General features: G+C 35.0%; 2 protein-coding genes across 2 annotated transcripts; both read left to right on the top strand.

The window, feature by feature from the left end:
* The first annotated feature begins 5,391 nt into the window (after positions 1–5,391).
* LOC113362056 (umecyanin-like) lies at positions 5,392–6,922 on the top strand. The gene is made up of 2 exons (XM_026605064.1): positions 5,392–5,700; positions 6,420–6,922. The coding sequence occupies exons 1-2, from the start codon at positions 5,520–5,522 to the stop codon at positions 6,767–6,769; spliced, it is 531 nt and encodes a 176-aa protein (XP_026460849.1). The 5' UTR covers positions 5,392–5,519; the 3' UTR covers positions 6,770–6,922.
* Positions 6,923–28,365: 21,443 nt separating this feature from the next.
* On the top strand, positions 28,366–33,257 carry LOC113358478 (CMP-sialic acid transporter 1-like). The gene is made up of 8 exons (XM_026602072.1): positions 28,366–28,604; positions 29,553–29,636; positions 29,766–29,980; positions 30,149–30,227; positions 31,158–31,327; positions 31,604–31,790; positions 32,411–32,488; positions 32,674–33,257. Exons 1-8 carry the CDS (start codon positions 28,551–28,553, stop codon positions 32,803–32,805), a joined length of 999 nt encoding a protein of 332 aa, XP_026457857.1. The 5' UTR covers positions 28,366–28,550; the 3' UTR covers positions 32,806–33,257.
* Positions 33,258–72,089: the final 38,832 nt, after the last annotated feature.

Raw genomic sequence — 72,089 nt, 5'->3', positions numbered from 1 at the left:
CAACATCAAGCAAATGAGCAAGGAAAGAAAAACAACAAGGATATGTTACAGGACTTATGATGCAGGTGACTTAAACTAAATGTGAGATAAAACAATGATGCAATTGACTGAAAAGCTAAAACTACAACTAACAGTACAGCTAACACATATATACAAGTAGTATGCAAATGATGTAGAACTACACAGTTGCAGTAGCAATGACTGAAAAGAAAAAACTAAATAAAATATGTACAGGGTAAAGTAAAGAAAAAGAAAACAACAATGGCACCGCTACCGAGTCCCCGGCAGCGGCGCCAAAAACTTGGTGGGTTTTATAAACAACCTACAAATTGACCTGCAAGTGCACAGGGTCAGTTGTAGCTAGTGATGGGAAGAAAGGGTTTGTCCACAGGGACTTGGAGGGAGCTATTGTTGTTTTCTAAGTAAAATCTAACCTAAACAGGGAATTGGGGAAAACTAGGATATTGAATCCACCTAAATCCTCAGCTATATCATGTCCAGTGCAAGTCTTGTTTTTGGCCTTAGTAAACAAGGTGAAGGTTCAGGCCTGCCTTGTGTTCTGGGCTTTCATCTAGGATAAGCTATTCACCTAGTTCACTAATGCATCCCTAGCATTGATGGTCTTCTTACAGCACCATCAATCACAGATGGACTTGATCACTAATTGACTAACTATCCCATATCTAAAGAAAATTTCTCACCTAGTTAATCATGTTCACCCCTAGCATTGGTGGTATTCTTACAGCACCACCAATCACAGGTTATTATCATCACTGAGTAATCAATTCTCCATGGTTCTAATTCAAGCTCATCAAGAACAAAACTAAATCATTTACTTCACTGTGGCATAGAGGCTTCATCTGCTTCCTAGTGATGAACTAAAACATGGTAAACAGAAAGAGTAATTGAAATTGAAATAGAAATTGAAACTGAAATTAAAATTAAACCTACTCAGACCCAAATTGGGGGTTAACTTGGCTAGCCCAAGAACAGTTTTTGCATTCTCTACAGCTTCCCTTTTATAGTTTTTCAAAAATACAAAACCCTAATTCGAAACCCTAACTTTTTGGGTAAAATCAAATTCTCTCACCAATTTCCTGAATTGAGCTCGACCCATGCTTTGGGTATGTCCCCTCTGCTCTTCTGAAGCTTTTCCTGCCCTCAATTTTGTCTTCTCCTCGCTGTTGGTGAAACCCTAGCTCGAGCTTTCTTGTCAAACCCACACCTAGGGTTCAGAGATGTGAATTTGGAAAGAAGTCTAGGCTAGGGAGAGATGTCGTGGTGTTGTCGGGTGGTTATGGTGGTGGTGTGGTTCGAGAAGAAGGTGTAGATGGTGGAGGTGATGGAGTTGCAGAACTGTGGAGTTTTTGGGGAAGATGAGAAGAATAACCCGATGGAGAAGAAGGGTCCGTTTGGTTAGGGGTATAGGGTTCTGATGCTAGGGTGTGAGGCGGGTGTATCAAAGGTTGATGCTCAGCAAAGCGAAAGTGTAGGATGAAAAGGTGATGGAATGATCCAACGACGCGATAGAAGCGACCGTTGGATGATGAGATACAACAAAACTGACGGCTTCAGATGGAGTTAGGTACTATAGTGTTTGACAGGAGCTTCGGATTTTGATGCACAATGATGAGGCGACCGTTGGATGACAAGATGGATCCAATCTGACGGCTCTCATGGAAATGGGTATGGATAATGGAAATGGATTTGGGTAAGGGTTTTGGGTCTTGGGTATGCCAAGCTCATATCTTCTTTAAGAACAATTCTTCCTCTTCAAGCCCACTTCTAGTTGATCCGGCTCTTGCAAACATCATTCTTCGCTTCCTCCTAGCGAGAGTCTTTGCCGTTCCTTTTCTCTTTTCGCTCCGTGAGATAACCAGGCTTTATTTAGCACCTAAAAATACAAAATTAATTAAGAAAAGTATTTATTCTTGAAAACAACGAAAACACATAATATGGGATAAAATGTAGAATTAATGCACAAAAGATGAGTTAAATGCCAAGAAAAATATATAGAAATATGCACTTTTTAGCACTCATCAGAAAATCAAAAGATAGTCGTTTAAGTTTAGAACAGAAGTTTAAGTTATTCAGTAGTTTTGAGAAGAAGAATTGAGAAGAGTTGAGAAGATGGGTACGGTATTTATAGGCGTCAGAAACTCGAACGATGGCGATATTGACTATAACGCCAGCGATGGAGTCAATTTCGAGCGATATTGTTAATATCGCTCGCTAGAAATTCGATCGCTTCGTGGTTTTCCGATAGTGGCGCATATGGTTTTCCATGCCACCTGGTATGCCAAACACCATTTTTTTGGCATGTGCATAGGAATAGGCCTGAGCGGCACTTTTCCATTCTCCACGGATATGAGAGACAATCCACTTATTAAAACATTTTAAAGCTTCTAACCAATTTTTTATTACATTATTTTATTTTTTTAATAGACAAGGATCCTTTGTAGATTTGAGGTTACAATGAATTTAAGATACAAAATAAGAGAATACAAAACAACAAGAACATACCGTAAAAATATAATACCGAAAAGTCCGACCAGAAAAAGAAAAGGATTACCAGAATAAGACAAATATAAGTATAAATGAGATCCGATTAAGTCGGATAAAAATGGTTTTTCTCGGAATTAAATTTCAACCATTTAGTTTGTTTTTCTTCTTTAGAAAGATGTGCTCCCAAAATAGGAATGATTTTCTCAAATCTCTTGTAAATAGTGATGAAGCTTCCGTCGTCAAAGAAATTACCGATTAGGATTCTGTCGACGGATAAGTTAATGATGAAGATTTCGTCGTTGGAGAGCATCACTATCGATATTACAACCAAAACCCAATAATCTTCATTAAAGCGAAAATAAACCTCAAAATAGTAGATAAAACCACCATAATGGTGTGAATAAGTAGAAAACATAAAAACAACTAAGCTACAACTACTAACTAACCTAGAAAACAAGAAATATTGAAGAAATCTGCTCAGATCCGGTCCAAAATGGACCCGATCTAAGCGGAAAAAGGTTGATGGTGATAGTTTTTTTTTTCTTTTTTTCAAGAAGAAGAATGACTGATCTCGAGAAGAAGAAGAAGCAATCTCTTATTGGCCAACATATAAGTTGCATTGTTCGTTTCCCCGCGAGAAACAATCCACTTATTAAATCTTCTAAACAATCTCTTACGATAGGGTTATTTTTCAATTTCATAGTCCCTATATTGTGATTCAGGGCCCTAACCACATTGAGACAATCTCCTGTAAGTGTGAAGTTCTAATTCGATTACTCTGAGCTCACTAGATTGTTTCAAGAGCAGCTAGTACTTCAACTTGCTCTCCTTTGCCACGTCTGGATACACCTTTCTTTATGGATTACCCCTGCATCATCAAGCATAATTAGATCAGATCTCATGTATTTATTATCCCGGCTAGTGTGGGGCCATGTCTCAATTATTTGAGGTCCAAAAAAAAAAATTGTTCTCAGCTAGAAGGAGGATAAGGGTGTCTAAATTGGATGATGCTACCTGAAAACACTGGGGGTACCAAAATACACCACCAAATTTTTCGTAGGCAATCTGTATGGAAAAAAATCAACAGAACTCCGGAAGTTAAAACTCAATCAAGGAAAATGTCTAGAGTTATATCTCTATCTCTCTTGCGATTATAACGTTTACAGAATTGAATCCGTGAAGCTAATCACAAAGAGAGTTCTTGGATAGTACCAAAGACTAATGTCCAAGGATCAATCAAGTCGTATCCAACAAACTAAGTCAGATGTATCTACTCTGATTGATCAACGCACAACCTGTGATATTTAAATTATAAAAATAAACAATATAATGCGAAAAAAGAAATAACACAGACACCAGAAATTTTGTTAACGGGGAAACCACAAATGCAGAAAAACCTCGGGACCTAGTCCAGATTGAACACCAAATTGTATTAAGCCTATATTAAACCTATGATATCATGTAAGATGTTACAAGGCGATTTTCACATGGTCATCTTTTGACTTTCGTCAAGAATATAAGATGAACTTGGTTAAAGCGAAAGCTTACCAACACATATTTCGAGATATGTAAGCGAGTTAAACTCAGCTCAATATATCAAATGTGTATAATCGAAGTCTATATAGCTATACGACTTTTTTTTCTCAAATATGAGATAGAGTATATAGACTTTTGAGTGATAGATGAGTTCAAGTCTCCACATACCTTTTGTTGATGAAGTTCTAAAAGTTCAATCGATGAACGCCGTGAAGTTTAATGCTCAACTACACTTTTTATCCTAATCCGAGACTTAGCTATAGGTAGATTAGAAATCAAGACTTATAATTTTGACAACTAAAAACTTGGCAAAGCTTGAGATAGCAACGCTTGCGAGTTCGACCGAGCAGTGCTCTAACAGTAGGAGATAAAAATCTATTGGTGTAATGCCTGTAAAAAATTGAAATTGTTCATTTCATTTGTAATCCTCATATTGTTTGCATAAAATATATAATACCTATTTCAAAGTCATGAAAATGAAACATGTGTGTGGTATACCACCAACGCTCTATCAATATAACCACCAGTTTGGGCGAATTTTTATGCGCTCATAGCCCAAGAAAATCGATTAACAATAGTTTTAACACCATGAGGAAGTTTTTCATAAACTTTGTGAATTTCGTACCAACCACCTCTTGATGTTATAGTTTACTATCCCGCTCTGTTTTTGTAGACAAATGACCTGGACTAGATGCTAATTCTGGACCAGATTATACAGTTATATTGTTTTCTGCATTCGAATCCTTTTGGCTCCTCGGTATAACTTGACTGTGTTTACTTTAAGGTGGTTTTTTTATTTCTTTGTCGACTAATATCTTGAGATCGAGGCATGGTAATTAAATGGATGTTGAATTTGTGTTGAAAATATGTAGAGAAGATTAAATTTGTGTTGAAAAGATGTAGAAAAGAATGAATTTTCTATGAAAATATGTAGAGAAGAATGAAGTCGTTGTAAGTAGATAAAATTGAACTTGAAAACTTACGGTGCTGGGGAAATGGAGACGTTTTTTTTTCCCGTTGAAATATGACCGTTGTCAAATCAAAGGTAGCTTCAGTTTGTCTCGATATTCAGTTTCCCCACTGCAAGAAATTAAATTTGTCTATCCACCTGACATGGCAAACAATCAAATTTGGTATGGATCATTGGAGCTCGAAGCGACACAAAGCCTAGATAGATAAAAACACGGCCCCTTTAAACCTGGTATTCTAATGGTCAACACTACATGACCAGGGTATTTTTAGGTTAAAACATTTATACTATTTATATACATAATAATCTATGGTATATATGTCCTCTAAGTGATGCTAATTATAGTAAACATGATAATAAAAAAACAGCACAAATCAAAACCATCCTGTTGTTGTTTTTCTATTTTGTGTTGGAGAAAAGTTAAAAAACAAAACTCCATTTCCTTGAACAGAACACGGAAGATTCACCAGGCTGAGAAAAGGTTAAGAAAAATAACAGGAGAAAAAACATGGAGAAATTGTTTATTTCTTTTATCCTTTTCGCAGCTTTGGGTTTCGCCCAAATGGCACCGGCTTTCGCTGGTATAGATCACATAGTCGGACGAAGTTTAGGCTGGCGCTTTCCCCCAAATGTGACTTACTATCAAGACTGGGCCAAACCAAGAACCTTTGGTCTTGGTGATAAATTAGGTTTGTTCTAATTTTATGAGCTTTTATTTGTACATTTTTTCTTTTTCTTTAAAGCATTCAACAATTCTTTTGATAAGACCAGAATTACATTTTTCATGATATAGTTACTAACGTTAATCTTTGTTTAAAATGAAATGTGTGTCCTTTTTTGTTTGGCTGAAATTTGAATCTAATTAAGTTTAGACATATTAAAGATTGTTGTAAAAGCATTTTCACAAGATGCCCTCCTTCATTCATTTTAAACTTCTCATAGGTGTACGGTAACGTTCTTCGATTCTTTTCCATAATTATGACCATGAATTTGCATAAAAGATTCTCGCTATAATTTGTTTTATTGAATTGTTATATCAAAATTTTGCTAATTGCTATCATAATTTCAACGTTGTGCTTGTGTTTCTATCTGAAAAGAAATACAATTCTTTTGAAATAAAAAATATCAAAATCATCTACCGCATTATGGCACGGCACGACACGTTTTACATCTTTACGCCTACTTACATTTTTTTTTTTTTTGTGGTTGTGATGCCTACTTATGCCTTAACTGTTCATTCTTGACAATCCACGTTTAGATGTAACTGCAGAAATAGTCTACTGTTAAACAATAAAAAGCAAAATACAAAAATGAATTCAACGAGTATATTTTTATGCATTTGACGAAGGGTCGAAGTTTAAAACCTTCACTAACTTAGTTGTGTTTAAACCAATGCCGGAAATTACAGTGTTTCCGTTCAGGACTGGAGTACACAATTTAATTGAAGTTAGCAAAGAAGATTTCGATGCATGCACTCAGAAGAAGGTGGTTCACATGCTTTACAAAGGCCCAATAGTTTTGGAGCTTAATGAACTTGGCGAGCATTACTACTACTGTGGTGTTGGAACACATTGTGAATTAGGCCAGAAGCTAAGCATCAACGTTGTCAATGCCACAGGCTCTGCTGGTCCAGAATTCGAAACAGTTGCCGCTGCCAGCGCACCTACAGAATCCAAGTCTTCAGCTCATACAGTTGGAAAATGTATTACGATAGGTGGTTTGTTATCTTTGTTGGTATCTGCATTTTTTATCATGTAATGAGGATGAGACAGAATGGAAAACAAAGAGCAAGTTCTCTTTGTTGGAGTTGTCCATGTAATCTCTACGAAGGAAAAAATCTCTCGAGATGAAGTCTACTGTAATTTATATCTCATATAATAGTCGGTATTGAGCTATTGATTTTGTTTTGTACCTAGGAACATGCAACTAACAAATTACCTATCACTGCACGTTCCTTAGTATTTTACTCTTTTACATCCTAGTAGGAACTAGGAAGTCAAAATGTTTGACGATTATAAAGGGGTACCAGTCTTATTAGGGGTTGATACCATTTCATCGATCCAACGGTTAGGATTGGTGGGATTTTTTGTCCTATATGAAACGGTATTAGCCCCTAGTAGGACTGGTATCCATATAAATCGTGAAATTGTTAATTAGGTGATAATATTCACGGTATAAATCAAAAAAAAACTCCATACTTCACCCTATGTTATGAAGTCAAAGGTAATTCATATAAATATTACCCAACACTTCTTGAGATATGCATAAATGGATTGAATCTTCCTTGTAGATCTAATTCCTCCGAAAATTGTTGATGAAAGTTTCGATTGGTGCTAAAAATGTGGGGTATTTGTAAAGGCACTCCGATGACGAAGTTATAAAGAGCTCCAAGCATGTAAGTTGTAGAGAAAACTCACAAAAATTGTATCCCTTTTGAGTTGGATTTTAGCCTCTATTTATAGGGAGAAACCAAATATACTTGTAGTTATCCCAAATAACCATCTAGTTATACTTGTATTATTTTTAAATCAAAGATAAAGATATAAAAGAATCTCTTATTTTTAGATAACTTAATTGGTTACACAGCTCATGGCAAATATAGACCTCAATATTCTCAATATAGGAAACACTTATAAACTAGGAAATAATATATTATAAATAAGGTGAGTATCTATCCTACATAATGCCACACTCTCCCTCAAGTTGGTGCATAGATATCACACATGCCCAACTTGTCCAGAAAATTTAAGTACTGCTTACTTGATACTGAGTGAGTAAGGATGTCAGCGAGCTGGTCTTTGGAACCAATTGGTGGCAAGTCAATAATCTTCTTGTCCAGCTTCCCTTTGATGAAAAATTTATCAACCTCCACATGTTTAGTACGATCATGAGCAATATCACGTGCAACTTTATTATTGCAATACAAAAGAATTGGATCCTTAAGAAGAAACCCCAAATCCTTGAGAAGAAACTTTAACCATACAGTTTCACAGATACCATTCGCTATACCTCTAAATTCAACCTCTGCACTTGAACGTGAAACAACATTCTGTTTTTTGCTTCTCCATGTAACTAGGTTACCTCCAACAAAGGTAAAGTAGCTCGCAGTAGAGCGCCTGCCATCTATTTCTCTTGCATAGTCTGAATCTATATATGCCACAATTCTTCAACAATCTTCATTTTTAGAGAATAAAAGCATACTTCAAATACCGCAAGATACGTATAACTGCATCCATGTGTTGCTCTCCTGGATTGTGCATAAATTGGCTAACAACACTAAGTGCATAAGCAAGATCTGATATCGTGTGAGATAGATACATCAATCTTCCAACAAGTCTTTAATATCTTCCTTTATCAACAGGTACTTGATCAAGCTCAATACGTAGTTTCACCCTTTCTTTTATAGGTGTATGAACTGGTTTACATGCCTACTTCTTGAAATAAATCAAGGATATATTTTCTCCGTGACAAGAAAATTACCTTACTAGATCGAGATACTTCAATCCCAAGGAAGTATTTCACAGAACCAAGGTCTTTCATTTGAAATTCCTTAGACAAGTAGTTATGTAGAGATCTCTTCTCTTCTGGATCATTTCCTGTCACCACCATGTATCCACATATATGATGAGAGTTGCAATTTTATCTTTCCTTTTCTTTTTGAACAACGTGTGATCAGAGTTACTCTGATGATATACAAAGTTTCTCAAAGACTTGGTAAACCTTCCAAACCATGCTCTTGGAGATTGTTTCAGTCCATACAATGATTTCCTTAACTTACATACCTTTTTATAATGGGATGAAAAAATCGGAATACCTAGCGGAAGCTCCATGTACACTTCTTCAGATAATTCACCATGCAAAAAAGCATTTTTTACATCGAATTGTTGTAAAGGCCAGTCCAAGTTTGCAGCGAGAGATAACAAGACTCGCATTGTGTTGATTTTAGCTACAAGAACAAAATTTTCAGTATAATCTATCCCATAAGTTTGGTTGTATCCTTTAGAAACTAATCTTGCTTAATAGTGTTCAATCTCACCATATGCCTTGTATTTAATTTTGAAGACCCAACGACATCCCACAATCTTTCTTCCTTATGGACAATCAACATAATCCCAAGTACCATTTTCTCTTAAGGATCTCTCTTCTTCTTCCATAGTTGTCTTTCATTTTGGATGAGCTAATGCTTCCTGCACATTGTTAGGAATAAAAACAGTAGATAGTTGATTCACGAATGTCTTATTTATTTCAGATAAATGGTGGGTAGAGACATAATGGCTCATATGGTACTTGACCTTACTAGAGACTTCTGGTTCAGATGTGGGTTTAGGAATACCTCTGTTTATGCAATGTGGAAACTGTTTTCTTGATGATTCAGGAATATCCTTGGTAGACCATTGGTTAGGTGTGTCATCTTCTTGAAGTACCGTAGAATCTGTAATTTCCTCTCTTAAAACTTCTTCTTGAATTTCAGTATTCTGATCCGATAATGTATTTCATGTTTCTGTTTCTTCTCTTGAGAATTCTTCATCTCTTATAATTTCTTCATCAGCAGATTGACTGATTATATCATCAGGTCCAGTAATAACAGATACATCAGCATCAGATATATCATCATCATAGTTAGGAGTCTGAATTTCCTTGTGGTACTCCCCCTGAAGTTCAGACTCACATGAAAAATACATGAAATACAACATCCAAAGTAACGAATATTCGTTTGGTTGGAGGATGATAACAATGGTATACCTTTTTTGTTGTCGCGTATCCTACAAATACACATTTCAAAGCTCGAGGAGCCAACTTATCACGCTGACTCTTGTATAGATGTACAAAAGCTACATAACCAAACACCCGAGGTGGTAAATTTGGAACAGTTGGAGCGACAACTGCTTCAGTATGAGCTTGATATGGTGTCTGAAACACAATGGTACTAGAAGGTACTCGACTTATAATATATGATGCAGAAGTAAGTGCCTCACCCAGTATGACAATGGAATGTGCTTCTATCAATGAAGCACAAGTGACGATTTTTTCTCGCAGCTACTCCATTTTGCTGAGGTGTATTAGAACATGTATTTTGATGAATAATTCCATGTCCCTCCAAAAAATGTTGAAGGTCAGAATCCATATATTCACCACCATTAACACTACGCAGTACTTGAACTTGTTTGTTGTACTGAGTACTAATCATTTTATATAACCGTTGAAATAACGAAGTAACTTCACTTTTAGTCTTCATTAGACACACCCAAGTCATCCTGGTGCAATCATCAATAAACGTAACAAACCACTTTGAACCACCCAAAGTAGTGACTTTAGACTGCCCCCAAACATCAGAATGTATAACCATAAAGGGAACTTGACTCGTATTGAAAGATAGTGGTGATCGCTGTCGTAAAAATAAATTACTTTCTCACTACTCAAAATATATAATATAGCAAGGGCAAGAAATGATCGTTCCCACAGAGAGGACTAGGTTGTCAAGTTGTTTCGGTTTCCTATATAAAATAATGGGGGGATTTTCTGATTTTTTAATAAACTAAGTTATACTAAAAACAATTAAAGCGAAGCAAACACTCAAATCAAGATGTAAAGATATTGGTTAAAGATTTCATCTTCAGTTGTAGACAAGTATTGAATGAATGATTAGAATTCTTATTTAATCTCACTATCATCAAAAGCCCTAGAGTATCAAGAGAGCAAGATACTCCGTCAATTTCCTAAGTTCATCAACAAACACATTAGAGCTGCGAATGTGAATTCTACCTAAAGAATAACCTAACGCCTTGCGCAAATTAAGTTCAATTCCTATGAGCATTAGGTTTCAGAAATAGGCTAATCAATGCAATTGTCATACATTGCGCATAACAATTCAGACAAAGGTCAATTTCTACATATGACTACAAGAAAATATCACTACAATCCGTAATCACATCATGCTACTCGTATTCAAGGTTATCGCTCGATGATGAACCCTAAATTAGCTATAAATATGGATGTGAGTTCAAATAATTCTAGACTTAACTAAACAAACATTCAATCATACAATTATTATGAGCAGTAGAAATCAAACGATAATATGGAGAGAAAACTATTTCATAACATCAATAACTTGGTTTCCAAAATCCGACTATATCTTTAACCAATAGTAGAAATCAACTACTTGTATTTATGGAGTTCATAACAAAAAACATAGAAAAAAGTATCATGTTCTAAACCCTAGAAAACAAAAGTAGAAGAAGAGATGAGATAATCTCCTCTGGAGAAGTAGTCTCGGCTCTTATATATACTTTCTCTTGTTTTCCAATTTCTAAATCTCGGCCAAATGTCCAGCCCATGATCACAACTGATATTCAGGCCTCAAACAAATTATAAGCCCAGTAAATATTTGGCCTTTGGCCTGTCAGTTCCAGAGAACTGACAGCCCATTATCTTGTTCAGTCACTTCCTCCAAGCCGGCTATTCTCCCCAGTTGTTCAGACCTGCCTTTAGTTGCACCAGTTGCACACTTTTCCACCTAAATCAGTAACCACAGACTCAACTCCTCCAGTTTCATTGTGCTTCTCTGCACCAGCGCTTTCTGTAACTTAACACAGCAACTACTTCTATCTCAAGCTCCATTCTGTTCTTCATCTCGACTCAACTCCTGCGATGCATAGCTTGACCGCAGACAATACTCTTGCATCCAACCAACACCAGCTGCAACTGCATAAACCAAATCCATCTCTGCCCATCAGCTACAACTGCAAACTACAACTCCAGCCTTGCCATTCCTAAGCATACATCTACAGTTCAGCTCCTCTCCACTTCATTGCAGACCACCAGTTCTTAGCTGCAACATTATCACCATCCATTCCACCTGCACAGCAACAGCTCATTCACGCCATCCAGTTCAGTTCCAAATGCTCACCACTTCAGCACCAGAACCCATTTCATTCATCGAATACCACCATTGAAACCAATCAACCCCATTAGCTTCACCACAGACCAATTGGTAGCAGCACTATCATTCCATCGTAAACTCGACCATCTGCAGCTTCATAATTCAGTCCATGAATATCAATGGCTAGAACACTACTTCTCTCAACTGATCTCGAGCTCCAACTCATACCCTTTCCTGCAGCATCTCAATTCCATCTGTAGCTTCTGGCAAGCCATTAACTCCTTCAGTACCTAGCTCTCAGCATCACTATCTCACTGTCACTGCATATTCAGCTCACAACAACAGCTTGAACTTCCCTGACCAGCACAACATCTCAGCTCAGTAAACCCTTGAAAATCAACATTCCCTTCTATCTTCATTTCCTGAATCTCCACCATGACCTGCTCTTGCTTGCGCACAACCAACACCTTGCTGCTCATGCAATTCCATTCCCTCGCAACCTAGACATACATTTATCGTTTCTGCAACACAACCAATGCACCTTGAGCCACATTGTCATCTCAGGAAAACCAACACCACCTGAATCAACATCACCATTCCTTGCAAATCAGTAAATCTCAGTTTACATTCCCATGCTCAGACTCATACCAAACCCCATTCCAACACAACAACTTCATGAATTATGAAACTCCAAGCTTCAATAACTCAGTCCACCATTGCAACTGAAGTTCTCTTCTCTATCAGCGAATACCCATTGTTCAACCAAAGTCGAACCTGTAATCAATTACATTATCAATACCACTAAACCCTCTTTCTTCTCTGAATTTTACTCATCTCTGCTCAGTTCAAACAGCACCATCATTTTCTTCTTCTAATTCCATCTTGATCAAGACCACCCATTCCAAATCAATCAACCTCAGGCTAAAGTTAGCATCACCATCAGCACAAGCTTCTCATAAAACCAACACAAGCATAATGCATACTCAACCCATGTTGTTGCTGCCAGATTTAAGCTTAAACCCCCAATTTCATTTCTCAATTCTCCATTGTTTCTTCTTCCTCAAAAACACCACAGATCCCAAGAGAAGCAACCTCTGTCTGTTGATTTCTCGGCCAACAATTCACCACAGCGACCATCTATTCGATTCAGTTGCAGCAGCACACACAACCCCTTTGAATCTCCTTCATTTCTTCAATCAAAAATCACCCTCATCTCTTCTTACACAGCTGCGGCAGAAATGGAGAACGAACTGATTTCTCTCGACCCATCTAGGTCAAAATGACTGGTACGGCTATCAACACCCAAGGGTGCTTTTAGCAATTCTCACTAAACTCCAACAGTTGTCCCTTATCCTTGACTGGGCTCCAGGTATCTCTCGCCTGTGATCGTATCAACTTGGCTAGTATCTCCTTCTTTTGCTTCCAGATGACTCCAAAGCACCTAATAACTCAAAACTAAACATAAGAGATGCAATTCACAAGGATAATAGCAAAGAAAGCATAAATACTAGATATAAAATTAGGTGTTTTAGACACCTATCAAGTGGAAAAGAAGCACGATGGCTTTTTGAAAGTTCACATACTGTACAATGAAAACTAGAGATATCAAGTTTTACAAACAAACTAGGAAATAATTTTTTTTTAAATATCCAAACACATGTCCCAATCGTCGATGCCATAACAAGATTTGAGATTTCTGTCTCTCTCCCTCGGAACCATCAGCAAGTAGAGCTTCACGCAGCTTATCAGAACTACTCGACACCATATCCAAGTAATATAGCTTCCCACGCTTAACACCATAACCAATCGTTTGCATCGAGAGTCAGGCCAAAAAATACCACACAATGTAAAGTATTAGTTATTTGGGAAACTGATAACAGATTACAATCTAAGGTGGGAACTACCAAGACATAATCTAAGTTCAAAGTTTCAGTGAGGGATAGTGATCCTTCACCAGTAATTGGAGATTGTGAGCCATTTTCAATGGAGATTGTTTTTTGTAGGGATGGTTTAATGGATGAAATTTGTCAGGAATCAAATGTCATATGGCATGTAGAACCAGAATCAACTATCCATGAATTATTCGAAACAAGTGAATAGATATTTAAACCTTACCATCATTACATGCTCTTGCAACTGATGTAGATATTACCATAGAATACTTTTCTTTCTCTGTTGAAACCGAAGCAGCATTAGAATTCCTCTTTGACTCCTTATTCCTCTCGAGATGTTAATCCCACCATTCTGGATATCCAACCAGCTCAAAACAAAAGTTTTTTGTGTGTCCAGTTTAATTACAGTGGCTACACTTGAGTGTAGACTTGTCCACCTCCTTTGAATGTCTCTGAAAGAATCCCTTTTGATAGTTCCGAGTTACCATAGCAGAAGGTTCAATTTTTTTTGATTCTTTAACCATCATTGTACGTCGAACATATTCACGACGTACAAGTGCATAACATGATTCCAATTCAAGAATATGATCCTTTCCCAAGATTTCACCACGGATCTAATCAAAACTTTCATTTAACCCAGCAAGGAAGATATGCACCCTTAGTCGCTGGATTGATTTTCGATAGGTTTCAATATCATTTGCATTCTCCATAACCACTACGATGATCCAACTCTCCAAATATTTCAGTTAGCTCTCTGTAATAAATAGAGAGTGCTCTGCCATTTTGTTTTGCAGAAAACGCTCGTTGATTCAGAGTAAATACTTGTAGTTCATCATCTTCATCATAAAAGGATTTAGATAGTGCTTCCCAAATATCTCGAGCAGTAGGTAATCGAATGTATCTCTTCATGATTTCTGGTGACATGGACATCAACAACCATCTCTTGAATTTTTTATTATCTATGTACCACTTTTCATATCCCTCGTCTTCTTCAGTAGGTTTTTTTTTGTCTTGCCTAGAATAAAAGAACTTTTTTATTTCTCAGCGATATGCATCTTCATAATTTGTGACCACAAATCATAGTTGGTTTCATCAAGAACAATTCCTGCCTTGAATGCTGCACCTTCAGAGTGAACAATAATGGGGACAGATTTGTTAGATGTTTCCATCTTCTCTTTCCGTTTCAGTTTGCCAGATTTCTCATATAGTTCTGAATCACTGCCCATGATTCAAGAACCATAACTCTGAGATACCAAGATCAAAGATAAAGATATAAATATTTTTGGATAACTTAATTGGTTACACATCTCATGGCGTATACGGAGCTCAATATTCTTAATATATGAAAGACCTATAATGTAAATAAGGTGAATATCTATCCTATAGAATGCAACAGTATTTATCCTAAAAGGTTCATGTCTATGTTTTTCATATTTGTATGTATCTTGAAAAATCTCTATCTATCTTTTCCGGATTTGTATTTATCTTGGAAGATCCTTGTCTATATTCACCAAATTTATATATATCTTGAAAGATCCTCGTCTATCTTCTCAAGATTTATGTTTATCTTGAAAAATCCATGTTAATCTTCTCAAAACTTTTGTTTATCTTGGAAGATCTATGTATATCTTCTCAAGATAACTTCCAAAATAATACAAATTGGGATTCTATAATAAACCAGACGGGCATCTATAAAAAACCAGACTTGGATTCCAAAATAAGCCAAGTGAGTTTGTATAATAAACCGAATGGGCTTCCATATTAAGTTAAGTGATGGGTTTGTTTGATAAACTGAATAGTGTTCCATATTAAGCTAAGTGAGTTCTATAATAAGCCAAATGAGCTTCTATATCAAGTCAAGTGGGTTTTTTAATAAATAGGATGAGCTTCCGAATTAAGCCAAGTTGGTTTCTATAATAAACTGAATGTACTTCCATAACAAGCCAGACTGGGATTCCAAACTAAGACAAGTGGGTTTCTATAATAAACTGAATGGGCTTCTATATTAAGTCAAGTGATTTTTTTTAAGGCCAAACACCATGGTTGGGGTTTTGGCTTGGCTATAGCTTGATTATAGCAAAAGCCAACCACTACGGAGCATTGCTTGGCTCAAATACTGTGAAATTCCTTGCTTGGCTAATGAGTGGCATAATAGTTTAACAAGGTCTCCAAGGCCGATTTCCAAGCGATTAATCGTTACTCGTTATATAAGGAAATTCTTATTCTCAAACACACCTTGTCCCAATCAATTGAGTTTCATTGATTTTCTTATGTTTCTACTACTCAAAATTCTTCGGTTTTGTTATTCTTCGTTACTCTAAATTCTTTTCTCTTAATTCAATTCAATGTGGTTAATAGGAAATTTAGTCAACAAGAAGAAATTGGTCTTATTGTTGCATTCATTTACGTGCATAATAATGAAATTGTTGGTGCGAATCAAGCATCAGCTTTTTCTTGGAGACATATTCATGAACCCTTTGTCGCTCGAAAAGGAAATCCTTAAGAAAGGGATGCTAGTTCCCAAAAAAGAAATGAAAGCAATCAAAAAAGACGTGAAGGAAATCGTGTTAATTCTTAACGTTATATATCGTCAAAGTAAAAGCTATACTTCACACGAAGATATGGTAAGTTCTACAATTGAATTAAGTTTTTCATATTGGTGAAAATAATAATTAACTTATTGTTTTTACTACAATGTTTCAGACTCGAGATGGTCGGGAGCAATTTCAAGCATAAACAAACCAACCAACCAAGTATGATTTTTGTTACGAAATGTTGAGAGACGTTCCTGGGTTTTATTATCAACTCACCATCGCCCAAAATAGTAAGATGTTTTCCATCCATAAAAACTTTATACTAGTCCGAGATGGGATAAAATTACTATCTAATAAGGAGGCTCGTTAGGACTACAAGTATTATGGGAAGCCCATATGGACCGAAAAAGCTAAAAAGAAAGCTAGGCTAAAGAAATATCTCGAGCAAGGTTTTTTCAGGAAAGGTGATAGGGGAAGTGCTTCAACCCAGATAGAAGAACCAGATATCCATCAACAAAGTGCAACATTTTTAGAGTATTTCAGAAAATCACAATTAAGGAATGCACTAATGAAATCAAAGACTTATGGTTGAGGAACAAACCCTTATAATTTTGGGAAAATTGGGAATATGTCCTATTTTCACTAATCTGTTTGGAGAGCTCCCATAACTGTAAAAATTAAGGAATATGTCCGAGAACGAGAAAGAAACCGTTAAATGGTGATTATCCGACATGTGAGAGGTTACACATGTGCCAAGTTTACACTTTTACTCTTATCTATTTTAAATAGGAATACGTTCCTTATCTTCCCCGTAGAGAAACGGATCCAGGGAAGTTTAAAGGGGGGAAAACGGAGGCAATGAGAAATCTTCGGTATCGTCATTAGACCTCTTAATCAATGAGTTTCAACCGGACAAAGTTTGTACATATTGCAACTTAATCGATATCTTCTAATTGGTTGGAGGACTCCCTGTTTTGCACCACCAAACTCCGGTCTAGATCAATTCCCGTATCTGGATTACCAAGTCATTATACGTATCCTTATCATATATCCTATCGGATAATTCTCTTAATCCTATCCCATCTCCCGTAAGTGCTTCTTCATTCCTTCCAGTGTTTTCGTATGGCAGATACGGCTGTTCAAAACAAAAAGAATGTTGTTAACTGGTACTTTCGAGTTCACGAAACATCCAATATCATACACTTAGTAAGAACTAAATCATGAAAGTCCACTAAAGTTCAAATTTATTAAACACTAATAATAGTTACTGATTTTCTATGTAAGAGAATAAGTGGAATTTTAGTAAGCCACGTTCATACCTCTCAACCGTGAAACATTTGATCTTTGTTTCACCTTTCGGTTCATCAAAAGAATTATCTGAAAATTCTTACCATGTTTCTAAATGAAAATTATTTTGTCAGGTTAGAGGAAAATTACAAAGAGAATGAAGAGCACCCGAGGCAAAACCTTCAATTGTTACGTCCCTACTGCACCGAAGAAGAAAAGGGTAAAAGTGTAAAGTTGACACATGTGTAACCCCACGCACGTGGGATAATCACCATTTAACAGTTTGTTTATTTCACTAGGATATATTCCTTAATTTTTTCCATTATGGGACGGATCCTCAAACAAATTAGTGAAAATGAGAAATATTCCCAATTCTCTCTATAATTTTACGCAACAATTTAACCTAAAAAAACCTTTAGAATCAAAAAGGGAAAGAAAGATGAAGTGAATGAGGAGAAGTGGAAACCAGAGTACGTTCTGTATGTTTATACCCTCAATACGATGAAAACTTAGTTTACGTGTTTTACTATGCTGGCGGAAACCTAGTTTCCGTAAAGTTAAGCGAAGCCAAATGGCCCTCCTATAGGAGTGTAATGTTCCTCTTTTTTGGCTTTGATGTGATATTTTGATGTGTACCTCAAGTGCATGGCTATTGATGAGATAGTATGCTAAACATGGATCATTCCACCGGGACTAAATCAATTGCTACTTTTATTTTCTAATAAATATCAAAAAAAATCAAAAAAAAAATACTAAACTAAGGAAATAAATAAATTAAAAATAAACGAAACACAAGACTTTAGATTTCACCACTATTATGCTTGAAAGAATATTCAACAATTCTCTATACTAATTTTCCAATTAACATGGGACGATTTAGGACACAGCTACACCTCAAATTATTAAATTTTTTAACCGAGAAAATTCTCAAAGTATAGTTGTACTCATTTAGATGCTAGTCTTTACCTAGAGTACTTATAACAAAAGAAAGAACGAGAAGAATGAAACTATTATCGTTAACGAAAGAGAATATATGACCACGAAAATTATATTATTGAAAATGAATTAAAATATATAATACACATATAGGGATTCATCTTTATCCCTAGTGGACTCCAAGAATGAACTCCAACTTCTAAACTAAACTACTGCTCTTGTGCACTCCACGAATGAACTCCCCCTTTTACATATGCTTCCACCGGTATTTATATAGTTTTCAAACAAAACCACTTTCCTTTTCCATTTTCACTACCACATCATCATCCAATAAAAATATGACACATGTCAAATATATAAAACCCTCCAATCAAAATGTGTCATGCATCAAATAATATAAATCACATGCAGTCAGAATTTTCTTTGTTTGGAAAATATATTATTCTCTATCAATTTCAACCATAATATATTTTTTCATAATCTTTATTGTCTTCATTAAACCAAATATCTTTAAATATCCTTCTATCATAATTATTTTCTTCATCGAACTTTAATTCCTAAAAGCTGCAAATCTTAACAAAACCATCAAATCGTACAAAATAGAGAACTAAACAAATATAAATTATGATGTATAAATGACGTGTTTACACATTTATTAAAACCCCAAACCTAAATTTTGCCAGTCCTCCAGCAAAACTAAAAATGAAATAAAAATCCTAACCCACTTTCGCATGAATCGCGACTGCTTAACACGTGTAACAAGCCTTTAAATCCCTAGGTGGCCCTAGTGGCCGAAATGTTGTCTCAGGAGGGTTTACAAGAAATATACTCACAAAACCTTCACTCCAACTCCCAGTTGCCTGTCATTGATTAAGGATATACACTAAACAATCTATTTAGTTGGCCTATTGAACTCTTTAGCGACAAGAATCATTCAATTAATGTATGTGAATGCAAACTCTACTCAGATAGTCATAGAATGTCCCACGATACTCGGAATCTATCAAAGTTAAATCACATGAATAGATTAGAATATGGATGTAGAAATGTTGAAGTGAGCATATGTTGACTTAGTGAACGATGTTTTCCAAAATATATTTGTATAATAGTCCAACTAGGATGCTCCTATTTGATTGATAATTTTTTTTTCTTACAATTGGAGAAGGATTATGCCCATTGATTATTCACAACTATTGGTAAAATAAATCTTCAAATATTGATACATTTTTCTTCGTATCACTTGTTGTCTTGAAACTTCATTTTGTATTATTTCTTCTTCTTCGCGGCATTTTTTATTGAATTGGTTATAAAAATTTAATGTAATAATTACTTTTTTTTTCTGATTTTTTTGATACATATACAAATTTATGCAAGTTATTCTTCCGATAAATATCTTTTGTTGATTATATTTTACCGTTTATATGAACATGAGATGTATGCTTGCTATCTAAGTGTCAATTAGTTTAGTCGTAGTCAACTCTAATGCTAGTATAGATAACTTTAATCCGTAATTGTTAGAGTAATCTTTACACATGTAGAGGTGCACTATTTATTGCAAAGCTATTATGTGTGCAATAATATGTAAAAGGTATCCCAGGGTTAACATGTGCACTTACGAGGATGTAGCTAAGAGAAACTTGATGGACAATTATATGCATTTGATTGAATTACACCTAGATAGCTTATTTTAGGTGATTCATTTGATTAGAATCCGCTAGAGAAATTGCTATATGCTGTGAATATAGAAATTCGAAGATTAGTTGGACTTATAACTTGTCGAAAGTTGTTATCAATCGAAATTCATTTGAAGGGTACACTTGTATGACTAGTAATATCCTTGTTCAATAGTGGAGAATGATTCTATGGTCAATTACATCTCATAATTTGAATTACAATCCTAGTTTTTAGAAATTTTACTTTTGAACACTATCAACTTGTTACATTTAATAACTTAAACTCACACCTCCATGTGGGCTTGAACTCGACTTTCCTCACTACTTAGAACTGTGTAGAGTAAGAAAGTTATTATTGATAGTCTGAAAACCTCATCAAAGAGCAATATGTCAAAGACCTTGTCAAAAGGTTTGGTCTTAATAATTCCACTACGGCACGGGCTTTGATTCAGAATGTTTGCTTCACTTGTTCGATTAGTTATATTATTGTGAGTCATACTCCTTAGGAGTTCAATATGGAATAAGACATCATTATTGTGACGATTTCACAATACTATGAATTTGTATCATGTATATTACTTTATATCATTAGTTGTTAGTGTGATGGACCTGATGATCGATCTATCAATAATGAAATTGGCAATGAAACATTTTTCCACCATTGTTTTTATGTTTATGAAGTTGTAAAATGTGATGGTCCTATTTCTATACCGCCAAATTATCGTTTACCGTTTTTCTACCCATTGCAATCATTCGATGATGCCTGTGAATGCAGTTCAACTACTTCGACTTATTGAGATTTTTTAGTATTCCTACTTATAATTAAAGTGAATCTCCAACAATATTATTATTAATTCGATTAGAGTGCCAGTTCGTGTGCGTTAACCCAGAAAACTCAACTACATTTGCGTCTCCCAGTAAAGAAATCTTGTGGTTGCTCATCTTTTCCCGTCATTCGATTTTAGGCTCTCTTTGTCATTGCTTGAATAGGTCTATCAATTTTTCCATTTGGTTTTATTAGTGTAACCTTCGAAGAAAATTAGGGAAGTATGTTAGATTCTATTGGTACTGAACGGTTGTTAAACCTAAAACGTGTTCCAATTATGGTAGCCTTCTTAAATTCCTATCCATCGGCGGTCAACCTATGAGGGAGGTAATGTATTTCCATGGTATTTTTTGGTCCTCTTTTATGTTCTTGGTGTATGAAAATTTTTCAATAAACTTTCATTAACCATAATTTTTGCAAGCGATACGAGAAAATCTGATTGATACCATCAGATTTCAACCAAAGATTGTGAAGTAACACATGAGAGAGTGTTCTGGGATCAATCTATTTTAAAATCCTACATGAAGGATGTGCCCATCAAATCCTCCTACGGGTATCAGTAGGCATAAGATGGTCAATCAATGGTTCTTGATATTCTAATGCATTTTTTTTCATCGAATATAATTCAAAACCAATCACATCCTCTTGGAGTCTTAGGATCTAGGGGTGGGAAAGTATGGATCTTAAAAACGGCTTCCCTTCAGATTTCGTGTTAGAAAAACTTTTGCTTATTGTCATATTCCTAGACAATAATGATATATAAATCTAATGCGAAGGCTTCTAATGATCCACACCATAAACAATATACCAAAAACCAAAATAGTTATTTCTAGGAAATGTATTTTTGTCTGACATTTCCCTAAAAAAAAAATCAAAAAAATAAAATCTCTAAGATATGCATGCACCATATGAATAGATGTAATTTCAAGGTTCATATAATATAAAGAAAAAGAATATTAATCAGGAATCCTCAATCCATTTGATACCAACATGTACATGATATAGTCCAAATAAGAGGCTGAAACTCTCCAACAGAAGTAGCAATACAGTTAAAAAAATATTTAAAAATTCTAAGGGCAATAACAATGGAACCGGGGCTTTCTTCGTTAATTATTTTCGCTCCATGAAAATCTTCTTGATTTTGGCCGAAGAAGTCAAAGTTAAATTTGATACCAACATGTACATGACATAATCCAAATAAGAGGCTGAAACTCTCCAGCAGAAGTAGCAATACAGTTAAAAAAATATTTAAAAATTCTAGGGGCAATAACAATGGAACCGGGACTTTCTTCGTTAATTATTTTCACTCCATTAAAATCTTCTTGATTTTGGGCGAAGAAGTCAAAGTTAAATTGGACAACATAAAAAAATAAAAGATTAAATGATATGGGTATTAGAAAACCTAATATAAGAGTAAAAATGAATAGAGAACAATCATATTTGAATATCTTTTAACTTCAAACGAAGAAACAAAATCCTTATCAAAAAATACGACATTAATGAATAAAAACAAAAATAAATCAAATTGCATATATGACCAAAAAATTTAGGCATGAGGCACCACCATTTTTTTATATGCTAAAAATATAGATTTTGATTATGAAAGGGATTAAGTTAAAAGGGAATTTAATTTTGAATAAAAGAAATGGTTTCACATTAAATGGGAAAAGTAACTCCCAAATAAATTACATTAAGAGGGTGGAGAGGAAATTAAAAAACTTATTAAATATATGGCACAATCTAGATCTTTATTTGGACGCTAAAAATGTAAATTGAAAATCTTAAATCTGGGGCTCAATCTCAACCCTTCTTTATATGATAAAAATGTATATTGAAAAACTTAAATCTAGACCGTCCTTTATGTGTCCCAAATTTAGATAACCGTCCATATGGAAAAACACTATTGTCCCTTATAATATAGATTTCGAAGCAAACGCCCATGTCTATAACTGGAAACCACAAAAAGGTGAGAAGTGTGTCAATGTGGATCCAAAACTCTACAGGTCCATGATTGGTAGCCTCTGATATCTAATAGCCACGAGACCTGATATTTCCTTCAGTATAGGTTGCTATGCAATATTTCAAGCTGATCCAAAAGAATCTCACCTTGCAGCTGTAAAAAGGATCATCCGATATGTAATTATGCTGTGGTTTTTCCTTTGATACCAACACTGAACTCAATGCTTATCATGATGTGGATTGGGTAGTATGTGTGGAAGGTAAGAAGAGCACATCATGAGGGTTTTTTCACATAGGAATAAATCTTGTTTCCTGGAGTAGCAAGAAACAAAAAGCACAATCCTTATCAACTTCTAAAGCATAATACATCACATCAAGTTCGTGTTGTACTAAACTCTTACGGATGAAACAAATAATCACTGATTACGGAATACATACCGGAACTATGAAGATCTATTGTGATATCCCAAGTGCGATTCGAATTACTGAGAATCCCGTTGAGCACTCAAGAACAAAGCATATTGACATAATATATTACTTCGTCATATATCTCTCTGAGAATAATATTTTCAAAATTGGATTTCTGCCTTCTAAACGATAATTTGCTGATATTCTCACCAAACCTCTCGATGCTCGAACGTTTCAACACCTTCGGCAACATATTGGTGTTGCTCGAGTTCATTAATCTAAGCTTGATTCTATTTCCCCTGAACTCATTTTTATATTTTGGCCAATAAAGCTTAAGCTCCAGCAAAGGAACTGTCTTCGTTTTTATCTTTCTTAAATTTGTGTTCAAAATTGTGTGGTGGTTCCTTAGTATTTGTATTATTTTCTGTTCCAGACTCTTTCATACTTAGAGGGCTATAACTATCATTATTAAAATGTTGAGCCTTGCTCCAAGAAGATGTGTTATGTTCAACAGGTTATATAACCAATTAAACCCATAGGTATGACTTTGTCATAATCGTCCTCTTCGCACCATCTTAAGTCATAATTGACTGGGCTCTACCATATCGCTAAGATAGTTAGTCCAAAATTTAATGAGTCAATGTGGGTATCAACAGTTCTTACTCTCATAGTAATAAATTTTCCCTGCCTATTTGACTCCTAAGCAATGTAGTTAATATCGGATATCGGTTTATCTCGGCGCGACCGATATACTGATACGACTTTATATCGGGGATATTATCGTTGAAATATCGGTAATATATCGGTTCCAAATTTAAATACTATAATTTTATAGCAAACATTTTCTTCACACATTCTATGTTAAGATATAATAGATACCATCAATTTTATCAAAAACACAAAAGAGTAACTTCAATAACTTTAAAGTTCACTACCTAAAATGATAATTAAACAAGTTCAAACTAGAGACGCGAGAATAAATTCAACAACTTTAAAATTTACTACCTAAAATGGTAATTAAACAAGGATTTATCCCTTCCCGTCTTTGAAAAACCTAAAATATCCTTAATCTTTACCTAAAACGACTAATTTAACTCATACCGGATTTTTGTAAAAATATCGTATCGGTTCATATCGGCCGATATTATCGGAAAAATATCGTATCGTCGATATACTGCTTATCTTATCGCTCCAGAGCGATATCCGATATATCGACCGATACGGCCGATATTGACTACATAGCTCATAAGCAAGAGACGAGAACATGATCCATGAGAATTCATGCTTAATAAGCTAAGAAAAGTATGAGCTAAGATTAACCCATCTCATCATAATGCTGGTATTTAAATTTAAAAGGAAACTGAACTAAAGTTACAACACAATATATCTTTTCATGTATGGTGCCGGCAAGTTAACCAAGAAATCGTTCTTCTTCTTTTGTTTCTGCCAATAAAAAAAAAACCGTTTCAGTCTTAGTCCGGTGTAATAATTGTTGTTGACGAACCCACAACCGCCATATTTTTTATTATCTCCGGGGAAGCTTGCTTGGTTGTAGAAACGAATATTATGATTTGTTCTTGACTTAAATGTACAACTCTCGTACCGAAAGGCTCCACAATAATAAATCCAGAATCTAGCATTTTCATATCCTATAATTTTCGCAACTTCCATACACTCGAAACGAACAATTACACCACATATTTTTTTTTTTTGCGATGGTCTTTGGCACATAATTTTTTTGCTCGGTGACTATTGTATTCACCATATCACCTCACAACACAATTGTATCTGAGATTCTTGACCATTGACTGATGTGTTATTCATCCGTGATGATTTACATATGATCTGAAAATTATGTGATGTGCCAATTTCCAAATACTCGCTTCTATTTCGTCCCTGGTACCAAAACACTATGCTTTCAAAAAATATTATGTAAAATCGGAATGTTCGGGCATATGAATAGGTTCTTCATTCGAAGGGAGAGATGCTAATGGAAAAACCTGAACATTAAAAGAAGATTAGGATAAAGTGCGTAGTACGTAAAACTAGCAAAACATGATCAAGCTTTTCAACAAAAAATAAGAAAGAAAATAAAAAAATATATGCATATAACAATGGCATTAAAATATTATGGGTACATGTGGTTATTGGTTTCTTGTAAAATCATGTATGTTTGAAGACAAAGATTCTTGGTTTACAAAATTTGAAGACTAATGACTTGCCATTGTTGACAAATTTTGAGGGAGAAAAGTGAAGTCTTGATGGTATTACATTAGACGCTTCATGAAATAAATTTATCTTTAGGGTTTGATGGTGTTTTTAGTCGATTGGATGATCATAAAGGATTATGAATAACTGTGATTTTTGTCTTGATTATAACTAGAGTAAGACTGTCAATGGGTATCCTATTATCCGGAACTGAACCAGAACCAATTGATTTGGTCTGGTTCCGGGTCCTAAAAATGGACCCATTAGCTATTTAGATACCTGAAGCATATCCCCGACTTAGAGCCGAAATCTTATCGGGTCCAATCGGATATACCAACGGGTACCCATCTATTTTCATTCTTTATTGGTTCTTTTGGAAATATAAAAAGGATTTGTTTAGTTTTGGCTTTGGTTTTTTTCTCTTTTTCCTTTTTTTTTTTTTATGTTTAATCTTTATGTAGAATATTAATAAGAAAATAATTATAAATCTGTATAAAATAATTTGGATTCAGCGAAAAAAGAAAAAGATATCAAGATTTTAAGAAGAAAATTGATAGCTTTTCAGTACTCAACGAGTGCCCAGAACTGACGAGTACCGTATCCAGGGGCGGAGCCAAGAATAATGAGAAGGAGGTGCAAAAATTTACTACGGGTGCAACCAAAAATTTTAGGGGGTGCAAAAATGTAAAAATGGGCTTGTTTGTTAAAAAAATAAGGGAAAATTAGGGGGAGACCCAAAAAAAAATATTCTCATTGTCAGACCCACAATTAATTTTGGATACCATGACATCCATAAATATTTCTGTGACACCCATAATTATCCGAAATTATTAAAACTTGTTTGCATGACGGTTTATGAATCCACATGACGTGTTGTGCATTACTGTTTTTCAGGGATAACTCGTTATGCATCCTAATTTTTTAGGGGTATAATTGGCAACGCAACTTGGATATAACATATCTAAAAATCCGCGCCTTGGAATTTTACAAATTTTATATCGTTGGAAATCTTTAAAGAGAGCTACGCAACGAGTACAAACAACAATATCAAATTTTTGTTTTTCACGAAAAAAATCAGAGGTGATCATCGTTTTAGGGAAAATTTTCGAAAACTGACTGCATATTCATTATGCAACCTCCAAAAAAGATGCATAACACATTATACAGATGCATAACGAATTATGCAACCAATTTTTCGACTGCATAACAAGTTATGTATCTGCATAACAAAGTTATGCATCTATAACAAGTTATGTAGCCATTGTTTTGGTTGATTTTAGTTCGTACAAAAAAATTGGTGCATAATGCGTTATGCAGCCATATTTAAATGATGCGTATCAGGTTATGCATCCATTTTCTCGATGCATAAAAGATTATGCAACAATTTTTCTCGATGCATAATACATTATGCAATCCTATTTTCGGATGCATAACAAGTTATGCATCCACTTTCATGACTGCATAACTTGTTATGTAGATATTATTGTAGGTTGCATAACTTGTTGGTTTCAATACTAAGGAAAAAGTATCTGCATAACGTAGATATTATTTCCTTCATCAAACCATTCATCTCTACTCTTTTAATAGTTTGTAAGCATTCATTCTTAAAAGTGCGTGGCAACCATAACGTAGATATTATACTGTGTCCGTCTCCAAACCCCGAATTCTCTTCTGAATCATAACTCCAATTCACAGCAGCACAGCAGCTAAAGAAGAAGATAAGGAAATGAATTGGTTAACAATGGCATACGAGAACACTTTCTTCACATACGAGATTCAACTATCTTTTTCTACAGCCCTAATCGTCTATTTTTTTCGTGTGCAGCCTAATATACTTTGATTGTTTAAACATCGGTGATGCTTAGTTTGTTACCATGACTTAGAGAAACGATGGAGCAACCAGTGGGTGTGATTTCATATCTGAAAATGGGCGAAGATTGGTGCGAGTTTGTGTGGGTTTGAGCATAATTGAAAAGGGAATTTTTGTGTCGCTGCTCAACAGATGGGATTAAGGAATTGAAGTTAGGGTTTCGGTGTTCTTGAGAGATAGAGATGACACTGTTGATAAGGGGTCGGTGGTTTGAATATGAAGATGATTATGGGTTTCCTGTTGAACTCAAAAGAAGAAGATATATCTGCTCTGAAGATCAAATGGTTGAATCTGTGAATAGGTGGAGGTTAACAAGATGAATGGGTTGCTGAGTGTTGAATCGAATTGATCCAAAATTATAAGATGGATGATGGGTTGGTGGCGTTGTTGAAGAAAAGGAATTGAAGATGAAGAAGAAGAAGAAAAAAGAACGAAACAGAATTTTATAAAATATGGGTTTGAGAATAATTTTTTCCTAGAAAATGGATGCGCGCCTTCAGATTTCTGGACGTGGGTTTCACAATGGGAAAGATCCAAAGAATGGGTCTCCCTATAATTTTCACAAAAAATATTCTTATAGGCTTAAAATGGTCTTTGGAGCCAGCTGGGCAGGGGTACAAGTGCAACCCCTTGCAATGGACTGGCTCCGCCCCTGACCGTATCCAGGTCCGTTCCGGTTATAAATCCATATATTTAGAAATTGGATCCGGAACTGTTCGATACGGGTGAGATTGTTATAAGTAGGGTCCGATTTCGGGTCCGGACCTTGTGGTACCCGAGGACCATGACTCATTGACAGCCCTAAGCTAGACCTTGAGTTAAATTAGAGAGGTCAGGTTAATGGTCAGTACAAAACAGCCGCGTGTGTCGGTTACAATTTTTGCACTACACAAATCACTTTGTTTTGCTCTCCATCTGACAAAAATCTTTAAAGAAAAAAAAGAATCACCAGCTGATGCAGTAGATATACGAGGATGATTTCAGTCCTAACGATTTAAATTGGTAAATCTGAAGGGTCTTTTGTTGTTCCTCCTCTTGTTGTCTTGGTTGTGTGGAGTGAAGAAGCATGACGCAGTGGTACTTCGTTGCTGCCCTTCTCACCATTCTCACAAGCTCTCAGGTTTGGAAACTCTAAATCTCACCTCAATCTTACTGATTTGTTCGATAAGTTGTCGATCGATCGTAATCTTGTTTGTTTACGCACCTCAAATAATTGATTCTTCTCCGTGTTTTTGTTTAATCTGAAATGGATTTTCTATAATGCTGTCCTCATTAAGATTGAACAACTGATGAAGACCTTAGTTTGAGCACCTTTTTCAAATCTTTGTTTCATAATCGATTATTTATTGTATATTTTTTTTTTGCCCCTCAACTGATTAGAGACCTAAAACTAAGTGGAACCCAATGCAAGATCTAAGTAACTGGTGAGAGAAATTAGATACTTATAGATGTAACTGGGCATCAAGGACTGGTTGTTTCTTATGTGGCAGTGTAGTATGAAGGTGCAATGGAAGTTTTTGTAGTAATTTGAGTGTTGTAACTTACAGTATTCAAGTTCCAGCAACTTGAGTGAAAGATGCAGAGTGGGGTTCAAGTTTCAATTATCCTAATGCCTTCTTAAGGCATTTGCTGAACAGAACGAGAGGGATAATTGAAGTTTATGAAGAAGGCTTAGTGATGTTTGCTGATGGAAGTTGGAGTCTAACCTATGATCCTATTCCTACTCCCTAACATCTGATAGATAACCACTGAACTATGTTACTTATCAAAATATTGAAAAATAAAAGTTATGGAGATAGCTTGGTGGAAATTAAACACCCAACAGATTTGGGGCAGACCATAGTTTTGGAATAAGTTCTGTTCCTAAGACCAAGTTCAACTTTTACATTATCTGGGTATCTTTTTTTCTTGTCATGCATTAGGTAGTTGTTGAAAGATGCAGGAGTTGTAAACAAATTAAACTATTTTTGTAATTTTTGATATATCGTTATATTGAACTGGAGGTGTAGTAGGGATGCAGATAATTAGAACAGTACTTCTGAACTAATGTATGTGCTTAATACGGCAGGGAATCTTGACAACTCTTTCACAAAGTCATGGTAAATATAATTACGACTATGCTACCGTTCCTTTCCTTGCTGAAGTTTTTAAGGTACACTGACTCTGTAAAACACCCACTTCGTAAACAATGAATTGGAAGTCAGATCATTCTTTGCTGCTTCTTTTAATGGAAGTATTCTTTTGTTTCACATCGTTTTATTCTGTTATTATTGAGTGTCAGCTACTGGTTTCAAGCTTTTTTCTTTGGAGAGAGTGTAAGAGCTCAACTCGGCCAAGAATGACTACAGAATGGAGAAGTGTGTGTTTGTTCCCCATCCCATCAATCATCTACCTTGTTCACAACAATGTTCAATTCGCTACCCTTACGTATGTGGATACGTCCACATATCAAATAATGGGTAATCTGAAGATTGTCACTACTGGGATACTATTCAGGTGCTTTTATGACTTTGAGATTGCATCTCATATGCTGCGTCTTCTTTTAACTGTTTTTGTGATGACCTAGTTGTATTTTGGGTTTTATTATACATCTTTCATGCTTTCTGATGTATATGGATTTTACAAATTAGTATCTTATGGTTATATTTGCATTGAAATTATTAGGCTGTTCTTAAGGAAAAAGCTGTCTAACCTGCAATGGATGGCAATTGTTCTTTTAGCTGTGGGAACAACTACTAGCCAGGTGAGAAGGAGACCTTCTTCCCCGCATTTTCATTTCAGACTAGATTTAGAACTTGGTATGATTCTTCTCGTGGCATTGAGGAGAGTGCTTACTTCACTAGGTACTTAGTCAGACCAATTGCACAGCACATTCCACGTGTCTTTGCAAAAGACTGAAGTCGATGCAAATCGGCATCACTAATTATAATTGCAGAAATGGCAGTAAGACGGTCGAGTCTGATCAACCAAGCAATTCACGAGTCACCACAACCTAGTGATCCAGTCATCTGCTGTTTAAAGAAACGAAGAGAAACTGTGTTTTCTCACTTTTGGCTATACTAAGAGTAGAAACGGAAAGAAATGGGGACAGATGGATACAGAGATAAAGATGATTACAGAGTGCTTCAATTAGAAATGATCAAATCTCAAAATAAACCCTGAATGTACATGGAGAGGGATGAAACCCTAAGTTCTTGTGTCAATTTGTTGAGCGTTAGCTAAGTATGTCAAACTTGAATGCTAAGGGTAATAAGTTGTGCATATTTGTGCGTCACTGCATCTTGACAACATAAAAGATAATGTTGTCTACTGTTTGCTTAAGTAAAATTACTAACCGATGTTTTATTGGTGCCGCAAATATATGATACACCATTTATGAATTCTGAAGATCTGCTTACATGCTTATCAAGTGTTATAACATAGTGAATTAATGATTATTTATGGGTACTGTTACGAAAAGGATGTACTAGTTTCTTTGTACCGTGGCGAAAATCGCCCATGATTAGTTGTGATCTATGATATCAAGTGGCAGACGGTATAAGTGCCAATCCATGGTTTGAAAATCTTGGTCTTAGACTCATATCGTTCCAAATACATAACTCTTGGAAAATGAGTTTATGATCGGCACCTACATCTTACATGTGAGTTCCTCTTCTTCTTTGGGTTGATGCAGGTCAAAGGTTGTGGAGAGGTTTCATGTGATTCCCTTTTATCAGCACCAATGCAGGGTTACATGTTGGGGATTCTGTCAGCTTGTTTATCGGCATTAGCAGGTGTTTATACAGAATTTTTAATGAAGAAGAACAGTGATAGCCTGTACTGGCAAAATGTACAATTATATACGTAGGTATCCTTCTTTGAACACATCAGCAAACAGTTGTACAATATTTTTGTGATTTCCTTGTAATAGGATTCAAGATATCTTAATTTTAACCCATACGAAGTTCCTTTTTTTTAAGCTAAAAAGTATCACAAAATCGTGTGATCTTTTTAAAGATAATGTGCATTTTCTGTCAGGAGAACCCCTCAAGCGGCTCAAGGAAACAACTTTCGTTTTTGTTATAAAAAAACTCGTATGTGGTATTTACTGATTCACTGAGACAACAACTACTCTTTCAGGTTTGGTGTTATTTTCAACATAGGACGTCTACTTCTTGATGATTTCAGAAGTGGGTTTGAGAATGGACCTTGGTGGCAGCGCCTTTTTATTGGGTACAATGCTACAACTTGGATGGTGGTACTAAATTTAGGATCTACTGGTTTGCTAGTGTCATGGTTAATGAAGTACGCAGATAATATTGTGAAGGTGATTTCTTTCACTCTGTAAGCATTTCAGTATATTATGTTCACTCTTCTACTCCTTTTCTCTTATAATCAATTTATTCCGTACTACATAACTGACCCCTGGATAAGGAGAAAATCTCCATAATATGGAGGGGCATATTAGGTCATTATCTGGTAAAGTTTAAACACACGGCAGCGTGGTGTTCCTTATTCCTTCCATGATACTAATACCAGGATGAGGGATGGCTCGTTGAAGGCCTTTGAATTGAAGAGCTCATTAACTCTCATATTGACACCACCAATACAGTACTTAAAGAGTTAAGAACCTTTCGTAAAAGGGTTCTTATTCATAGATGGAAAATTAAGTTCAATAAAATAAATAAATAGTTCTGTTATTCGCACAGGCCTTTGTCAAGTCATTATAGTGCCACGGTATGGTATAGGATCCGCTATATCTGAATTCAATACAGTTTCGCTTCTACTCTTGCATGACTAAGGTGTTATTTGCTTATCTGTGAAGACAGTAAACCTTTCACTTAAGAAAGCAAGTTTAACAATGGTATATTCTTGTTTGTTTCTTTTACCTACTATTAAATGGGAGTAACAGGATGATCTGTCACTGCATGTTTTTGCTTCTTTCAGGTGTATTCTACATCAATGGCAATGCTACTGACGATGATTTTGTCAGTATACCTTTTCAATTTCAAGCCGACACTGCAGGTACTGGTTTATGACCTTGGGATATGCCTTCAGTTCTTAGGGTTGATTGCTAATGTTCATATTCGAAGCATGTGTTAACTCAATCGGATAGTAGGGTGGCTTCTGTAGAATTGTTTTCTCTTACTTGTCACTGATTTATGTATTTCTGTTTTATATTTCTTCTCCTTTTTCTCTTATTGTTTCAGCTTTTCTTGGGTATCATTATTTGCGTGATGTCACTACAAATTTATTTTTCCCCTCCAAGCACACTTTTAGATATTCCTGCAACAACGGTAAAAACACCCCTGGAAAACCTCAAGGAAGTTACCGTTGACTGAACAACAGATTCGTAGTTTAAAGTAAAGTACTATCGGAAGACTAGATTTTTAGCTGTTTCGAGAGGTCAATGACGCACATAGAAATTTTTCTTGTTGGATCAATACACGAGATAAATGGAGAAGAATATGAATGAGGAAAGGCAAGATGGTAAAGCAAATAGGAGCATTTGAAGAATAGGTCATTGGCATACTTGGGTATTGAGGCAATGTTTAAAGCAACAATTTAACTCGATTTTCTATCCAAGTTGATTGGAGTCTGGGATTTATGTTGTACTGATTAGATGGTTGATTTTCTCAAATATGCAGTTAGTTTTGCAGTCTAAAAGAAAGATTGAATCAGAACGCAAAAATGTTTACGGTGTGTTCAGTGTTGTACTTGCTTGGTGATGAATCCGATACACCGGAACATAATTCACTTTCTCTGAGTAATTTGCTAGTCCGTTTTTATCACATTTACTTTCTATCTTTACTGATTATGTCTCCTGACAAATATCCCAACTGAGCGAGGTTATTCATTTATCACATTGCACATGTCCAAATGCAGATGTAGTGGTCTTCCCGACTGAGGGATTAGAATCTTCACCAACATAAATGGAAGCTTGAAACAAGATTGATTAAGATGGGTACTACTTACGATGGAAATTTTACCGTCAAGTCCATGTACCAAAAACTTAAAAATCCTTACTGATAATACAGTCGAACCTTGATAAATGAATAACCTCGCCAAATGAATAATTTTTTCCGGTCCCGACTTGAGCCAAGGTGATAAATGAATAACCTCGCTTAATGCATTAATGAATAAAAAAATATATTGAATCCTTAAAGGCCTTATAGAAATATAAACGAATAATCACTGAATTATATATAAAAATAAACCAAAATATATAATCAGAAAATTTTACATAAAAATATATGTAGGAATGTACTCAAAAAAATTCTGGTTGATTGTATTTTTCTTCCACCCAAACAAAAATGCACTGTATCCTTAATTATATGCAATGCTTGCACAATTTCTGGAATATTTTGCTCGTGTTGTAGCAAGTAATTTTTTAAAATGACCACTGCTTGGAAAGCATCTTTAGATGACACATTTGGTACGACGCTACTATCATCTGGTTCAGGATCATTCTCATTATTCATTACTGACTCAATAATTTCTTCGTCTGTTGGAGACTCCATAACTGCATCATTCTCGTTAGGATAGTTCAAAAGATGTTCGGCATCCATCACATTTCTATAAGGTAAATTAGAAATGATACCAGTTAATTCAAAAGAAAATGAATGTTAATTGAATTATTGATAAGAATTTTGACCAATATTTCCTAGATATACTTGTACATTTTCTCCTATACAATTTAGCTTCTTAATTAAGAAAATATTGTCTAAATGAATAAATATTCGTTTTTCGATAAATGAATAAAATATTCGTTTATGGATAATTAAATAACCCCGCTAAACGAATATTTTTTCTTGGTCCCGAGAGCATTCATTTATCGAGGTCCGACTATATAGCTTTCTGGAAATCTTTTTGGAAGTTAAACATGTCACAAAGAATTAAGATTTTCTTGTGGAAATGTATTCATAAGCCTGTTAGGAAAAAATTAGGACAACACAAGAAAAACATAGATATGAGATGCATTTTCTACAAACATGAATGTGAATCACTGAAACATCTGTTTTTTGAATGTTCTTATGCTAAATCTGTCTCAATGCTGCCCCCAGCGGTAGGTATAAATTTCAATAATGATTTAGATTTCTCTTTGCACAAATGTATTCTAGTTGGATTACAGGGGTTTATGAAAGTTCTGAAATAGAAATTATGGCCACAAAATGCTGTTTGACTTGGAAAGAAAGATGTCTCAGAAACTTCCAATCCAAATCAACCCCAAACATCCAACTCTCTTTAGTTGTTCAGAGACACTTGGCTTTTTGGTCTCCCCGGAGACAGTTAAACCAGGGAGTAATTTCTTCTTCTGCACATGTACTACAAAACCAAAATTTCATTGATAATAGTGGATGGTTAAAACCATTGACGAATCAATTTAAAATTAACTTTGATGCATTTTGGATTGATTCTTGTACTCCTGCTGGGTATGGTATAATTCTTCGCTCTGATACAGGAAGAGCTATCCAAGCTACAGCTGGGTCATTCATTGCTTCCACAGAAGAAGAAGCGGAGGATTTGAGTATGTTGGAGACATAAGTTTGGGCAAAGAGCATGGATCTAAAGAACTTCTAGGTGGAAGGTGATTGCCAGAGGTTAATCTTATATGCTCATGCTAAGCAATGTAACATTTTTTTGGAGAAATCGAGCTACAGTTTCTGAAGCAGTGAGGATTCTGCAGACATGTGAACACTTCTTAGGTTTTTCTTTTAAGAATAGGAAGTGTAACGAAGTGGCTGATACCTTGGAAAAAAAAGCGCGTAAAAGGGAATACATAAACAACAATGGTTGATGATGCCAAACTTCTTACACCTTGTTTTGTTATTGGATTTATGATTTTCAAATTCAATTGTAATTTCTAGTTTTGGAAATAGGGTTAACAATATGTTGGTCGGCACCAATATCTCACATCAGTTAGATGAGATAAGGGAAACCAACATTTTGGAGAACTCAGTGTAATTTTCCTTCGGATCCAATATAGTAACTTTCAAAAAAAAAAAAGTAGATGATAATGGTTGGAAAAAAAAGTCATAGAAAGATTTTGGTTGGTAGCCTAGCAGCAAGCTGGGCTCCAACTCCTCTTTGAATAACAACGCCTAATCTATGGAAAATAAAACTACCCAAGCCACTACTAGCGTTGTTACTAACTAGACAATTCTTCGGACGCTTGAAAAAGCACAAAGTGTCTTCACCGAGCCCCCCTATAGTAGAGAAGGCTAAGACACCTAGACCATATCCTAATGAAGCACACTTGTCTAAATATTTAGTGCGCTTTCTTAAAACCACATTAGAAATAGCTTTTCCTGAGACAAAAGAGCGAATACCTTCACCAGTGAAGGGCGAGACACCGGTGACATCCATACAAACATCTTGACCATTTTCCCAGTTGAGAATAAGAATATCAGCAGGCCTCAAATCTTTCTCATCATCTGACAGAATACCAAGAGAGACTTCCTTGCACGCAGGTACACCATCTTTGTAACAAATATCAGCTATAACATCACGAACAAGATCATGTCGAAACTTGCTTCCAACATCTTTAGCACAGTGAAGCGCGTGGTCCCCAAAGATGTCCATATATCTGTTACAACTTGTGCATAAAAAATTCTCAACAAACAATGGGATACCTAGGCGATAGCAAAGCACATCTTGGAACTGTCTAGGCCCAAGGCACTGATTAAGCCCGCTAATAGGTACCGCTAATAAATAATCCTGAGCATGCTTGACACGGTTACACTGCCACGAAGTGGAATTTCTTGCAGACATAGAAAATTGGTCTAGGATTTGCTTCTTAACTGCATCAAAATAAGTGACTGCCATGGAGTGCATGGAAGGGGGAGCAGCATCATCGACACAATAAGAAGGAGGTAATCCACATACCTGAATAAAGTAGATGATATTTGCAAACTAAATAATAGCATCACTCTAAAAAAGATCGTGGATGATATTTGCGCATTAAAAAATAAGAAGAAAATATTAAAAAAAAATATTTAAGGAATAAAAATAAATAAATTATAGAGTAATAAATATTGAATATTTGTGTAGGTCTTTAAAATAGTAAATGGATTTCAAGCTCAAAGCCATCAAAGTAATAGAGAGTGAGGAGAGGGCCTACACTTAATTTTCACTAATATTAAACACTTAGTAGTCAGAAAATAATGTTTAAAAAGAATAAAATGAAAATATATTACCTTTGATTCTGGAAAAGATATGCCATCCGCTTTTCAGTTTAGCCCAAAAATATGTCAAATTGGTAAAGTGATAGTATGTCTTTTTCAAAATCGGAGGAATATCAAATTATATAAATAAAATAAGCGGTTAAATGTGTCGATTTTTTTATAAAAATTATCAAAATAATAAAATATTCCTAATGAGTCAGGTAACTGGCAATTGGACCGAATAGTTGACGCTATGTGAAATTACTAATATTGAATCTGCAAGGAAGGTTTTTTTAAATTAGCAATCTTTGATGGGGGAAAATGTAAAATACCTTATTTCTTAAATACCTATTTTGGTCATACAGGAAAATTTTGAGGTATATCAAATAAAGACAAAACAAGATCACTAGGTTGTAATCTTAAAAGCCTCTATATTTTTTTGATGGAAAAACGACCCTTATTTTTACAACACGCTAGGTTTGTATAGCGCCCCCAAAGCTAGCAGCTAACTAATGTAAGAGATTAACCAAATACAGAGGCACTAAGAATCTAAATCATATACTTAAACATTTAATTAAGAAATCGGCTATAAAAACTTAACCCAAAACTAGCCCCGCTCAGAATCGTAAATATACAAGAACTTCTCTCAAATGATATATATATATATAATAATCATTTGGTTTACAAATAGAATATACAACATAATAAACATAGCAAATATAACAAACATAACAAAAGTTAACCAACTGAAGAAGCTTTCGCTGGGAAACTATGATCTGTCTCTGAAACTGAAAGTGGGAAATCGGTGAGCACATCATCCCTAGAAGGGGTGCCCAACAGGAATAACATTTAACTTTAAAGAAATCATGAGCAAGATTTGAAAAACAATTCATGTTTTCCCAAACATCAAAGTGACTAAGTCACTGGAAATGCACAAACAATGTATATGGACAAACTCCTTCTTCAAACAATTTATATTAATGCCGGGTTTTTCCACACCTACATAGCTATATCGATGCCGGGTTTTTCCAAACCTAATAAGTATAAAAGTTGAATTCATGTAGATATAAATGAAGGAGCGTATCCTATATACCACACGTGGAAATTCTTATTTCCCATAACAATTCATAATGACATACATTATACAAGTCCTTTCCAATTCATGGAAATATTAAAAGAATCAACAAAAGAATCATAATACAAACTAAACAATGCATGAAATGCACAAACTGACAATGCATGAGTTTGTTGAACATAAACTTTTATAAAAGAAATAACAATGGTTTCAAAAGAGTTAAAAGTATTCCCACCTCTTTTGATGACAAGCCACTAGGCCTGTCAATATTTGTCCTATATTCGGTATCCGTTTCCGAGTATTCGAGATCCTATAGGATTTTATCCGTTTTATCGGATATCGGATCAAATATTTTATCGGGTATTTCTTCCTTAACATATCGGAAACGGATTAGACCCCATCCGAAATGTTAATATTCAATATCCGATAGTATGGAAACTTATTTGTAATTTATCCTAATTTCGAGTCTAGTATCGGATTTATCCGATACGTGTCAATTATGAAAATGTTTTACAAGGACTTTTAAGCTTTTTTGTTATAATTGGATATTTATCGGATATCCGACAGCTTAGCCTATAGGAATCGATATCTGATTTTGATATCCTATAGGATATTATCGAATATCGAATATCCAGTAGTGCTTAACCTGTCGGATACCGGAATTTTGAATATCCGACGGATATTCTTCCATTGACAAGCCTACAAGCCACGCCTACCTCTAGATCCACCATCCACCGGTTCATCCTTTGAATCAATCTTTGTTAATAACTAACTGTTAATCATACAAAAACTCTAAGAATCTAGCCAAAATGACTCACACAAGAATCATACAATTCTATCTAATGGTTCTAAACCCATTATGGTATCTCATTCTCTATCTTTAACATAACTAAGAGTTTACTAATCCAATTAGGTTGATTATATAGTCCGTAGCTAAGTCTTATGAATATCTACAACTTTGTAGAAGAAATCAAAGGCTAAATCGGACCATAAAGGGTCCAAAATATCAACTAGGAAGACTAACTCTAAACCCAAGTCCACTAAACTCAGTCCACTATACAAGGCCTGGCTATCCGGGTCAACTAACAGTCAACGTTTGGTCAAGGGACAATCCTAATAATACAAGTGATTGTCTAACGGTCAACGTATAATCAAAAGTCAGTCTAAGTCAAGTCAAATGGTCAAATCGGTCAAGGGTCTAACTCAGGTCATGTCAGGGAATATCGGTGAGTCAGCTCAGTCGACAAGACTGATTCAGGTTATACAAACCAAGGTTCCCTTGCCCAGGCCAAACTCTCTACTGCCATGGTTTCATTTCAATTCCACTTTATTGACAATTCAAATCTACCAAACAAAAATTATACATTTATTCTTAAACACTTTGAATTTCAATTGCAAATGTAAACTAAGTTTACATGCAAATGCAGTACTAAGGCAACATACACTGAAATAATCCAAACTCTAGTCATTCAAAATACTACTGCCAAACTCCTTTCCAAAGACTCAGCATAATTCACACCACCGATACTAATCTCTCATTCAGTTCTATAACTCATCAAACCCTCAAATAACCACTTCCTTAGTTGCAATCCATTCTGGTTCTTCTTACTTTACATATCAGCTGGAATCACTATCCTCATTTCATTATCTAAGCCTTGTAACATCTCAAATTACCACCACCTACGTTTCCAGTCTCCAACTCTAATTTCTCAACTCAATCCCATTACCATCTCCACCAACATTACAACACCAACATTCAGTTCAACTCATTTCCGAACACTACCACTTAATCTCCACAAAGTCAGTCGAGTCGAGTCTCTGTCAATTCCATAATTTCAACTGCACCTCATTAAACCACCAACACACACACACACGCAGACAACCCAAATACGACCCCTATGTTCTTCTCCATCTCATTCTACCATACAACAGAACTTCAATCCACACAACACTCAACAACTAAATACTAATAACAATACCACAATTCACCAACACCATTCTTTTGTTCAGTTCATCCTAATCAATACAACTCTCTGTATATCCACGTACATTCATTTCAGCTCAATCTACACAACCAGATTAACTTAAATTGCATCTGCAGTTTCCATCAAACACAAATCACCTCAGATAATAATTAAACCTCAACAACTCCAACACCCTGAAATCAACAAAATCAACAGCCAAAACTCTATACTATACTCGACTCAATCTCAGCTTCATCCACAAACACAGAAGTTCAATAATCTAAACAACTAAAACTAAATTACCAAACTTAAATGAAATCGAAGTCTTACCCAAGCATCAACATCCTATGAATAGTTGTTTTCACAATTCAATTCCAATCCCAATTTCACAAACCCAATTATTCACTACGATTTGAGAATCGAACTCTATTTCCTTTTCTTAATCATTGACAGGAAGACCCTACTTTACCTTTTCTTCTGAGTATCTGAATCAACCGCTTAAACTAAAACCACCGCCAAGTAAACATAACTCTACTCTTCATCTATCGATTTCAGTTTCATAATCAACTTCACTAATTTCTCAAGAACACAACTAAACCCTAATTCAATTTCTCCGATTCACCACCAGATTAACTTCAAAACTTCAATTAAACAAAAGCCCTTCATTCCACATCCATTTATAACTTGATTCAACCCACCAATTTCATCTGAATCCAAAATCCATCTCAAAGCCCTAAATCCGCTTCCCAAAACATCAACACAACTCTCAACTGTTTATCAACACTAGCAGCAACTTCTACTGCATATGATCCTCATCATGGATTGATTCTCTCAATCAAATTCTCTAGTTTTACTCTCCAATAATCACAGAAAGAGAAGAACAGAGAAAGAAGAAGATGAGAGAAGAAGTAGGAAGAAAGAGAAACCGAAGAAGAGAAGTGGTCTTATCATCGATCTAGATTTAGATAGTACCAACGAAGTATTACTAAGACACCCACTAGCTTTGATAAGGAAGCTACAACGTGTCTGTGCTGCATCAAAAATGTTTTCCAGAAATGACAATTTTACCCTTCGTATGAAACTGACGATATCTTCTTTGTCCGGTATCCGAATGACACGTTCGAGTAGTCCATTATGCGTAACTTTTCGAGATCTATTCAACGATACTAGTTTCGTATTCTAGATTGTTGTTAAATTAATTTCTAATAATTAACGTTCGTGTTATACTAATCGAGTTATTATCGGCTAATTCGTCACTTGACTAGTCTAATAGCGTTGACGAGCTCAAGGGTGTTTACAGCTTGGCTGAAAAGTTATCTGCCGAACCTCCAGGTATTCTTTATATATGAAAAACAAGGAGAAGTTCGGCTGAGAACCTAGGTATTTTGAAAAAGATATTAAACGAACTTCATAAGGTAACCGCCGATCTCAGATTTGGCTGGTTCGAGCAAAATACAAAACAATCGAACTTAGTGTTTTTCTTCATAAAGTGGAGATCGACTATCATTTTTGTGTTTAATTATCAGCCGAACTGTTCATCAACACTTTTTGGATGAAAAAGATGAGCAGTTCGGCTGATAATTCTTTTTAATTTTTAGCCGAACATCACTCTGTAACTGCCGAAAAATTCAGTTTTTTATTTATTTAAACCTAATCAATCAAACACAAAAGAAAAAAATATGGATTTGTAGGAAATACTTTTTATTGTACATTCACTTGTAATGAGAATTTGGTTCTCGCTCTATAACTTGTCTCAATTCGATTTATGCTTTTACTCTTTTTTATTCTTCACTAATTTGCGCATTAGAAGAACGATTAGAACCATTACGTTTAGTAGAAGACGATAAAAAGTATATATAAAAGAATTAGAAATTAATTAAAATAAGTAAATTGATAAACCTATCCTAAGATACCCCTTGTAAACAGACCCTAGCTAGGCAAGTCATTTTGTATGCCTAAGATTGATGTATGCCTCGAAATAGGCTGCATATTACGTTTCCAAAGTAATATTACCAATAATTAAAACAAAAACTAATTAACTACTAAACTCATAATATATATCAAGAGAAATAATAAGGGAGAAGAGAAAATTTCTTATTCACTTAAGAAAATGGGATACCAAATAGATTAGCCAATGGAGCTATTTATACAAGTTTTAAGGTGTTAGCTTGTGTACACCGCCTAGTATTAGATGTCACATTACATATAGGGATTTATGTAGTACCAGCACCTCTAGGTTGCATGTAAAACATGCAATTCAACACCGCTAGCTTTAGGTGTTAATCACATCTAACAAGTAGCTTATTATTGCTTAAGTAGCTTATACAGGGTGTTTGGTGTAACTAATGGTGATAAGTGAGTAGCCATTTCATGCATTTTACAACTTCATTTCTTAACCTTCCAAGTTATGCAAGACTTCTACAACTTTTCGACTACTATATCCGCAACAACGGCAGAATTTGATAGGTGCGGAGCAGGGTTGGGTCATGTTCAGGCTTAGTCTCATGCTCGTCTGGTTAAGGGGAAGCAAGAGCAGAGGATAGGTGTCAAATAATAAAAGCAATACTACATGACGTCTCCAAAGAAGCAGTTGTTGAATCAGCAACTGGACGAACAAACCAAACTGACCCAGCATCAGTTTCACTACGTAAAAAAATCACGCACTTCGGCAGTTCTTCATCATTGGGTTTGATACATAAAAACGCTAATTATGGAATTCCGGGAGAGCTTTGAGTGGGCTTTCCTATCGTATTCCCTTCACTCTAACGAATTGTAAATATTTAACTTATCCTCAGTGTAAATAATTAACTTATCCTCTGTAAATAGTTACCCCTTGCAAAAGCACCTTTTACTAGTTCATGCTTGACGGCTTATGACTTTGATACCAAAAGTCATCTCTGACCCGGATAATGCAAATTTGCTTGCATTTCCATCAGCTGAAGAAGTCTGGATGGTTGTAAAGTCTACGAAATCAAATAAGTCGTCGGGACCAGATGGTTTCTCAATGAGCTTTTTCAAGCATAATTGGGATTTGGTTGGCAATTATTTCTATGATACAAGAAGTTTTTAAAAATAAAAAATCAATCCAAAAATGAATGAAACTTTTCTTTTCTTAATTCCAAAAATAAAACAACCTAAATCTCCTAATGACTTTAGAACCATAGGTCTAAATAATATTCCATATAAGATTATTTCGAAATTATTAGCAAATAGATTAAAAAAGTCCTTAAAAAAATGATTTCTCCCTTTCAGTCGGCTTTCCTGTCCTCGAGACAAATTGCAGACAACATTGTGGTTGCTCACGAAGTTATCCACTCTTTAAAGAAAATGAAAACAAAAAATGGGGGCATGGGAATTAAAATAGACATGTCAAAAGCATTTGACAGGGTAAATTGGGATTTCATAATTCAAAACTTATCTGCTTTTGGATTTAGCGATGATTGGTGCAACATAATTCATCAATGTGTTCATACGACTTCGATTGCAGTTTTACTTAATGGGTTTCCATGAGCTTTCTTCACCCTATCAATAGGTTTAAGGCAAGGAGATCCACTATCTCCTTACCTTTTTCTCATTTGTATGGATGTTTTCTCTAGACTGTTGGTAGCTAGGGAACAAACTAAACACATATCTGGAATCAAAATTGCTAGACATAGCCAACCAATATCCCACTTATTATTTGCAGACGATTGTCTGCTGTTTTCTAAAGTTTTTCTTGTTAGTTGTAAAAACTTATTAGATATTATTAATCAGTTTAGTTTGACATCTGGCCAACTAATAAATTTTTCTAAATCTGGCATTTTCTTTAGTAGAAGAATTCATTCAAAACATCAAAGAATTATGCTTAGACTCTTAAAGATTAAGAAAATCAGCATCTCCGATTCTTATTTAAGAACACCTTTGTTTGTTGACAGGTCAAAAATAAAAACTTTCGATAATATTGTTACAAACATGGAATTAAGAGCTCAAAGTTGGAATGGTATTACTCTAGTCCAGTCCAGCAAAATGATCCTCAACAAATCTGTGTTTTCTAGCTTACCGATCTATCAAATGGGGTACTTATCTTTACCTAACAAAATAACATATAAAATTGATGCCATCCAGAGAGACTTTTGGTGGGGTAAACATAATAATTCTAAGGGTTTTTACCCGATTAGCTGGGAATTTCTTTGTGAACCAATAGAACTAGGGGGTTTAGGTTTTAAAGAAGCAAAAAAAAATGAATAAGGCCATGATAGCCAAGTTTGCTTGGAGAATAACAACTCAGCAAAATACTCTTATGGGTTCTGTCTTAAAGGATAAATATCTCAGGAATACAACTGTTTTCCATGCCAAGAAACATTACAATGCTTCTTGGATATGGAAGTATATTATGTAGGGTGTCTCTTTGATTCTTCAATTCAGTTGGTGGGAGGTAGGGAATGGTAAGAAAATTCATATTTTGGCTGACAAAATGGATACCAGGTATGGAAGATAGTCTCTTAACCTACTGTGGTACTCAATTAAACTCTTCAACACTTGTATCTGAGTTATTAGACTCAAATACAAACAAGTGGAATGAAAGGGAAATTAAAAACAACTTTATTGCTGAAAAGATTTTAAATATTAGACTATTTACGGATATAAATGGTAGGATGAAACAAGATAAACTAAGATGGTTACTAACCACAAATGGAATTTTCACTGTACAGTCCATGTATCAGAAATTGAAAAATCCATCTTTTGTATCTAATAGGGCAGATAATGCCTCTTTCTGAACACCTGATTTGGATTATATTTAATCTCTAAATATTTATGTTTTGATTATTTCCTTTCTATTTCATTTATTTCTGTTTCATTTTAGATTCAGATCTCTCTTAGCATTTCGTTTTAATAACTGAAATTTCCTCTCATTTATCTCTTTCTTCTGAACTCCTTTATCAAATTCATGTTATTGATTAAATTCTGTAAAATACGTTTAAGTTCTCTCTCAAAGCTAATGGGTACTGGTCTGATTACATGTAACATTTGCTACAACTGGAAAAAGAGGAAAATTCTGAGAAAGTCAGGGACTAAAGAAGTGAAGGAAACAATTGGAATTGAAGAAGATATAAACTTACTCAAAAGACTCAGTTATTATACAGTCCCAGAAGAGCAAGAAAACCAGATGAAATTAGCAGAACTAGGAGCTGAGTTCCTGATGTTGGAGCAAGGGGAGATTTTAGCGAGAAAGGTAAGCCTAAACCTGTTTCAAGTGCAAAATAAGATGGATACGTACAAGAATAGGAGGAATTTTAGATATTCCCATGAAAAATGCATAAACACATCTTTGCAAACCATATGTGTTGATGTGAAATTATTAAGGGATTTTGTGCAATATTCTACTGATGATGCGGAATTTGTTGTTCATGATGTGCAATTATCTTTTGTTGGTGTGTGTTATAGTTTTTCGATTGCGGTAAATAAGAGTTCGTTGCTCGGACTTGTAAAGATTTAAAAACATAAAAATATATACAAACGTTTGTCACAGGATCAAGAGACACTAGGACTCAGGATTCCACCATTAATCATTCACACAATTCATATATTTATTTCCAAAACAATTATAGCTCACATAAAAATAGGGACTCTAATTCTTGCCAAGGTAGATTTTTAGAAGATTAACTGTAAATCGAAAGCATGGCATATCAAAAGTACTAATACCAAGCATAAACTATCAAAAGAAATGACAATCAATTAAGAAAAATCATAAAATATTTAATAAAAATGCAAGAAGTCATAAAAGAATTAAATATAATTTTTATATGTGTAAAATATGGCTTCCTCCATCATCCCAGTATTGGGGTTTAGCTATTCATATCAGTCACACACTCAAAATATTAATTCAAAGTTCAAAGTGTGATTAAAAGAGTCAAAAGTTATAAAATAGTGGTTCTGAGACTCACAAAACACGTCCAAAAGAAACGATAGAACAAATCTGCAGCAAAGGAGCGACACTTATCTTCTGTAGCTGGCACTGTTGAAGAACGACGCTTCAGAAGCGTCTGTTCTTCATCTTCTTCCTCCTCCTCGAGCACCAACAGAGAACTTTTCTTCTGCTCCTGTTCTTCGTCTCTCCCAGCCTCTGCTCCGATTCTCTCGACCCCAAACTCTTGATAATCCTTCCTAAGACTTTAAACAGCCTTTATATACACAATAAGTCGACTAAATATTCCCCAATATTTTCGTTTATCTCCTCAGCAAGTTCCGTGTTTATTTCTCTGCCAAACTATCTTACGCAATATTCAGCAGTCCAAACCTTCCTAAAATCTCTCCAGTTGAGCGTATAGTAATTCCAGAGGATATATATTCCTTTTCCACGCGTAGAAGTCTTCCACAAATCTTTCAAAAATATTTGAACCCTAAACAGAGAGTTCGTGTCCTGTTGAACTTTGGTTGATTCTTCCGACTTGTCCAGCCCAATTGGCTGGGTCTAATTTGTTGTACTTATCTTGTTATAGTCTAGGAAGTCAAGTACAGTGAAAATCCGGGCATTAATCTCCTTAAAACTCGCTTGAAATCGAACACAAAAAGTGCCAGACGTGACACTTCTTTTTCCCGCCAAAATTCAATATTTGAATTTGAGAAGGATGTCCCCCTAACCAGTCCCGGTCTCCCTTTAACAGATGCCTGGAAATGGGTCACCCCTTATTAATTAGGTTGCCCCTTATCCAATGTGAGAGTCCGTATAGTAGTTTTCTCCCACGAGCGCAAAAACCACTTTTGAAGCCAATTTCGCCGCAAAAGCTTATTTCTCCAAAAATACCTACAGGGACATAAAAAGCCATAATAAATATAAAATCGAGCACTAATAATATATACAATTGAGATTATATAAGACACAAAAATGTGCCTATCAGTGTGTTATTCCCCATATTGCTGAGCATTTTGATATAGTTGGTTTGAGACTCATAAAAACTATTAGGAAAAAACAAAAAAAATTATGGAGTGTGACATATGCTCAACCAGCTTTCTATATTTTGCTTGTTCTGACTAGTATGGAATATCCAGAGGTTTCTTACTTCTGGCAGTTTATTATTACAATAGCTTGGAACTGCCAAGGACTTGGAAATGTAGAAACTACTAATGACCTAAATATCTGTTAGATAAACATAATCTTGACATCTTATTTTTGTCCGAAACTAAACAACAAATTAAATAAATGCAGAAGATAATGAAAACAGTTAATGTTTACAATTACTGGCTAGTTTCTCCTAGAGGTACTGCAGGGGGGTTGTGCTTGATTTGGAAAAACCACATACAAATAACAATCGTAGATCATGACTATAATTACATTAATGTAAATGTTCAGATAAACAATAGTGATAACTCATAGCTTTTAACTTGTTTTTATGGTAGTTCCTATACTCATCTTAAATTAGCTTCGTGGGATATCATAAAAAATATAGCAAATATTGTAGATAAACCATGGATTGTTCTAAGAGACTGCAATGTTGTTCTACATGAACAAGAAAAAAAGGGAAAATTTCATTTTAAACAAAATTAGGCGGACACTTTTAATGATTTAATTCAAAGTGCTGGCGTTATGGATCTAGGTTTTATTGGATATACTTTCACATGGAACAATAGAAGACACGATGAAAATTTTGTAAAACAAAGACTTGATAGGGCTCTAGTAAATGACAGATGGAATATAAAATTTCCAAACTCCACTTTAGGACATTTAGGCCCATTGACTTCTGACCGTGTTCCCATTTGTCTAAGTACTCATAATACTTGGAATGATGGTGCTACACCATCCAAGTATTTTGGAGAATGAATGAAGCATGAACAATGCACTGGCTTAATCCAAGATTGTTGGGAAACAAACTTTAGAGGATCTCCAGCTTACTCTTTTGTGAGTAAACTAAAAAACATAACATATACTTTGAGAGTATGGAATAAAAGTACTTTTGGTCACATAGGAACAAATATTGAAAATATTAAAAGGGATCTAGAAAGAACAAATAGTAGAAGCTTTTATAATTCCAAAACTTCAGACTTGGCAAATTTAAACAAAGAACTAACCATATGGTATGCAATAAAAGAACAAATTTGGAAGGACAAAAGTAGAGATCAAAATCTAATGTTAGGGGACAAAAATACTAAGTATTTCCATAGTAAGGCAAAACAAAGATTCAGAAGAAATCGAATAGAAACTATAATGAACAAGAATGTAATATGCTTAAACACTAGAAAAGAAATTGTTGACTGTATCAGTGAGCATTTTAGACATATTGCTACTACTGTTCATCCCATTATGGACGGAAAAATGATAGATATTATCCCTGCATATGTTAATGAATGTGATAATAACATGCTTTGTTTAATACCAACTGAAACAGAAATAAAAAATGTCCTCTTTGCCATGGAACCTGATAAAATCTCAGGTCCAGATGGTTTTCCGCCTAGCTTCTTTCAACAAAATTGGGAACTGTAGGAAATGATTTAATTCATATGATACAATTTTTTTTTAGAACGGGGTTCTTAGCTACTGAATTAAACACTTATTTTATCTCTTTAATTCCTAAGACCATTAATCCTAACACCCCTGCTGAATTCAGGCTGATAGCTTTGAGTAACACTAGTTATAAAATAATAGCAAAACTCATGGCAAATAGAATGAAAGGATTATTATATAAGATCATAAGTCCGTACCAATCGGTTTTTATACCTGGTAGGCAAATTGCGGATAATACAACTATAGCGCACGAGATAATACACAAAATGAGAAAATCTATGAGTAAAGACGGACTGATGGGTTTTAAAGATAGACATGTCAAAAGCATTTGATAGAGTCGAATGGAACTTTCTAATAAAAATTATGAAAAATTGGGGTTTTCGGAAACATGGTGTAATCTGGTTTTCCAATGTATTTATACTACTTCTTTTTCTGTCCTCCTTAATGGGTCTCCAACTGAGTTTTTTAAACCTACAAGAGGATTAAGACAGGGAGATCCTTTATCTCCCTATCCATTTCTTTTCTGTATGGAAGCTATGTCTAGAATCATTGTAAATGCTGAAGAGAAGGGAGACATAAAAGGAATCAAAATTTCCAGATATCCGCCATCTATTAGTCATCTTCTTTTTGCTGATGATTGCATCATCTTTTGCAAAGCTGGTATAAAAACTTGCCACAAACTGGTATCTCTTTTTCAAGATTTTAGAACAAATTCTGGTCAACTGATAAACTTTAGTAAATTTGGGGTTTTCTTTAGCCCTAAAACTGACCCGAATAAGATAAGTAGAGTCAAACAAATTCTAGGAATAAACCATATTCCTCTAAATGATAGATATTTAGGATCTCCATTTTTCACTAACAGATCAAAAGTTAAAAGTTTTGAACCTTTGATCAAAGTCATGACTAAACAGTTAAAAGGTTGGAACAGTGTAAACAGTGCTGGAAGAACTGTTTTGGTTAAGAATGTAACATCTTCACTTGCTGTGTATCAAATGATTTGTTTTAAAATCCCAAAGAAAATCTGTAAAAAAAATCAAAAAATGTGTAATCGTCAAGTTACTAAAGTAATTTGATGAGTCCAGTACCCGAGAGCAAGTGCAAAGCTTTCTGTTATATCAAGGACAGTAACCACAACTAAATATCTAGATGGGGTAGCTTGGATTGGTGATAAGAGTACCTGTTATCATGCACTGATTCCTTTAATAATAAGAAAATGAATGAAAGATAATGGTGGAGAAAAATGGGACTGTTCAACTTCTTTATTTCTCTTAAGTTTCTGTTACACCTGTACACGAACAAGGGAAAGGCTATTTATAGCCAGTGATGTCGAGTCGGTGAAGTACATTAAGGGATAAACACGACCCTATTACAAGACAAGATTACTGTTAGCCTAATGTTGACACGTACTTGTGCATGTGGCACATATATGAAGTGGACGTGGGTCCCATAATGGTGGACATCCACATTAGTTAACCTACTTATAACACTCCCTTGGATGTCCACCATTTAAAATATTTCTTCACCAAAATCTTGCCAGATACATCCGTTAAGATCAAAACCTTGATAAGCTCTTGTCAGAAAAAACTGTGTGCAGCAAAAAAAAAAACTTGGACAATACGGATGATCGTCCGACAATCGCACCCCAAAAACACTTTATGGACATACATCTATTTAGATGATGATCACCGTTGTAAGATTGTAATCTCATTAAAAACCTCGTCAGGAAATCCATTGGGAAAAAAATCCTGAACATACGAAAACATGAGTCCTCGAAACAGTGTTGGACCCGCAAATGTTGCCTCGTTAAAACCTTGTCTGGAAAAACCCAGTGGGACAAAAATCAAGACGAAGGAAAAATAGTACAACATGTCGAACTGCGGATATCATTTGACTCGCATGCCTCGTTAAAACCTTGACAAGGAAAACCCAGTGGGACAAAACCTTGACTAAGGAAAAAGAGTACACGACGTAATGTCCAATGTGCCCATATCCATAATCTTCCATGGGTTTACTCCCCCTAATGAGTAGCCTACCTGGTTGATCATTGTGTCTGATAATACTGCATAGAGATCACGAACCATTCTTTATTGTCTTCAGCGGATTCCTTTGCTTGAGAAACTTGGTCTGATTTTACTCTGTGCAATTTCTTAATGATTATCTGGTTGTATCAGCTTTTTATTCTCCACTAGCTTTGTCTGAACAATCATAATCAATCGGAGGATGAACAAGTATCCTCTACTACCAGACTATTAGCTAGGAAAATGTTTAGCTGCTTTATCAAACCTGCCAAAAATCAAAACTTAAACAGCCTGATTAGATTTTCTGTGTGGGAGACATCTAGCGATCTTTTATGCGAAAGATCAAGCTTAATGGTATCATGAAGATGAAGAGGTTTTCTTCGGACCAATGTCTTGATATTGGTGCTGGATAGAACCAGACTTACATGTTTACTACAGACCCAATATCAGGTACCTATAACATATCTCAGTTAATGTACCATTAGTTTACACATCTTTTGTGTAATACAAACCACATAATGATACATCTCCTTGATTGAGATGTAAGCCGATCAATCTTAAAAATAAGAGATCGAATGATTAGCTTATCCATTTAAACATGTCTAAACCTTTATGGTTGAAGAAATTAAAGAACTTCTAGATACAATGCTTAATCAAATTGAGCCCTTGTTTTACCGAGATTTTCCATCTCGAACTCTTGCTTTAAGCATTTTTGTGCTTTGGAGAATTCTTCGAGAGTTCCAATCAAATAGATGTTGTATATTTCAAATCTAGTAAATGCACATTTTATGAGTATATAAAATGGTTCACATATCCCTGGGTAATATAAGCATTCACTTAGACGATTGATCACTTTCGTCCTTATTGAGTAAATGCTATGACATGGTAATTCTACTGAAAAAACTTCAGGAATTTACATGCAGTTTTCTGTATCTAGTCTTTCATACAGATCCGCAGTAACCACATCAAATAGATGCACATCGAGTCCTTAAAGACTGCCAGACAAATACCATAAAGGTAGCTGCATCCATAATATGGAATATGTTACAAAGAAATCCATCTCAGGTTCCTGTAAAAGACTTTGTGCCATTAGTTGACTTTACTTTTCTCACTATGCACATACACCCACCTGCAGCCACTAGGGGTTACATTATCGGATGTCGGAACTGCAAACACCCGTTTGTGGCCAAGAATAGCTCACATTATCGAGTATTCGGGCTGCAATACCAAATTTATGCATTTTTGCGAGAAACTGTTATTCTGCTTCGATCTCTCCTGGTTTAACCAAACATACCTTTGATGACATTCCCATAGAGAGTGGTTTAAACCAACAACACCTTCGGTAGTATCAGTGGATACTTTGACTATGTCATCAAAAATCACTGGATTACGATCGCAAATTTCTCTATTGCATGCATGCCTTATGGAAATCCTCTCATTTTGAGGTTTCACAGCCTTTGCAGAGACATTCTCTTATTTGGAGAACTATACTCAGAGAAATTAGATCTTCCACTGATAGTCTCTTTGAGAGCACTATCTTTCAATGATTGTGACTGGCTCTTCCTTTTAAGAGGTGTAGAATATTTCAAGTCAACTAGTCATCCATGCTCAAGGTATGTTCTAAGTGACACACTTGCTACTACATTTACAGCTTCTCAAGGAAGCAATTTGTTTGCAATCTCTGAAGATGTCAAATCTTCGGCATGTGTTTCAGTGATGAAAACATCAAGATGAGATACATCCTGGTTTATCTTTGTGCATACCGGGATACTTCACGCCGTTTTTCAGGCGATAGCCTTTCCTCCCCCAAACGGTGGGAAGACTTTCTCATCAAATTTGCAAATCTTGTAATAGAGTAGTAACAGCAGTGGAATATAGCACGTCTCAAACAGAAAAACATTACAATGGTTACATGAGTAATAAGTTCAAAGTGCATCAAATGTGCTCACCATCAATTCCCAAAGAATTACTATGATGATACAACATCAACGGATGACAAACAAGAGTTTCTTTTAAAATCTATATGAGTATAGATACACAGTTACCACCAGGTGAGATGTCGAGTCATTTATGACTACCATACCATACTTCCATCAACCTAGTTAGTGTCTGCGGAAACTCACTTTCAAGGGGTGGCGCTGCATAACAAGCGACCTCAATTAGTTTTCTCACGACGCTTTCACATAAGCATCAAATTTGTGACTGATGCTAAGACTAAGTTTCAAGAGCGTACACAAGGGAGAAAAAACTTCAATATGAACTAAGGTCCATGTCTGCCAATCATATAAACTTTGTCGATAATTCCTTTGTAAAGGGGATATCTATCCACAACAATTTCAGTAGCTACTCTGAATATTATCGACAACCAGTTAACAATCAGTTAATAACAATCTCACATCATCCTCTCGAGTAGGAGGATACTCTAATCCACTGGTACCAAATCTGAACATGCGGATACGTTCCTCGTCAGGAGTTATCAACTCATCAATCAAAGAGAATATGGACGTTAGCTGATTAGATTTGCATACCTCATATAAGAGGTTTTCGTCTATGCTGATAAGCATATTCTCAGACGAAACAATCGTTGTGATTCCATGGCATGCCTAGCAAGGACTTTCTTACGCCGAATCAAGTAAGCGCACTCTTGCTATATCTAGAACAGAGTAGTCTCTAACACCTCAGGAATTTCTAGGTGTGAGAATTTAGATGAGACGCAATTGTATTTAACCAATTTCGTCGACGATTCTCTCTCTGATCCTTAGGAGGGATGTCTCATCAAAAGAACATTCAGTTCTGCATGACTCAACCTATCAAGGGAGCAACTGGGTGCAGAAAACTATAATAACACGCAACCCAGGAGAGGTAACTGATCAGGTTTCCTCTCTCGTTTACTGTCCATCTTGGATAATTTTAAGAATTTACATTGCCATATAAAATTAACAGTAAACTGTAAACGAATTTTGTGACCATAAACATTATCTCAATATCAGTACCAGTCCTGCCAAGACGACCGATAGAGATTAACAACAATGAACGGCATTTCAAATGCGCGTATCGTGTCTTTTATGTCACAACGATAGCAGAGCTCTTCCAGGCTCAAAAATGGTTATTCACCCAATCATTATGCTACCGTCCCGTATTATTCCACTTCTGGTGCTACAGTGCTCATCAAGTTTTTAAACCCGAGAACTATTGTGGTTCCCATATTCAAATATGCCTACCACAGTTGTATTTTCCTTCTTCGCCAAAGATAAAGTTATTTGCATAGGAACTAGTGCAAATTTAATTCACCAAGGTAATAGCTCAGGCGACGAGAAGACATGATATTAACTCTAAATATCATTTACAAAAATGCAACACTCATTATCGCTCGACGTTTGTATATCTACGAGGCGCAATTAACATTTGCAGCGCTCGATGTTGTTGGCACAACATATACAAAGTGCAAATTAAGCACTAGCTCCTTAAAGCTCGTCGATGCATATAATTGGTGCACATAATGCACGCCGTAAAGCTAACAGGAACATATAAGGGCGCAAAATATGCGACTCTCCTTATTGCTCCGCAATATTGTATACGGTGCATATATTTTCTTCATAAAATTAAGCCGAACTATTTACCACAGAAATCAATGGTGAAACAAGGAAGAAAACATTCAAAATATAATATATACGGTTCTGACATAATACCGGCAAATCTCCAGCTTCGTCTATTAGAGTCGACGAAATATTAATTTATCAAAGTTGAAATATGAACACATTCTTTTCATTAAAAGAAATTATCTCGATATCAATTGTGGTCATTTCACAGATCATAGATAGAGACTGGCTAACCGTGTATAGCCGGTGTCCATTTTTCATCGCATTCCGACCTTTGGTGGAACGACTTTGAGTTCTGGAGATTATTATAGCAAAGGAATATTAAAATTTTGCTATCCCGCAGGATGCAACAATTCCTCGCTCTGGCGATATTAAACTGTTAACACCACAAAATCATTGGTGTACCAACAAAGATAATTTTACTCTATACGCTATCCAAAAAAAAAGTGGAAAAACCTTCTGTTGGTCGGGTAAAGAGGAAAATAACAATAACGGTACAAAACTCAAATATTTGGTTAAATTCGGAAATCGAATAAAATCACAAATATAATTCGTTGTTAATACGTACCTATTTCAGATATCTCTTCATATACCATATAATTTATGTGCTCCAAATAGCACACACAAGGAACGGCAAGATGCCTAACTTCAGTTTTAACAAGTCCTAATTAAAATAGGAAATGAAGTTAGACACTACGAAAATTTATGCATAAAACTACTCAACAATAGTTAAATGAAACATGTAAGAGTCGAAGAGAATTATCCTTTTCCTTATCGTCAGTCCCCACCCAATACCACATAACAATTCGTGTTGATAACGTTTTGTGTAATTGTCAAGTTACTAAAGTAATTTGATGAGTCCAGTACCCGAGAGCAAGCGCAAAGCTTTCTGTTATATCAAGGACAGTAACCATAACTAAATATCTATATGGGGTAGCTTGGATTGGTGATAAGAGTACTTATTATCATGCACTGATTCCTTTAATAATAAGAAAATGAATGAAAGATAATGGTGGAGAAAAATGAGACTGTTCAGCTTCTTTATTTCTCTTAAGTTTCTGTTACACCTGTACACGAACGGGAAAAATACGGTTTAGTCCAAAATCGCGTCAAAATATACTAGTTAGTCTACATCCATTCAAGTAGGTACAATTTAGTCCAAAAGTTATTTAAAATATGAAAAATACACATATAACCTTGATGATTTACAATTTAGTCCAAAATGACTTATGATGATGTCAGCCATTTTAAATAATATAAAAAAACAATTTATCTTTTGAACCATTTGTCCAAAATTCGCAAATTTTATATATTCGGAAAGCTCTTTCCGGGAGCTATAAAAAGTACCCATATGACTATATAATTCTCATCTTTTTTAAATCTTAGTTTTCACTGGTGTACAAACATGTACATATCTACAAAAATCCAAAAAATCCAAAGACAATACAAAGACCACAAGGTACACCAGTTTGTACAACACATACAACTAAAATCGTCCACCCAAGCACCACTAACGCTCTTTCTGAGACCTGCAAAATAGAGTACACATATGACTACAATTTTCATTTATAAAAAAATAATTTTCTGTATCCTATATAACGTGCACAAAAAAGTAATCATACACAAAATTTACATAAGCTTATGGAGACATTTTTTTCGCATGCACTACTTTGTACACACCTACAAAAAAAATGTATGAAATCAATCATTCATTATAAACCCACACAAACCTACTTTTTCATGAGAATTACATTAGTGCACCAATATGGTCTCCCATGCGAAACATGCCTAAAATCGATCCTCCATAACCACACAAGAACCGACTTTTACATGGAAAATACACTGGTGCACCAATGTGCACACCCCCTGCAAAACATGCATAAAACTGACCATTCATAACCACACACAAGCCTACTTATTCATGAGAATTCCACTGGTGCACCAATATGTACACCCTTGTAAAACATGCAGCAAACCTATCATTCTATTTTTTGTAAATGACCTACAAGGATCCTTAAGTAGAGTTAAAAATTGATGTATCTTCTTATTAGACAGTAGGAAACATTTAATACACCTATAATGGTGTGCCTTCACTTCCTTCCAGAGCATAATTTGAAGGGAAAAAAAAAGTTAAAAGTAGAAGTAATAAGCATAAAACAACAAGAACATGAAGAAAAAAAAAACAAATCCATACGGTCGAAAACTAGGAATACACAGTCAACTCATACAAAGTGTACTGCTGCCAAATAGGGTACAAATGACATTTCTCAGGTTTTCCTATACTAACTAATTAACTCAACTCCATATCCAAAATGGTGTACAACTATGTACACATGAGAATGGTGTACACCTATGTACATATCTACAAGAATCTAACATCCACCATACAAAACATGTCATATATTGTTGAGTTATCACAATGGTGTACAACTATGCACACACCTATAAACATAGGGATCCATTCATCACCGAGCATACTAGTGCACAAAAATGTACACATCTATAAAAACCTAACGAAATCTAGTATTCATAATCCATAATGAAGATTATAATTTTCTTTCTCCATTCATCAACAAGTGAAATTGCGGTGTATAATAGTGTGCACATCCTATATGAATGAATAAGTCATTTCCTCTCTTAAGTCATCACCATGAACAAGTGTACAATCAAGTACACCTTGTTGTGTCCTAACAACTTATTAGTCTTTTACCTCCCAAATTAACATCTAGCATTCAAATTTTCAAATGCTTCTTTTCCGGACAATATATTACTAATACATGGTTACCTATTACATGATCAATCATTCCCAATCTAAATTTCATAACGTAAAATGTTGCTACTAAAATATTAATGAAACTGTAAAAGAGACAGGAAAAATTCCAAAATGAAACTTACGTGCAACATATCATCTTGTCCTACTTGTACTTTTAGCTAAGTCCTACTGTGTAGCTTCAAAACAAGATGTAAAGTCCATTCTTCATCCACAAGACACAAAAACTGGTAAGAATCAATACTTTCAAATAAACAAACGAAAATCCGAAATCAATAACAATATTTGTATAGCTGCCTTTCTGAATAATTGGAGATTGAATTTGGACTTACTGTTTGGAGCTTGAATTTGGACTTACTCAAAAATAATTTGAGTATGAGCATCAGCATCATACACGCACCACCAAATATAACATAGTCCAATTTGGTACCTGGTGGGTGTAAACAAATAGCTCAAACTATAAGAACAAGATGGAATGGTTCATTAGAATGACAAATATCTAGTTTCCCAAGAGATTGACTAAATGGAAATGTAAGGGCCCGTTTGGTACAGTTTTGAAAAACAGTTTTCAAAAATAGTTTTCCACTGTTTTAAAAACATACCCTTTTTTCCTTGTTTTCATTTTCTAAAAATTGTTTGGTAAACTGTTTTTGAAAACAAGGAAAACCAACTAAATCGGATCAAATGTAAAGATTCGTCTAAGAGATAGTGATATTAGCCATGACTCACTTGCAGTCATTCCCCATCTCTTACTTTGTTCTGAAAAGAAGAAAAGAATAAAGAAAAGAAAAAAAGAGAAAACACGGAAAACAATAATTTGTTGTTTTCATTTTTTTGTTTTTAAAAACAGAAAACAGATAGAAAACATTTTCTGAAAATGTCCTTACCAAACGCGTTTTCTCCTGTTTTCTGTTTTCTCTGTTTTTAAAAACAGAAAACTGTTTTTGAAAACTATACCAAACAGGACCTAACTTTTTTTTTATCCAAGGGAGGATAGAAACCCTCACAGCCTTTTCCTATCCTTTGCGATACAAAATGACATTTTATATCTAAGTACAGTTAACAACATATTGTACAAGAAAATACACTTATATTTTAGAAACTTCCAGCTCACCAACAAGTCTACACCAGTTGGCCCTCCCATAATGAACATCAAGCTTACCAGTTGGCCCTCCTCCAATGATTAAGCATTGAAACTGCAGACTTTATCTTGTTATAGTCTGTCATAAAAAAAAAAGAGAGATATTGACACTTAAATTTTTGAAATCATCCCTTCACGTATAAGTTTGTACCAGTTTGTACACCCAAGTCAATTATAAGTTTATGGAGTCATTTTTTTCACATGTGCACTAGTTTATACACCCTAGTTTCCATGTAATGCTTTTCATTGGAACCGAATGCGATCCTTGGATAAATACCACAAAGTAAATAAGATATAGTGCATTGCATATAACTGGTGTACAAGCATATACACCGCGTATAACAAGCACAATAAAAACAGTGCACTTTTTACGTGCACCGCGTAAAAATAGTGTACAAGAAATACACCTATATTTTAGAAAGTGCAAGCTCACCAACAAGTATACACCAGCTGGCCCTCTCCCAATGATAACATACCAGTTGGCGGATAGCCTAGCTAAGCCTAATCTAAAGTTAGAAAACCTTACTATCAACTATAAGAATATGGATTCTATGCAAAACTAAATGTGGATAGACAAATTCCACGGACCTGCAACATGCAAATACAACATCTTATATACAGAAAAGTAATATTAACAAGAGTCTAGCCCATTAAACGAACACAAACACTATCTCAAGTGTTTTTCAAATTGTTCAACTAATTTCAATTGACATACTGTTTATATTAGTAATTGCTAGAATAATCATTAATATCTATATTATAAGGGACAATGGTTTTTTTAATTGGACGGAGATGTACAGTTTGGACACATAAATGATGGTCCAGATTGAGGCACGTATCTAAGTTATTCAGTTACATTTCTGTCATATAAAAGAATGGCCCAGATTGATCTCTATAAATTAATTAACATATTGCTTTTACCTAAGACAATGAATTAAATTTTTAATATGCATTTATTTGGGAGTTATTTCTCTCATTTAATGTCAAACTGTTACATTCCTCCCATTAACTCCTCTCATTAACTTAACTCTTAATTTAATCCTTTTTATAATCAAGTTCCTTCCCGAAAGTTCATCATTTGCAGTGTTTTGAAATCCGGACCGGACCGGCCGGTCCAACCAATGAACCGGCGAATCAGTTCAGAAAATGGGTTGGGTCAACAATGACCCAAAATGATCTATTTTTGATCAAACATATTTATTTGTTTATCAAATAAGAAATCGAAAAAAAATAAAAAAAATCTCGTGATATAAACATATGGCACATACAAGTTTAACCTTGAAGATAATAAATAGATGTCAGAATGAATGAAGAAGTAAGAAAAGGAGTCGCGGTTGCCGGTCATGTATTCTGCTTCTGTAACAGGCTAACAACACGTTTAAGAAAGAGAGGGTGAATGTGAAATAAGATAAGAGAATATAAGGATGACAATCTGGAGAAGTATTTGAAGGGGTGAGTAGGAAGTATTTGAAGGGGTGAGTATAATTATAATTATATAACCAAAGTTAACTATACTGAATTCCCCATTTTCTAAATAAAATTATTGATATTACTTAGGGATTTAAATAGTATCGTATATATTAACTCAGTGAGCCCGGTTGAACCACTGGTTAAACCAGTTGACTCTGACCCAATGATTTTACTGGGTTGACATCCGTCCGGGTTTTAAAACATTGATCCTTTGCACAACTCTGTTCCCAAGGTATGCTTCAATACTGTTTTGGTTATATTATAAGGGACAATGGTTTTTTTTTTTATTTTGACGGAGATGTACAATTTGGACACATAAAAGATGGTCTAGATTGAGGCACGTATCTAAGTTATTCAGTTACATTTCTGGCATATAAAAGAACGGTACAGATTGAGCTATAAATTAATTCACATATTGCTTTTACCTAAGACAATGAATTAGATTTTTAATATGCATTTATTTGGGAGTTATTTCTTCATTTAATGTCAAACCGTTACTTTTACATTCCTCCCATTAACTCATCTCATTAACTTAACTCTTAATTTAATCCCTTTTATAAACAAGTTCCTTCCTGAAGGTTCATCCTTTGCACAACTCTGTTCTCAAGGTATGATTCACTACTGTTTTGGTTGATTGAGATAATTGTTGTTAGATTTTCTCTTTAATTTTTTGTTTAACATCAATGGATTCATGGTGCCTCACGCCTAATTTTTATGTCATTTATGCAGTCAAAAGATACTGATCAAATATTGTATTTGATCAGTTTCATTTCTCTTTAATTCTTTTCATTAATATTGTATGTTGTTATCTCAATTTTTTTTTTCATTAGCAGTCAAAAGATATTGATCAAATATGATTACTATCTTTCATTTTCATTCTTATGTTAGGTTTTTTTTTTAACACCAACCATTTAATTTCAAAAAAAATTTACAATTTTTTTTTCTTTGGATAGGGAATTGTCCAATTAGACTTTGAATTCTTCGGGCCAAAATCATAGGATTTACATGGAGTGGAAATAAATGACGAAGAAAACGGCGGTTTCATTGTTATGCCCTTAATTTTGGTCGGTAAATAACATTTCTTAACTGTTCACTACTCTTAGTTGGATTAGAGTTGTGTACATGTTTGAATCAAATGCATTGAAGTTTCTTGATTATATTTGTTATTCTTTTAATTCTTTGTATCATATAAACCTTGAAATTACATCTCTTCATATTTATAATATTTTGATGGTTTACAAAGTGAGTATTTGTTATTATCTTAGAAGGTCATCTTAAATTATTTATACATAGTGAGGAAAAATTGTAACGGTTTGACATTAAATGAAGATTAAATTAAGAGTTAAGTTAATGGACGTTTAATTTAGAATAAAAGTAACGGTTTGATATTAAATGAGAGGAATAACTTCCAAAATGTTCATTAAAAATCTAGCTCATTGTCTTAGGTAAAATCAATATGTGAATTAATATGGACCTTTCTTTATATTCCTAAAATGCGGATTGATTGATACGAGCACAAGGTTAGTATTCATTTTTGAAAACAATTAGCGGTTACAAAAATTAATGCAGATATAACACTTTTTAAGGATATGAAAGAAGAGTTCCCAGCGCAGATTCAACTTTTTGAATTCTGAAAAAAATTGCACTGATTATTTTTAGCACAAAATGACAATCTATTTAAATGATGACTGAACTGCATTTGTAATTTGGAATGCAATCGACAAGTTAATTTTATTAAACTAGTAATTTCTATGAGTTCCCGCTTGGGACTTTAGATTTTCAAGTTTGTTGGTATAATTTGCAACAACTGTGAATGAATGATTATATATATCAATTACAATAAATGAAACTGAGTGGAGTTCCAGTGTAAACGCTTATATTGGATATCTTAACCACCAAACAAATTACTCTCTGTTGTATATATATATATATATATATATATATATATATATATATATATATATATATATATATCAATGCACATCAATATATGAACATCATAATCACCATTCAATAAGAAACCGCTCCCACTGATGTTAATAATATCGATCAAAGCTTCGAATTCAGTTTAAGAAAGATTATCATTCCCCCAAATTTCTCACCCTCAGCTCATGGTATTCTCCCAAAAAAAAATATATAACCAACACCAAAACAACCCATAGCCCCGTGCAGTTCCTAGTAAAGCATATATAACATATAGTATATGACATACTGTCTATAAATTATTGTGTATAGAAATGAAAATTTTGCTGGAATTTTGGTTTATCATCGTTGATAGCATATCACAAAACTATGGAGCAAGATCATATAGAGCATCAGCCTGGCAGAACCGTTGACCTCAACGAGAGACTTTATGTTCATTTTGTAAGTGATAAGACAATACTGTCAACTATAGAAGCTACGCTTTCGTTTCGTAATCTCAGGTGGGATGCATTGATGGTAATATATCTTTCTAAGTCATGTAAACGAATAATGGGGTAGTGGTTTCCTAAGTTTTTCGTAAGCATGCTGCAAAGAGACGGAAACTAAATAATTGGATGCATAATCCACCTAATCTAATCCTTTATACCGGTTCTGAATCTGTGGAATGATATAATAAATAACGACAAATTGAATTGTTCACAAACATGCTTAATTATATGTTTACAGAAATATTAGGCAAACACAAGAATAGAGGTTTGGAGCAGGCAAAGTAAATTTTTACCATCTATACTTCCATGTACTGTATCTGGAGCAATGCCAATATACTTATCCTCTTCCTCCTATGTATGCATTAACCAGAATCGAATGACCCGTACTAAACTATAGCAACAACAAAATTTTAATTAGTAAGGTATAAATGTCCATTAATGAGGTATATTAGTAATGAATTTCAATTGATTAATTTCCCACAACCAAGTCTTATCACAATATAAGAAAATTGAAGTTCTATAATAATTAAATCATTCCATGGTTAAACAATAATTAAAAATTTCATCATCGAAAATATTAGGCTACAATGACGGAAACAAACTACAGGGAAGTGATACTCAACTAAACTGCATCCATATTTTCTAGCACAAGGGGAAAAAATACACTTAAGAAATGGAATCAACAATTACATAAACTAAAATTAAAATAAAAGAATCACAATGAAGCAAAACAAAAGAATCACAATGAAGAAAAACAAAATTGAAAGCTAGGTTTAGTTCATAGAGATGATCTATAGGAATTTTCGTATGTCGAGATTGTTATCTCAAATCAAAGATTAAAATTAGATGATTATAGATTTAAACCCTGATCATGAATCGATAAGAAAATGGAAGTAATTAGGTTGTTGAAATCAGAGTTTTTTTTTCTAAAATTGATTTCAAAATCAATAAAGTGACAGTTGCGATCAAATTAAATGATAAGAATATACTACACCTGTCTTTAAAATCGATATCGATGATGAAATCTTCAAACAAAATGTCTAACAATTGAATCCGTCAGCTTTTTCCCTAAATCTTCAAGAGAGGGTACTGATGATGACGATTTAGGTTTCTCAAATTGAATCAAGTGTTTGTTTGATTATCAGAGTTAATTTGGGGATTGAATATTCACTAAGACGAGATTAGCTTTTCGGATCTCTTCTTCGGGAGAGTTGTTTCCAGATACAGGAAAAACAAATGAATGAACAGAAACTAAATTATCATGAAAAAGGAATATCACATTTTGACGATGGGTGCTTTTATCATTATAAAAAAATCTTTTTGGATGGAATCGCTTGGAAATGGATTAACTCGTTCTAAATTGTGCAAATTTGGATCTCCTAGTAAGAGGCTTTGGGGGACAGGACTAGAACGTCCAAAGCCCACAAACTTTGGGACTAAACGTCAATTTCTACTACACGAACAGGGGAAAGGCTATTTATAGCCAGTGATGTCGAGTCGGTCAAGTACATTAAGGGATAAACACGACCCTATTATAAGACAAGATTACTGTTAGCCTAATGTTGACCCTTGCTTGTGCATGTGGCACATATATGAAGTGGACGTGGGTCCCATAATGGTGGACATCCACATTAGTTATCCGACTTATAACACTCCCTTGGATGTCCACCATCTAAAATATTTCTTAGCCAAAATCTTGTCAGATATATGCGTTAAGATCAAAACCTTGATAAGCTCTTGTCAGGAAAAACTGTGTGCAGCAAAAAAAAAAACCTGAACAATACGGGTGATCGTCCGATAATCGCACCCCAAAAACACTTTATGGACATACATCTATTTAGATGATGATCACCGTTCTAAGATTGTAAGCTCATTAAAAACCTCGTCAGGAAACCCATTGGGACAAAAATCCTGAACATACGAAAACATGAGTCCTCAGAACAGTGTTGGACCCACAAATAATCTCCAAAGAGATTATTCGTGGGGAAAGGATGAAAATGGAAAGAATAAGAATGGTAAAAAGGGTGTTATTTAAAAGCTTGGGAGTCTTTCAACAATTCTGTAGAAGATGGAGGTCTAGGTGTACAAAACATAGAAAAATTTAATTTAGCAATGATCTCTAGGATGGGGTGAAGGCTGAAAGAAAAACCAAACTCTTTAGGGGAAAAAAATCTAAAGGAAAAATACTATCATAAATGTGATATTCTTCATACTAATCCTAAACCTAAAGATGGGGATAGTTGGGTGTGGAAAGGGATTCTAAATGGAGTTGACCAAGTTAAGAAACACTGTACTTGGAAAATAGGAAATGGAAAACTTATTGACATTTGGGAGGACCAATGGATTCCAAATACTATTGCTCCATTTCAAAAACCAACTACAGGCACTGCAAATTTCAAAAGAGTGTGTCATCTATTCACAGCTAACAAAAATTGGGATGTTCATAAACTAAAAATCTGTTTTGATGAAAATACGGTTAATAAAAATCTGAATATTTCTATCCCTATAACTGATATTGAAGATATTGTCCACTAGAAATTAGAAAAAAAAGGTAATTTCACTGTAAAATCCTTGTATAATACAATAAATGGAAGTAGTAATAATACTGGAAGTGATTGGGTAGAATATGGAGATTAAAAGTGATTCCATCTATAAAGCTTTTCATCTGGAAAGCGGCTCAGGCAATATTACCTACAGGTATGAGAGTTGCTGCAATTCTGCCTAACATTAATACTAAATGCAATTTATGTGGTGAGAATGAAGAATCCCTATCTCATCTCTTTCTCAAGTGAAATTTTGCAATCAGGTATGGATGCACTTAAACTTTGATATAAATTTTGTGACAGATAGAAAAAACTGCTTTCATGAATGGTTAAATGATTGGTTTCATGAAAAAAAAACAAAGGAGAAGGGGTAATAAAATAGCCTGAATTATGTAGTATAGTAATATGGCATATATGAAAAGCACAGTGTGATATCACTTTCCAAAAAAAGACTCAAAATAGTGCTTACACAACAAGAAAATAGTTCAGTTTATCAATAACAATTCATAAAAGTTGTGTTGAATGCAGCTTCTATTGTTTTCTCTCTCTACCGATCCGCTGCTCTGCAACTCGGTTTTCTTACTGATCGGTTTTCAAGCTCTCTGGATCCTAACTTTTGCTCTCTAGATCGGTTTTCAAGCCCTCTAGATCCTTACTTTTGCTCTCTGATTCTGTTTCATGATCCTAAAATTCTTTGAACAAACATCACTTTTCATCCACTTTCATTTACATTACCAAACAACAAAGAGAGAATTCATAAAAATTACAGATTTCATTCACATCAACCATCACTAATACTACCATTTTTACACCATTAAAACTTAAACTGCAACACTGAATTAAAACAGAAAACAGGTTCAAACATCTTAGACTACCAACTGTTCTTCCACATCTTACTGGAACCCCCCAATCTTCTTCTCTAAGCCCTTATCTTCCCTTTGCCTTTTCTTTCTGATCTTCCCCTTCTCTTCCTGCCATGGTTAACCGTCTTCGACTCAGTCTTACTCCGAGTCCTGGAAGAAACGACTTCATCACGACTCTCCACAACCTTCTCGGTAGTGGAAATCCGCACACTATTATTGATAACTGCTTCAGGCGTAGGAGGAAGAGGAGAAGAGGGATTTTCTTCTGGGAGAACACCCTGAAAGTAGCCATTCTCGACTCGATCAAGCACTCCAAGAACCCTACCAGGAACACCAATAGAGGACTCAACAAAGGGAGTACGATTAGGGATGATAGGTGTCAAATAGAGATAAGAAGATCCACCAATCCAAAAATCAGAATAAACCCTCAAAGCATTACCAACACCAACCACCTGATATCCCCTAGAGGAATTACCAACAAGTTTAATCCACTCACCAGAGAAATGGCGGTTAGTAGATGGTTCTCCTGTGAAGTAAGTACTACTTTCTGCTCTCTCTTCATTGTCAGCATCACTAATTTCAATTGGGGGCGGTAGAGAAGGCGGAGGAAGAATCTGCACACTCCCAGTACTTCCCTCAACATCACCATTACTAGCACTGATGTTATTAGACATAACTGCAACTATCACTATCTCTACAAATTTTGGAATGAAAAAGATGGAAACTGTAAGGACCCTCGAGCTCGTCAACGCTATTAGACTAGTCAAGAGACGTATTAGCCAGTAATATCTCGATTAGTTTACACAAATGATAAATAAGGATTAATTTAACAACGATGTAGATACGAGACTAGTACCACTAGATATGTCTCGAAAAGTTACGCGGAATGGGCTACCCGAATGTGTCATTCGGATATCGGGCGAAGAAGATATCATTGGTCTAGTATGAAGGGTAAAATTGTCATTTACGGAAAAATGCTTTTGATGTAACAAGGACATGTTGTGGCTTCCCATATCATTTGGGATATTGCCTTTATCATTTTTGGTTGGTCTTATCCCCAATCGACCGAGAAGATAAGTCTTCTTTTCTCTTCATTCTTCTTTCATTCTCTTCATTCTTCTTCTTCTTTCCTTCCTCTTCACCTGTTCTTCCTCTGGCGATTCATAGAGAAATATCTGCTGGGAAATTTTTAAAGATAAGTTGTGAGACAAATGAATCGAGGATGGTGGTGATGGATTAGTTTATGGTGTTTGATTAGAGTTTGATGAAGATTAGAATAAATGATAAATTTGAGAGAAACATAAGTTAGGGTTCTGTTAATTTGGTGAAGGATTGATTTGAGTTATTAATTGAATATCATGATGTAAAGAAGAAGGTTATAGTTGTATTTTGAATATTGTCTACAAAGAAGAAGAGTAATTGAGGAATCTGGAATTAGGGTTCTGTTCTTGAGAATTTTGGATAAAGAGAAATTAGAAGATGAAATTGAGGTGTTAAGGGAAAGACTAGAGATGGGTTTGTCATGAATTAGGTTTAAGACTGAAGAATTTCTTGAGAGTATTAGTTTGGGTTCTGGATTTTGTAATTGAAGATGCGTCTAAAGTTAAGGTGTTGAATTGAAGCTGATGAAGTACTGGGTTAGATTCTCGTGCTAAGAAGATGACGGTTTTATTACGAGTGTTGGATCTGTTGGTTCTTGAGGAGAATTATTTTGAGGTAATTGTCTTCATCTGTTAATTTGGAAAAGTTATTATTTCTGTTCCTGAGGCTCAAGATGAATTCTTGTGGATGCATGAGTATAGTGATGTTGCTAATTATCTGTATTTAATTAACTTGATATGGTGTTGTGGGTCTGAGATGTTGAGTTGTGTTGAGATATCTTGTGTGGTGCTGAAGAGAACTGAAATTGGAATCAACTCTTGGGTTTATTATTGTGAACTCATGAACTTTGGGTCTGATCTTGTGGTAAGTGATATGGGGAAGTTATTAGGATGTAGATGTTTGAGTTAGAAAGTTATATGAGCTGGTGTTGCTAAGTTCATGTAATTTCTTATGGAGTCGGTGTAATGAACCGTGTAAGGAGAATTGAATGCGAGGTATAATTCTATATGGGTGTTGCAGATGAGATTTGAGATTGTATTTCAGTTGAGTTTTACTCAGTTAATAGTGGTGATAAGTCTTGAGTGTTGTTGTTGAAGTATTTGAATTGGGTTTCTCAATGGTGTTGATGATTATAAATTGGCTGGAGACTGAGTTTGGGTTGGAGATTGTTGTGGTTGAATACAAGAGTCGATCTGAATTTGATTGAGCAACAATGAGTGTGATGTTGGACTTGTCCATCTAATGGTGTTGTTGTGGATTGAAGAAGTTATATGAAGGGGAGGATGTTTTGAATGAACTGTGTTTTAAATGAATTCTAGATTAATGGCAGGTGATATCCAAGGATGGTGGTGTTGTCTGTGTAGATGAATCTGCAGTTGGAGATGTTGCTGGTGCTGAGATGAAATTGTAGGTGATGTTGGTTTGGTAATTATAGGGTCATGGAGTGGTTAAGGGAGTTTGATTGCAGATTTATGGGGTTAATGTGAACTGCAGGGTAATATATTGGAGTCAATGTTGTGAGAGTATAGTTGAGAGTATGCAAGAGATCTTGGCAGTGAATGAGATGAACTGATGTAAATGTTGTGAGAGGTTTTAGCCCTGACAATGTAGTTGTGTTGTAGGGTTTAGTTAGGACAATATTGTTTGATAGAATGAATAGTATTGATTGAAGCTCAACTGTTGTAGTCTATAGTTGGGTGAATTCAGTGTAGACTTGCTTAAAGCTGCATTTGCAGGTAAAGCTTAAATTCCAGTTGTATATTGAATCCTTGAATTCTATTTGAATGAATGCAATGTTTAGTAATTGTATAAATTCTGTTCTTAAGTATTCGTCCTGTTAGTCATCCTAGTCAGAGTATCTGACTGATTATGTTCTTGACTGACTTAGATCATCTGACTGATTTAACTCAGACTAGATCAGTTTCAACTTACTGAGTTGACTCGTGTGACCATTTGACCAGGACTTGACCTTGGAAGGACGTTGACCGTTATAAACCGTTAGCTGACAGTTGGACTGGACCCTAGTTAACGGGTTTTAGTGACTTGGGCTTAGGAATAACTTATCTTAATTAGACGTGTTGGACCCTTATGGTCTGATTTAACCTTTGATTCCTTCTACAAAGTTGTAGATGCTCATAAGACATAGCTAATGGACTATAAAACCAACCTAATTCAATTAGTAAACCTTAGCTATGCTAAAGATAGATAAATAAAAGATGTAGAACCTTAAATGGGCCTAGAATCATTAGAAAGACTTGTATGATTCTTGTGTGATCCTTTTGGCTAGTTTCTTAGACTTCTTGTGTGATTAACAGTTAGTCTATATTAACAACGATCGATTCAAAGGATGAACCAGTGGATCCTGGATCTCGAGGTAGGCGGGGCTTGTCATCAAAAGTGGTGGGAATACATTTGACTCTTTTATAACCATTGTTGTTTATTTTACAAAAGTTTATGCTTAAAAAACTCATGCATTGTCTAGTGTGCATTCCATGTTTTGTTTAAATTGCATTACTATACTTCTGTTGATTTTGTTAATATTTCCATGGTTTGGAAAGGACTTGCAATGTTTGTTTGTCATATGAATTGTTATGGGAAATATGAATTTCCACCTGTGGTATATAGGATACGCCCCTTCACATTTATACCTAGAGTTTTTATGATATATTGGTCGACAATTTGCGAGTTCGGAATTGTCGACATCCATACTTACGATTAGGTGTGGATTTGCGAGTTCGTAATTGCACAACCATAGTATACATTGTTTGAAGAAGGATTTTGTCCATATACATGTTTGTTTACTTCTGTGAGGATATGCTCTTTCACATTTATATCTACATGAATTCAGATTTTATGCTTATATCGGTCGACAGTTTGCGAGTTCGGAATTGTCGACATCCATATTTATGATTAGGTGTGGATTTGCGAGTTCGGAATTGCACAACCATAGTATACATTGTTTGAAGAAAGAGCTTGTCCATATTCGTGTTTGTGTATCTCAGTGACTTGGTCACTAATTAATGTCTGGGAAAACATTATTGTTTTTCTTAATCTTGTTTATGATTACTTAGAAGTTAAATGTAAATTATTCCCACTTTCAGCTTTCAGAGACAAATCAGAGTTGTGCAGCGAAAGCCACAAGTGTTGACTCCGTTAATTAGTTAACTTCTGCTATGTTTATTGTATCCGTAAACCAATTGACTATTGTATATGTATCATTTGAGAGAAGTTCATGTATATATATTCTGAGAGGGGTTAGTTTTGGGATAAGTTTTGTAGCAGATTTCTTAATTGAATGTTTAAGTATTTGAATTAGATTCGTAGTGCCTCTTTATTTAGTTAATCTCTTGGATTAGTCAGCTGCTAGTTTAGGGGGAGCTACAGAAACCTAAGGAATTTGTTTTATAGACAACAGGAAAACCTAATTCTCATTGTTATTATCACTACAATTAATAGATTGAAGAACAATCGCTTCAATACCTATCTCTAGATACATTTCCTGCCATCTTTAATGATGAATGGTATTAAAATGGTTGAGTGGTACATGCTTCTGTATCAACAACCCTCATTAATGGAGGACTGGCAAACTCAGTACATGAATCGGAAAAACTCTTTGTTGCCTGAACCGGCAAAACTAGGCCCCAGTGACTCTCTGGAACTCACAACGACTCTTTCTAAAAAGTGGAAAGGTATGGGAAACCAAACGGTCATTAACCAACGGTACTATGTTGCAACATCAAGGCTCACTATACCATTATCTTCCTTAAGAAATAATTGGATGCAAAATACAAAACAATGGGAATCCAAAGTTATAAGGAATGTCAACTTTTATCTCATCAGCCCTCTATATTTGCTAGAATGGCACAATTATATCTCCCTGGGAAGGAAGATGTATCCTTTTCAAAGGCAGTTAACCATGACTACTAGCCTCATAGTAAATCTTATTACACAAATTGAGCATTGGCCTTTCATAGGAAATATCAAAAATGTGAAGTGTCCAAAGACACAACAACAAGGGACCACAACAGGTCTGAGCCAAACAAAAAAAGCAGGCAATGCTCACCAATACTGTACTGTGAAGTACAACTCTTGGCTTCACTTACTGGAAACAAAAAATGACATAACACAAAAGGTTCCAAATTGGTTGTACTTGACAAAAACACAGTACTCAAATGACAAGGGAGTCATTAAAGACTACTGCAATTACAAAAACTACTACTACACAAAAAATCATTTGAGATATACAGTAGGCATCATATTTCTCAACAACAATAAGTAGATGCACAAGCTGTCCATAATCATATTATGGGAAGAATCCCTCCTATATATGCTTACTATATTATCCCAATACAAAATATGAAGAGTGGTTTCCACTCTAGCATTTCCAAAATCATAAACTGGAGGAACAAAACTCACTGGAAAAGCAACATTTTTTCTTGGAAAATAGCAAAAATTGAAACTGCTAATCTACACCATCTCTCTAAAAGAGAAAATACTCGCATTCTCAGTCAAAGAGAGTTGAACATCATATGTAATAGCTCTGACATAGTTCAACACCCACACTCTAAAATCTTGACTAAGGAGAGTCTGGAAAAAGTGACTCGTCATGCTACAAAAATACAAACTCTACAGGATCTGAGAAAGCTATATGCAAACAGGAACTCTGAGAGTACTCAGGAGGAAAAACCAAAAAATTTCTCTGGTCATCCTAATCCAACTCTTAACACCACTAATACCTCTACAAACAATCTACCCACACCCATAATCCCAAACAAACTCTCTCCACTGAAAAACACCCTCAACAAAAACAGACTTCTCAAACTCAATATCTTCATTCTGATGACTAAAGAAGGATAAGAGATTAACATCACCGATCTAGCAATTCAAATGGAGAAAGCAGCTAAGATTGATGATGATGAAGAACCATGCATTGAGATTGATCCATCCTTCACCAAGAAGCCTGATAAGAAGAACTGGAAACTATCTTTCTTGGGTAGATTTGCTAAAACAAAAAACCTCTGATGATGGATTTAACAAACTGTATCAAAAAGACTTGGGATCTAGCAAATGGCTTCAACCTTTCAAGATTTTACAAGGGTTTTAACTTCTTCATCATCAAGGTCAATTCTGAAGATGATAACCAACACCTTAAGCCCAAGGGCCCTTGGCTAGATCTGAACCTTCATGGTTCGTCATGCTATTCCAAACAATGATCCAAATCAGATTAATCTGGATTACTTCAACCATATTCTCATGAGGATCCACCTCAAAAGAGTCCCAACAGGAATGACTACTTGGGAAGCTCTGTATGAAATATGCAGACCTACTGGGATCTTATAAGTGTCAAAGAAGCCTTATGAAAGAGAGGATGAAGTGAAGAATGTGGATGTAATAGTGCTAATAAACCTGAAAGAAAATATGCCAACAGGAATGTGGGCTAAAGTAGGAGCTACAAAAACTAGGATTGAATACTCATATGCCATAACCCCAAAACTTTGCCAAAAATGCAGAATTACATAACACAACTTGATAACTTGTGAGGAAAAAGAGGCAATGGCAAAAGCCCAACAAGAGCTGAAAGGAAAAGAAAAGATAGCTGAAACTGCAAAAGAGCCAGAGGAGGAAGACACAAATTCATCATCATCTGGCTCTCACCAGATGTCTGTTCAAGTAACTAGAAATGAAACACCAAGAGCTCTAAAGGTGGTGGGATTCACTGGAAAATATCAGGCTAATACTAAGGAAACTGAAGAACCCAACATCACAGACAAGGTAGCTTCAGACACTGAAAGCTCAGTGGGAGAAATGCTAGCACATCTTCAACGTGCTGATCTATCAGACCCCTTTCTAAATTTTCCAAACAAAAGACATTATGAGGAAAGTGAAAAAGAAGTTATGTTCAACATAGGAAGCTCTTCAGCACCAGTAAGCACAACCAAAACTGGAAGGAGATTCATCAAAGCTCACTCAATCAAAAAAAGCTGCTAGAGGAATCAATGCCATACCAAAGAGCAGCCCACCATCAATC

Source organism: Papaver somniferum, chromosome 3, assembly GCF_003573695.1.
Source record: "Papaver somniferum cultivar HN1 chromosome 3, ASM357369v1, whole genome shotgun sequence".
Lineage (NCBI taxonomy): Eukaryota > Viridiplantae > Streptophyta > Magnoliopsida > Ranunculales > Papaveraceae > Papaver > Papaver somniferum.
This window is presented reverse-complemented; position numbering and strand designations above follow the sequence as displayed.

What these genes read in the sequence shown, in the direction of transcription:
- LOC113362056 (XM_026605064.1), top strand. Translation starts at nt 5,520, where the DNA reads ATGGAGAAATTGTTTATTTCTTTTATCCTTTTCGCAGCTTTGGGTTTC. An exon ending in TGGTCTTGGTGATAAATTAG is followed by an intron (nt 5,701 to 6,419) that starts GTTTGTTCTAAT and finishes CGGAAATTACAG; the next exon opens with TGTTTCCGTTCAGGACTGGA.
- LOC113358478 (XM_026602072.1), top strand. Translation starts at nt 28,551, where the DNA reads ATGACGCAGTGGTACTTCGTTGCTGCCCTTCTCACCATTCTCACAAGC. An exon ending in CCATTCTCACAAGCTCTCAG is followed by an intron (nt 28,605 to 29,552) that starts GTTTGGAAACTC and finishes TTAATACGGCAG; the next exon opens with GGAATCTTGACAACTCTTTC. An exon ending in CAAAATGTACAATTATATAC is followed by an intron (nt 31,328 to 31,603) that starts GTAGGTATCCTT and finishes CTACTCTTTCAG; the next exon opens with GTTTGGTGTTATTTTCAACA.